At 44.5% G+C, this 72,089-nt stretch overlaps 1 long non-coding RNA gene and 1 pseudogene across 1 annotated transcript; both read right to left on the minus strand.

The window, feature by feature from the left end:
• Window positions 1–25,677: 25,677 nt before the first annotated feature.
• On the minus strand, window positions 25,678–29,758 carry LOC147114308 (protocadherin alpha-C2 pseudogene; annotated as a pseudogene).
• A 19,857-nt stretch (window positions 29,759–49,615) lies between these two features.
• LOC147114309 (uncharacterized) lies at window positions 49,616–52,118 on the minus strand. The gene is made up of 2 exons (XR_015079405.1): window positions 50,895–52,118; window positions 49,616–50,804 (listed from the first exon to the last, which is right to left on the minus strand). It is a non-coding gene; the product is annotated as an uncharacterized LOC147114309 (long non-coding RNA).
• Between the last annotated feature and the right edge of the window lie 19,971 nt (window positions 52,119–72,089).

Below are 72,089 nucleotides of genomic sequence, written 5' to 3' on the forward strand. Positions count from 1 at the left end.
ATCCTTTTGATTTATACAATCGCTGGAAAAAAACACAAAATTCTTGGGGTCATCCAACAACATGTCTCCATTCATCCAATCCATCTTTCCAGATTCACGTGCACTTGCGACATGACTAGGTGTCATTACAGGCTAAAGGCGCTACAAGGTGATATTATCTGCACAGGAAGTAATGTTGGGGAGGTACATAAACATAATTCTGCTCTCTAATCAATGGGCACGGCAATATTGCCAAGGCAATTGGGAGATGAAGATGTACTAAAGGCACTATTTGTTACAAAAACATTTTTACAAGGTATATGTGTGTAAAAAGTGCAGTTGAGTGAGAAGTAAATGATTCTCCTTCAGTCGCAATCATCGTGCGTGTGCCGGCTCATTGAAAGAACTAAGCAATTGGTCCCACTTCCTAATCTTTCGCCATTGCCCTGCAAATTATTTCTTTTCAAATAACTATCAATTCCCTTTTAAGGACATCGATGAACGGAATGAAGATACATGATGAGGAAGTAATAAAACCTGCAGTTTGATAGAGAGCCTTTGTTGTTAATAATTTCACCCTTTTTGGTTTTGTGCTGAAATGGTCCTTCAGCGTAATCGGCTGATGGACTGATGAAACAATTTTCACGCAGGTCTTAAATTGAGGGACAGCTATTAGACCATTTGGGATAAGAAACCTGAAAGCATTTAACGTGGAAAATCTTCTGGTGCCTCCCAGATTTGGTAACAACCAGTCTCTTCCATTTGCAGACACTGCTTTGTAGGTGAGGAATGTCACTATACAACTATAACTTCGTATGATTATTAAAATATGTATTCATTTGTACAATCCTTATATAATGAATATTATATATTATTTTAGTAATTGATTTGTAATGCTGTGGTACCTACATCTTAAAAATAAAGCCTGAACTCAGGGAGACTACAGTCTGTGAAGTGTCACATTGAAGGTCTCGAACCAAGCCAGAACTAAGCATACTGCTAAACAACTATCGCACGGCGTATGTATGGTTAGAATTAATATTGACATATCAAAGACGTCCACAGCACATAAAGGGGTTATTTGTCAACTCAGTGCGTTGGCCTCTTTAATGGCTCCATCGAAAATTAATCCAATTCTTCTAATCTTCCCAAATAGCCCTATAATTTCTTCTGTGCCCAATGATAATCCATTTTCCCCTTAAAATTTCCGCTGCCACAACTATTAGCTCTAGCAAACAGTTCCATGCTCTAACAACTCGCTGTGTATATTTATTTCTTGCTGCATTACTAGGCCTCATTAGTAGCTAAAGCGTCTTTGTGGACAAAATCATTGAAATAATGTTTCGGGTGAGTATAACGCCTTTGTATGCTACTAGCTGGAGTGCCCGGCGGTGCCGAGGGTTTTTTGAGGGCATATAAATGAGTTTGTCTGTCTGTCTGTCTGTGTGGGAAGGGGAGAGAGAGAGAGGGGGAAAGAGAGAGAGAGAGGGAAGAGGAGAGAGAGAGGGAAGTAGAGGGAGAGGGAAGGAGAGAGAGAAAGAGAGAGGGAAGGAGAGAGAGAGAGGGAGGGAGAGAGAGAGAGGGAAGGAGAGAGAGAGAGGGAAGGAGAGAGAGAGAGAGGGAAGGAGACAGAGAGAGAGAGGGAAGGAGAGAGAGACAGAGAGGGAAGGAGAGAGAGAGAAAGAGAGGGAAGGAGAGAGAGAGAGAGGGAAGGAGGGAGAGAGAGAGGGAAGGAGAGAGAGAGAGGGAAGGAGAGAGAGAGGGAAGGAGAGAGAGAAAGGGAAGGAGCGAGAGAGGGAAGGAGAAGGAGAGAGAGGGAAGGAGAGAGAGAGGGAAGGAGACAGAGAGAGAGAGGGAAGGAGAGAGAGACAGAGGGGGAAGGAGAGAGAGAGAGAGAGGGAAGGAGAGAGTGGGAGAGAGGGAAGGAGAGAGAGAGGGAAGGAGAGGGAGAGAGAGGGAAGGAGAGAGAAAGACAGAGAGAGAGGGAAAGAGAGTGAGAGGGAGAGGGAAGGAGAGAGAGAGAGAGAGAAGGAAGGAGAGAGAGAGAAAGGGAAGGAGAGAGAGAGGGATGGAGAGAGTGACAGAGGGAAGGAGAGAGAGAGACAGAGAGAGAGAGGGAAGGAGAGAGAGTGACAGAGAGAGAGAGGGAAGGACAGAGAGACAGAGAGAGAGAGGGAAGGAGAGAGAGACAGAGAGAGGGAGGGAAGGAGAGAGAGAGAGGGAAGGAGAGAGAGAGAGAGAGAGGGAAGGAGAGTGAGAGAGAGAGAAGGAAGGAGAGTGAGAGAGAGAGAAGGAGAGAGAGAGAGAGAGGGAGAGAGGGAAGGAGGGAGTGAGGGAAGGAGTTAGAGAAGAGAGGAAGTTACCCCGGGGAAGCGGCTGGACTCAGAGCCTGGCGGGTGAAGAAGGGCGGCCGCCATTTTGTGAGGTCGGCAGGAAGTTTTAATTGCAGCGGCCGAAGGAAGGAAGAAGGTGAGCTCTCCCTCCCTCTCTCACCCCTTCACACTTTCCCTCCCTCACCCTGTCTCTCTCCCTCCCCCTCTGTCTCTCTGCCGCTCTCTCGCCCCTCACCCTCTCCCCCCTCTCTCTCCCTGCCCCACGCTCTCCCTGCCCCTCTCTCTCTCCCTGCCCCTCTCTCTCTCCCTGCCCCTCTCTCTCTCCCTCCCTCACCCTTTCTCTCTCCCTCCCCCTCTCTCTCCCTGCCGCTCTCTCTCTCCCCTCTCTCTCTCCCCCCTCTCTCTCCCTGCCCCTCTCTCTCCCTGCCTCTCTCTCTCTCTCCCACCCTCCCCACTCTCACTCTCTCTCCCTCCCTCTCTCTCCCTCTCCCTCCGACACACCTCGGTACCAGAACAGAGTCAGTCCAACACCGGGAGGCCGGGTGCCCATCGCTCAGAAGCGGGCCCGGGGTTCCTCATGTTTAACCAGCCGAGCCTTTGGACACAGTTGGCCGGGCGGCAGTCGAAGGCCTTTCGCTTCGGACTCCCGTATCTGAGAGCCCGGTGGGTGAAGAAGGGCGGCCGCCATTTTGTGAGGTTGGCGGGAGAGAGAGAGGGGGGGAAGGAGAGAGAGAGAGAGTGGGGGGATGGAGAGAGAGAGCCGCCGCTCCTCTGGTTGATGTGTTGCGGGCCGACCCCTGCTGAGCGCCCGATCTGCTGAGCTGGAGCCCTCCCCACTGCTCCCCTTCTCGCTGCCTCTCGGGCTGCGTGGTTCTTTGTTTTCCCGCACAGCCGGCCAGAGAGAGGAAAAACAAAAGAGATCAAGAGAGACGCGACTGAGTGAACGATCTCATTTAATGCAGCCTCTCCCCCGTTAAAAGGTGAGAGCCGGAGGGAGATTTTGCGGGTGAAGAAGGGCGGCCGCCAGCGCTTCAGGCCCGGCTGGTCTTTAATGGCCACCACTCATCTCAGCTCAGCTCCTGCTCAGCAGTTTGAGCGATTAGGCCCCGCCCACAATCGCCATGAAACGCCCCCCAATTGGTCAACCATCACATCACTCAAAGCTAATGAGCGGTAGGATTGGTCAACCGCTAATGAGCGGATTTTTGAAAGTTTTCTGTATACTGTCCGAGCAATGTTTGTCTGACTATAAAGTAAATATGCCTATGACACTCCCCTGATCATCAGCTTTCTTTTGATATAACATATGTGTAGGTACGCTCTATAACTTTTGAGTGTATAGCGGACAGACAGACAGACAGACATAAATACAGACAGACAGATAGACATACGTACAGACAGACAGACGGACAGACACCACTATCCTTTTCTATATAATGGGCCAGAAATTCCAGAACGGGGCTTGCAGCGCGTGCAAGCCCCGTATTTGCACTTACCCCGCGCTCCTGCCGATCAGCTCCAGGGACGCCTGCACTTCCAGAAACTAAAGCAAGAATCCCGGGCAGCGTATGACGTCACGCCGCCCAGGAGCGCAGCCAGTGCGGACCCAGGAGCGTGCAGTGTAAGTGAGACACGCCCCTTGAGGTCTCAGTTTCACTGGACACGCCCCCAATGTTTCTGTCAAGCTGCTTTGCTTTTTTACATGCAAAGCAGCAGTTTAAATAGGTTTTTGGAAGTTTTTTGAAGATTTTGGTAACTTTTATAAACTTTTTAAAATGTTTACATTATTTTGAGTAATCTGAAGTAGTTTTAAAGAGAATTAAAGCAATTTAAAGACTTTTAAAAGCCCTAAAAGAATTTTTTTAATTCCATTTATTTATTTAGCAATGTCGTCGTCATACGTGTCTTCACACTGTTCCCTTTGGGGAACTGTATGAAGTGGTGGAAGGATTTATGGCCGTGATTAACGCTCATTCCGTGACCGTAACCATCTTTGAACCAGCCATTAGGGCGGTTAGTCCTATGGCGGGAGGGTTTTACGGGCTCCCACAAGCTATACAAGGAGGGGGTCCACCCACACCCACGGACGCAAATATCCCACTGGATGTCAACCCAGAATTTAGAGCCGGAGCTCCGACTCCACTTGCCGGGACTGTCTGGAGCAGGGTTCGAAACCCTACCCTGATCTGGCCCAGCGGCAGGGATCCTACCGCTATGACAAAGGCCCAATCCGATTAGCTGTGAGGGTGCCAGTCAGTTCCTTTTTGTAACCTCTAGATGGCACCTTCACTTGTTTTGTTCCTTTGTTAATTGTCCTAGTCTCTGGTGTTAATTGTTTCTAACCCTGTTAGTCTTAAACAGCCTGTTAGCTGTTTATGGGTGGCACCTGGTTTTCTTGGTATATAAGTTTTCTGGTTGTTTCATTCTTTGCTCAGTCCTCACTAGGGTGAACCAGGGAGTTAGTCTTGACAATGTTCCTTGTCTTGACTAGGTGCTCTGTGTGACTAGCCTTTGCTCTATGGCAGCTTGCCTTCACAAGCTGGCTGCCATAGTTCTCTCGAGCTATGTATCTAAGTCTGTGTTCTCGTTCTCTCGAGCTATGTATCTAAGTCTGTGTTCTAGTTCTCTTGAGCTATGTATCTAAGTCTGTGTTCTAGTTCTCTTGAGCTATGTATCTAAGTCTGTGTTCTTGTCTCTGGATTTAAGATGTATTTAAGTCTTGTACTGTTGAGTTGCTTGTCTTGGTAAGGTGCTGTTTGGACTAGCGTGTTGCTATGTGGGAGCCGTTGGGATCTTGTCTTGAGCTTTGCATTGATAAGCCGATTACCCTTGGGGTAGCTTGTCTGGAGTTTAGCCTCGGCAAGCCGGTTGCCCCTTGTGGTAGCTTGTCGCAAGCTCAGTATAGACAAGTGGGCTTCCTCATGGAAGCTGTCCTGAGTTCCTATCTTGACTAGCTGTCTTGTAACTTGTCTCTAGTTCTTATGTTTCTGTCTCGAGTTCTCTTGTCTCTAGTTCTTATGTATATTGCTGTGTTAATCTAGTTATGTGTGAATCTAGTAAAGTTCAAACAAAGTACTGTATATGTGTCTCTTGTCTGGTTTCTGTACTTGGGTCCAGAACCTACCTCGCCCGGAGAGCACGGCCTCGTATTTATACGGCCCCGTGGCTCCCCAACCCTGACATTAGCAACGTGAAATGGCAGCATAGGGCTCCAGTCACGGGGAGGGAAAAGGCGCAGGAAACGTATGGGTGTCACCTTTTGTGCGGAGTGGGCCTTTTGCGTAGCAGTAAGCATCCCCGCCGCTGGGCCAGAAGGAGTAGGGTTTTGAACCCCACTCCAGACAGTCCCGGCAAGTGGAGTCGGAGCTCCAACTTTAAATTCTGGGTGGACATCCAGCGGGATACTTGCGTCCGTGGGTGTTGGTGGCCGCCCCCCCCCCTCAGATGGGTTGTGGTAGCCCGTAAAACCCTCCCGCCATAGGACTAACCACCCTAATGGCTGGTTCAAAGATGGTTACGGTCACGGAATGAGCGTTAATCACGGCCATAAATCCTTCCACCACTTCATACAGTTCCCCAAAGGGAACAGTGTGAGGATACGTCCGATGATGACCGCTTGCGCAATGCACCTCCTTGGACCCTCAGTCGCAGGTGCGAGGGGGCAAGTGGTGCAAGTGTTAATTTTTTTATTTTATTGACATGTAAAATGTTGGCCCAACAATTCCCTTCCAAATGCGCTCGTACGGTCGGGGTACTTACGCATCTGGCCAGATGAAATGCCGGTTTTCAGCATGCACAGTGCATGTGGGGAAAACCGGCATTTCCTGTCCTCTGAACGAAGGGGTTCAGAGGCAGAACGCGTGCGACTGCACATGCAGCGCGTGCGCAGTATAATTCGCCGCTTTCATTACTGCTTTCAGTGAGGTCCAGTCATTACAACTTACACATGAAAAACGCATGGGTACAGTTGCTACAGAGGCTGCGGAGGAAGATATTTCTTATCGTGGAGCTTCTGAAAGTATGTATGTCTGTATATATTCCTTTGCGTGTTATGTATATATTCCTTTGCTTATGTGTATGAATGTATTATTTAATTATGACTTTCAGAGAAAGTAACTTATTGGAAAATCATAATTAAAAACATACATTCATAGTAAAGGAATATAAAACATACATACATATACGTAAAGGAATATATGTGGACATACATACATAACTCATTCTCACATTCCATTCACACAGCCACAATTGCTCCTTCTACCTACCGTTCTGAAAACCCTTTAAAAAAAAAAAATTTTTATTTTAAAACTTACTTAAAATTTCTTAAAATAACTTCCCTCCCTTTCCCAAACAAAAATATTGCATTTCAAAAGCTCCACGATAAAATATATCTTCCTCCGCAGCCAATGAACCACTTTACACTTGCTTTTTTTCAGTGTAAGTTCTGAGGACTTACCCTCACGGATTTCATGAATGAAATCCACGAAGTTCACTGCGCAAGCGCTGCCTGTGCAGTCGCACGCGCTCGAGGTCTGGAAATGCCGGCGTTCCCCGCATGCGCTGTTCCTGCTGAACGCCGGCATTTCCAACGGCCAGAAGCGTGAGTACCCCGAGCGCACTCACGCTTCTGGCCTGGAATTTCTGGCCCATAGATTACTACAACCGTACCTTGGTATAGGTATGTCTGATTGTGCCAACATGTGTTAATCTCCAATCAGAAGCCATCATACGTCATTAATTTAATTTCCTTCTGATTCTAAGGTTAGAGTATGTGCCAATCAATTCGATCTTTGCAAAAATGCAATTTAAGGAGTTAACCCAGAAGAGCTGATAATTTAAAACAGCGGTGTTTACAAAAGAAATTGTCTTCGCAATTAAGCCTGAAATGAAAGATGTTATTGCGTTACAGTATCAACGGAAAATGCTGTTATGTGATGATCTCTTACAATCACTGATGAAATGTTGTCGCAAAGTGATGATTAAAAACTAGAAAACGGTAAGTTATTCAAGGGATATTAAAGTAGGTATCAGTCAGAAAATGAAAACAGGACGAATTTTAGACAGTCATGACTGTCATTTCCATATCGGCTGCGTGAGCTGCTCACTCTTGAATTGTATTGCGTAATATATTAGTTCCTCGGGGAAGGAAATTACCCATCAGTCGTAGTATTGATTTGCTGTCTACATTGTCGCCAAAGTTGACGTCATTCAGAGGTAAAGTAGGATGACAGGCCTTCAGAAAAAAATCACTCTGCGATGAATCCGGGGAAATGCGAAGCGTGTAACCATAAGTTTCGGAAACAGGGAGCGTCTGAGCAGCTTCATAATAATTTAAAGATTGGTTTGGTGCAGGCCTTCGATGAATGACATCATTCGAATTCGTCCGCAAGCAACAACAATACATTGTAGAGCTGTGGTAACGCATGTCGTTTCGGTTTTGTTTACACTTCAGGACGAGTAGCAAGGTTACAGTTACAAGAAATATGAAGCTTGTTGATCCAAAAATTATCATTTAATACATATATTGAGATCCCAGAAATACTTAGCGTGCCTGGGACTTCCACATGTTCAGAAACGTTATCCGGGATTGAAAAGAGGATTGTGATCGTGCTTGACAAATTGGGTTGTCCATTATCCTTCACCAAGACCACCAATCTGTGTATTGTGGCGTCTTGTTCGATAACGCTTCGGGCTATTCTGATTTCTCCGGAGTAAAGTGCCGCAGTGAAAAGACTTAGATCAGTGGCCTCAATCAGTTCGTAGGAAAGCCGTGCGTTCTGACCGGAACCTGCATCATTAGCCATTACTTTGATGACCATGAATCCTGGATATGTTGACTGAGCATAATCCTCACTGCCCCTGAACTGTTCTGCCTTAATGGTGAAATAATAAGCAGAGCGATATCATTTGATCCAAGATAATAGCCCTCACCATGGCAGTGCTGTTCAGTGGCAGAGATCCTGCATGCTGAGCTTGGACTTTGATCTGGAAGTTCTTCAATTGCTCATAGTCTAAGCAGCGCAGTGCGTAAATGCTCACACTTTTCGCGTTTATCGTACAGCAAGCAGGCGCAGCCACCTCGTGTATCTTATTTTCCTGAATAGTATAGGAAATGTCTCCAATGTTGTCCAAATCGTCATCCAGAGCGGTAACGGGAGAAATATGCACCAGGAGTATTGTTCCCCATCAGTTACAGGTTATATGAGGATTGCGTAAAACGTGGAACGTTGTCATTGATATCACAGACGGAAACAATGATGGTTTTATTCTTAAAAAGACCGGGCGACCCAGCATCCCAGGCTGAAATTGATATGTTGTAAAGTGCAGTCGTTTCACGATCCAGTTTATCAGTGGTTACAAACTGGTAGTGATTATTCGAGGTCGTTTGAAGTTTGAATAGTATATTCATTGGAATCTTACATCGAACGTGCCCGTTCTCCCCAGAATCTCGATCCATGACACTGCATACGGCGATCAGAGGACCTGGTGCCGCATGCTCAGGGGCGATTTTAGTTATTGAGGTCAGCTTTATCTCGGGGACATTATATCATTCACGTCAATTATTTTGACGAGAACTTTGGCCTGTCCCTATTGTGGAGCGCTGTCCACAGCCTGCACCTCAAGCTCATAAGCGTCTGATTTTTCATAATCCAACAAACCTTGAACTCTAATCTCTCCGGTTTCCGCGTCCAAATTGAACAACTCCCGCAGTCTTTGCGAAATGTAACGATTAAAGGAATATTTGAGTTCTGCGTTTGCTCCTTCATCTAAATCAGCTGCGTTGACTTTGATCACCGAAGTACCTTTGGGTGTGTTTTCTAACACAGTCGTCTTGTATATTTTATGATCGAATACAGCTGTGTTGTCATTAGCGTCCGCTACTGTAACGATAATCTGAGCTGGGCCAGATCTGTGCGGGATCCCGCCGTCAACAGCCACCAAAGGATGACTGTGGTTTGCGGTTCAGGGGTTTTTCCAACAACAGTTCAGCGATTTTGTTACCATCGTTGCTTGTGTGCATTTTGAAGCCGAAATTTTCATTTGAAGTAATCTTTTAAGTGCTGAAAGTGTCTGTACCCACGCCCGGGTCATGCGCGCCCTCGAGAGTGCAGCGCGCGCCTGGTGCCGCTGACTCTGCGACCTGCAATGACAACCTACTTTTCAGGAAAATCGGTGAATTATCATTTACATCTAATAGCTCCACTTCATCCTTCAACATTTCGAAAGGGCTTTCCAATGCGAATTCCAAAGATATAGAACATGTAAACGTTTCAATGCAAAGCTGTTCCCTGCCGATTCTTTCATTAGCAAATAAAATCCCATTTTCCACCTTTACCTCGAAATATTGCTTTCCTTCATTAGAGAGCAGCTGAAACTTACGGACAGTTAATTCCTGAACGCTTTTTCTGAAATCTTCAGCGATGTTTCCAACAAAGGCACCAATCTCCAGTGCCACCGGCACAGAGTAGCAAATCTGTCTGAATACCAGGTCCAAGACATAAAGCAGGAATATAAAATACGCGCTGCCGCTGAGAGTATTCAACATTGCTCTGGATTTTACTTTGCATATATCATTATTTCGGACAATCATTTCAATCGCCGCTTTATTCCATCAAAAAAGAAATCTTTCGTTGCACCGAAATGCCAATATTAAACCCAAAAATGCACAAACGCGACCTGTGCCATCCTCCTTAACATGGCTGCACGACGTTTGCACAAACAGTGTGCCTTTCCTTTCGATTATGGTCTGCATTTCACGATGAAGGAGGGGGTAGATGTCTCACAGCGGCTCCACGCCTTATTGGTAGACAGCGACACAAAGAGCCTCAACCAATTCCTGCAGCAAGTTTTCCTTAAAGCAGGCTTATTCTTCATTTTTCATCTTCAGCTGCTTCATCAATGCCCTTCCCTCCAACATAAGGTCAGAAATGGGGATGTTCGCTGACGACTGCACAATGTTCAGCGCCACTAACAACTCCTCAGATAATGAAGCAGTCCATGCCCGCATGCAACAAGACCTGGACGACATTCAGGCTTGGGCTGATAAGTGGCAGGTAACATTCGCGCCACACAAGTACCAGGCAATGACTATATCCAACAAGCAAGAGTCTAACCACCGCCCCTTGACATTTAACAGCATTACCCTCGCCGAAACCCCACTATCAACATTCTGGGGTCTTTATTGACCAGAAACTTAAATTCACCAGCCACATAAATACTGTGGCAACCAGAGCAGGTCAGGGGCTAAATATTCTGTGGCGTGTGTCTCACCTCCTGACTCCCCAAAGCCTTTCCACCATCTACAATGCACAAGTAAGGAATGTGATGGAATACTCTCCACTTGCCTGGATGAGTGCAGCTCCAACAACACTCAAGAAGTTCGACACCATTCAGGGCAAAGCAGCCCGCTTGACTGGCACCCCATGCACCACCTTAAACATTCACTCCCTCCACCACCAGCGTACCATGGCTGCAGTGTATACATCTACAAGATGCACTGCAGCAACTCGCCAAGTGTTCTTCAGCAGCACATCCCAAACCCGCAATCTCTTCCAGCTAGAAGGACAAGGGCAGCAGGCATATGTGAATACCACCACTTCCATGTTCCCCTCCAAGTGTCACACCATCCTGACTTAGGAGTATATCTCCGATCCTTCTTCGTCATTGGGTCAAAATCTTGGAACTCCCTACCTAACAGCACTGTAGGAGTACCATCACCACACGGACTGCAGCTTTTGAAGAAAGCTGCTCACCACCACCTTCTCAAGGGCAATTAGGGATGGGCAATAAATGTCGGCCTTGCCAGCGATGCCCACAATAAAAAAATTCTTGCAAATGATGTATTATATTTAACAGTTTTCAATAAATAATCCACAGATTGTTTGCTAATCATATTTTTATATTCATTATAAAAATGCGTGTTATAAAATTCGATATGCAGAATATGATTATCTAAAATTAAAATTATTTAATTTCCAGAAAACCAACCTTAACGCACGCAAATATTAACCATATGGCACCATGACAGAACAGACCTTTGCAGGAGGGTCGTGGCTTATTATGTTATGTATGTTAAATAAATATGATTTGCACCAGTGGTATATGAATAGCAAAACATATATTTGTCTTTATTTCCAGTTATGGATGAACCACTTACATCAGCAGTGCAGTTATGCTTCAGCAACATTTTAAATATAAGTTCATAAAGATCGACGTAGTTGGCAGGTCAGCACATTTTTCTTTCGCATCCGAATCATTAGTTCAAAATTAGACCGGATTCCGGGAATTAAATCCCATTTTTTTGTATATTTTGTAGGCTAAATTGTACAAGCGTCTATAGGCGGAAAAGACCCATAGCGCAAAGTTATCACTACTTTCACGACTTTGCCAGTCTCCCTCAGAAAGGCCACAAGGATGGTCGGTGTCAGAAAGGAAAATGTCGCGTTATTTTCATATTTGATATTGCCAAGATATTGGGCTAAAGGTCAATTTTTCAGCTGCAACGGAAAGGAATCTGAGGCTATCTCTTTTATACCTCAGCTGGGAGTGCGTAATATAGGTGCCGGTTATTTGGATTGGAACCGTTGTTCATTGCGCAGTGGCAACATTTTACGCTCATCGCCTTGAGGACAGTAACTGCGAAAAATCAGGAGCTATGCCGATTGAGCTGCCCTCTGCTGGAAATACGGGAGCCTTATTGCCTTCCAAGAAGCGAGTAAAATATTGGTAATCGGATGCACGAAAATTAAAAATAAATTCCCTTTTCATTTGTTATATTGTATTATGAAAAAAAAACACCAAGATATTGCGGGAAAATTAATGTAACTTATTATTTTAGGAAAGAAAAACACACGATTATACATTCAGTAATATCTCAAGACACGATTATACGTAATAAACAAGCTTTTAAACTGCTATATCTCATCGCTATACATTACTTGGCATTTAGAAAACAAAGGTCACTGAGTGCAAATTATTTTCAGCGATGTGGGGATTTGCCTTCAACCCAATTACCCTTTTTTGTTGAATATGTTAAAAGTAAAGGTGTCCAACGATGGCAAATTAAAACATAATTTACAATAAAGCTGACATGCACTTGCAAATTATGTTAAATTATAACCTTTCTTAAACATTAAACTGTTTCCCGTTGAAGACATTGTGAAATTTTAACTATTTACTACTAAAATGACGCTATTTTCTGTCCAAATACAATTACTCTAAATGCTTGAACAAACTTAACAGCTTGTGTAAACCTCAAACCATGTTTGAATAAATTATTTTTAAAATTCTAAAATATTTTTTTTCACTATTTCTTAACTTTAACACGTTGCCTACCACCCTATATGCCCTAGTTATCCTCTGTTACTTCACGGAGTAGTTCTTCAATGCTGATATAATAATAGAACATGTTGGAAAGACGTAGAAAGTCATTTAGCATTTATAAAATAACACCTAGGGATTCAAACTTGTACCCTGCCTCCTTCATGCACAGCAGTTTATTTATTGGAGTGCAAAACCCATCTCGTCTTCCCTAGGGCGTAAGCTTCTGTCAAACTATGGCATTCACCAAGAGAAATAGCGCATTCATCCCAAACAATAACTTTATTGTCGACTCTTATTTGTCTAAAAACAACGAGAAACTCCGTTTGCACGTCGCTGGCAAGGCCAGCATTTACTGGCCATCCCTAATTGCCCTTGAGTAAATGATGGTAAGCCGCTTCCTTGAACCGCTACCGTCCGTTTGGAGAAGGCACTCCAACATTGCTGTTAGGCAATGATTTTTACTTACTGACGATAAAGGAACGGTGCTATAGTTCCAAGTAAAGATGGTGTGTGACTTGGAGGGGAACTTGCAGGTGATGGTTGTCCCATGCGCCCGATGTCCTTGACCTTCTAGGTGGTAGAGATCACGAGTTTGGGAGGTGCTGTCGAAGAAACTTTAACGAGTTGCTGCAGTATACAGGTTTGTACAGATGGTACACACTGCAGCTCCGCTGGTGGAGGGAGTGAATGTTTAAGCTACTGGATGGGGTGCCGATCAAGTGGGCAATCGTGTATAGGCTGCTGTCGACCTTCTTGAATATTGCTGGGGCCGCACTCATCCAGGCAAATGGAGAGTATTTCATCACAAACTTGAATTGTGCCCTGTACATGCTGGAAAGGATTTGGGGAATTGTGAGATGATACACTCACTGCTAAATACACAGTCTCTGACCTGCTCTTGTAGCCACGGTATTATGCGGCAAGTCCAGTAAAGTTTCTGATCGATAGTGACCCTTCAGGATGTTGACGGTGTGGGATCTGACGATGATAATGCCATTGCATATCAAGGGAACAATGTAAGACTCTCTCTTCTTGGAAATGGTCATTAGCTGGCACTTGTGTGGCATGAATGTTACTTGCCACGTATCAGCCCAAGAGTGAATGTTGTCTAGATCTTGCTGCATGTGGGAACGGACTGCATCATTATCTGAGAAGTTGTGAATGGAACTTAACACTATGCAATCATCAGCTAACATCCCCACTTCTGAAATTATGATGGAGGGGAGGTCAGTGATGAAGTAGCTGAAGATGTTTGGGCCAAGGGCACTGCCCTGAGGAACTGCTGCAGCGATGTCCTGGGCCAGAGATGATTGGCCTCCAACAAACATAACCAGCTTCCTGTGTTTTAGGTATGATTCCAGCCAGTATTGTGTCCACCCCTGATTCCCATTGACTTACACTTTATTAGGGCTCCTTGGTGCCAAACTCGATCAAATGCTGCCTTGATGTCAAGGGCATTCACTCCCAACTCACCCCTGAAATTCAGCTCTTTTGTCCATGTTTGGACCAAAGCAGAAATGAGGTCTAGCGCCGAGTGGTCCTGGTGGAACTCAAAGGGAGCATTGGTGAGCAGGTTGTTGGTAAACAAATGCCGCTTGAGAGCATTTTTGATGAAACCTTCCACCACTTTGCTGGTGATTGAGAGTAGGCTGATGCATCTGCAATTGGCCGGAGTGGATTTTTCCTACTCTTCGTGGACAGGACATACTTGGACAACTTCTAATTTGTTGGGTCTATGACAGTGTTGTAGCTGTACTAGAACAGCTTGACTAGAGCTGCAGCTAGTTTTGGAGCACATGTCTACAGCACTACAGTAGGTTTTTTGGGCCCACAGTCTTTGCTGTATCCAGTGCACTCATCCTTGTCTTCATATCACGTGGAGTGAATCGAATTGGATGAAGACTGGCATCAGTGAAATTAGGAACCTCAGGAGGAGTTCGAGATGGTTCAGCCACTAGACACTTTTGGCTGAAGATGATTATGAACGATTCAGCGTTGTCTTTTGCACTCACGTGCTGGGCTCCACCATTGTTGAGGACGGGGTAGTTCGTGGAGCCTGCGTCTCCCATTTGTTGTTTAATTTTCCATCACCATTCATGACTGAATGTGGCAGGAATGCAGAACTTTTATCTGATCTATAGGTTGCGGTATTACATAGCTCTATCTATGCTGCTCCACTCTTTAGCATGCATATCGTCCTATGTTGCAGCTTCACCTGATTGGCAAATCATTTTCAGGTACCCCTGATGCTGCTCCTGGCATGCTCATCTACAGTCCTCATTAAAGCAGGGTCGGTCACCTGGTTTGATGGTATTGGTAGAATGATGGGTATGCTGGGTCATGATGTTACAGATTGTGGGGGTATACAATTCTGCTGCTGCTGATGGCCCAACTCAGTTTTGAGTTGCTAGATCTATTCTGAAACTATTCCATTTCGCACGGTGGTAATTCCATACAACACGATTAAACATACAAGTACAGGCTACACTGTTAATATTGAGGAATTGTGTATAGAGTGAGCCGGAACTACTGTGAGCGATGTAGAGAAGCCAGTTCGGCACATAAAAGAAGTTGATACATTTTATATTAGCAGGTCAGATAGCATCTGTGCAGAGAGAAAGAAAGTTAACGTTTCAGGTCGATGATGTTTTATCAGAACTGGAAATAGTTATCGATGCAACAGCTATTAAGCAAGCACAGAGGCAGGGAAAGAGGGGGGGGAGGAAAGACAAAAGGCAAGGTCTGTAGTAGGGTAGAATGTAGGAGGGATTAGAACATAAGGAACAGGAGAAGCAGTAGGCCATTCGGCCCCTCGAGCCTGCTCTGCCATTCAATAAGATAGTCATAGAGTCATAGAGTAATACAGCACGGATAGAGGCACTTCGGCCCATCGTGTCCACGCCAGCCATCAAGCCCTGTCTAATCTAATCCCATATTCCAGCATTTGGCCCGTAGCCTTGTATGCTATGGCATTTCGAGTGCACATCCAAATGCTTCTTAAATGTTGTGAGGGTTTCTGCCTCCACAACCCTTTCAGGCAGTGAGTTCCAGACTCCAACCACCCTCTGGGTGAAAAAGTTCTTTCTCAAATCCCCTCTAAACCTCCCGCCCTTTACCTTGAATCTATGCCCCCTAGTTATTGACCCCTCTACTAAGGGAAAAAGCTCCTCAGCATCCATCCTATCTATGCCCCTCATAATTTTGTATACCTCAATCATGTCCCCCCTCAGCCTCCTCTGCTCCAAGGAAAACAAACCCAATCTGCCCAGTCTCTCTTCATAGCTGAAGCGCTCCAGCCCTGGTAACATCCTGGTGAACCTCCTCTGCACCCTCTCCAATGCGATCACATCCTTCCTGTAGTGTGGCGACCAGAACTGCACACAGTATTCCAGCTGTGGCCTAACCAGTGTTTTATACAGCTCCATCATAACCTCCTTGCTCTTATATTCAATGCCTCGGCTAATGAAGGCAAGTATCCCATATGCCTTTTTTACCACCTTATCCACCTGTTCCGCCGCCTTCAGGGATCTGTGTACTTGCACACCCAGATCCCTCTGACCCTCCGTCTTGCCTAGGGTCTTTCCATTCATTGTGTATTCCTTTGCCTTGTTAGTCCCCCCAAAGTGCATCACCTCGCACTTTTCCGGGTTAAATTCCATTTGCCACTGTTCCGCCCATCTGACCAACCCATCTATATCGTCCTGCAGACTGAGGCTACCCTCCTCACTATTTACCACCCTACCAATTTTTGTATCATCCGCGAACTTACTGATCATACCCTTTACATTCATATCCAAGTCATTAATGTAGACCACAAACAGCAAGGGACCCAGCACCGATCCCTGTGGTACCCCACTGGCCACAGGCTTCCAGTCACAAAAACAACCTTCGACCATCACCCTCTGCCTTCTGCCACTAAGCCAGTTTTGTATCCAATGTGCCAAGGCACCCTGGATTCCATGGGCTCTTACCTTCTTGACCAGTCTCCTGTGCGGGACTTTATCGAAGGCCTTACTGAAATCCATGTATACCACATCCACTGCGTTACCCTCATCCACACACCTAGTCACCCCCTCAAAAAATTCAATCAAATTAGTCAGACATGATCTTCCCTTGACAAAGCCATGTTGACTATCCCTGATTAATCCTTGCCTCTCCAAGTGGAGACAAATTTTGTCCCTCAGGATTTTTTCCAATAATTTTCCTACCACTGATGTTAGGCTCACTGGCCTGTAGTTCCCCGGTTTTTCCCTACTACCCTTCTTGAATAATGGTACTACATTAGCGGTTCTCCAGTCCTCTGGCACATCCCCTGTGGCCAGAGAGGTCCTGAATATATGCGTTAGAGCCCCCGCAATCTCCTCCTTTGCCTCGCACAGCAGCCTGGGATACATTTCATCCGGGCCTGGGGATTTATCCATTTTTAGGCCAGCTAAAACCGCCAATACCTCCTCCCTCTCGATGTTAATATGTTCGAGCATATCACAGTCCCCCCGCCCTATTTCTATGTCTACATCGTCCTTCTCCATAGTGAAAACAGATGCAAAAAATTCATTTAGAACCCCTCCTACATCTTCCGGCTCCACACACAGATTGCCACTTTTGTCCCTAATGGGCACTATTTTTTCCCTAGTTATCCTCTTACCCTTAATATACTTATAAAACATCTTCGGATTTTCCTTTATTTTGCTCGCCAGTGTTATTTCATGGCCCCTCCTTGATCTCCTAATTTCTTTTTTAAGTATCCCCCTGCACTTTTTGTACTCCTCTAGGGCTTCCTCCGTCTTTAGCCTTTTGTATCTACCAAAAGCCCTCCTTTTTTTCCTAATCCATTCTCGTATATCCCCTGACATCCAAGGTTCCCTGTGGTTTTTGGAACTACCCTTGACCTTTACGGGAACATGTTGCCATTGTATGATCTCAATCTCCCTTCTGAAAGCCTCCCATTGCTCCGATGCGGATTTTCCTACAAATAGCTGATCCCAGTCCATTTTGGCCAGATCCTGCCTTATCCTATTAAAATCGGCTTTCCCCCAATTTAGAACCTTTATTTCCGGCCCATCCCTGTCCTTTTCCATGACCACCTTAAATCTTACCATATTATGGTCACTATCACCAAAGTGCTCACCTACTAGCACTTTTTCCACTTGGCCGGCCACATTCCCTAGAATTAGGTCCAGTACCGCCCCCTCTCTTGTAGGACTTTCTACATGCTGGCTCAAAAAGCTCTCCTGGATGCACTTTAAGAATTCTACACCCTCTGAGCCTTTCACACTCTGACTATCCCAGTTAATATTGGGGAAGTTGAAATCCCCCATTATTATTACCCTATTATTTGCACATTTCTCTGAGATTTGCCTACATATCTGTTCCTCTATCTCCCCCTGACTTTTTGGAGGCCTATAGTACACTCCCAGCAAAGTGCTTGCCCCCTTTTTCTTTTTAAGCTCCACCCATATGGCCTCATTAGAGGACCCTGCTAATATATCATCCCTCCTTACTGCAGTAATTGACTCCTTAATTAATATTGCGACACCCCCTCCTCTTATACCTCCCCCTCTGTCTCGCCTGAGGATTCTGTAACCCGGAATATTGAGCTGCCAGTCTTGCCCTTCCCTCAACCATGTCTCCATGATAGCAACAATATCATTCTCCCATGTGTTTATCAACACCTTCAGTTCATCCACCTTATTTGCAAGACTCCTTGCATTAAAATAGATGCCATCCAGCCTTGCCCTTATATATTTGCCCTGTCTACCAAGCTGACTTGTTTCTTTCTCTATAATTGGCAGCACATCCCCCCCTATTTCAGCTCCCCTCTGTATCCCATCCCCCTGCCAAGTTAGTTTAAACCCCCCCCAACAGTGCTAGCAAACCGCCCCGCAAGGATATTTGTCCCGCTCTGGTTCAGGTGCAACCTGTCCGACTTGTACAAGTCCCACCTTTCCCAGAAGCAGGCCCAGTGATCCAGGAAAGTAAAACCCTCCCCCCTACACCAACTCTTTAGCCACGCATTCATCTGCTCTATCCTCCCATTCCTATACTTACTAGCACGTGGCACTGGGAGTAATCCAGAGATTACAACCTTTGAGGTCCTGCTCTTTAATCTGTTACCTAGCTCCCTAAATTCTTGATGCAGGACCTCATCCCTCTTTTTACCTATGTCGTTGGTACCAATGTGGACCACGACCACTGGCTGTTCACCCTCCCCCTCCAGAATGCCCTGCAGCTGCTCAGTGACATCCTTGACCCTGGCACCAGGGAGGCAACAAACCATCCTGGATTCACGTCTACGGCCACAGAAACGCCTATCTGTTCCCCTTCCTATAGAATCCCCTACCACTATTGCTCTCCCACTCTTTTTCCCCCCTTCCTGGGCAGCAGGAGCACCCCCAGTGCCAGGAAGTTGGCTGCTGCTGCCTTCCCCTGGTGAGTCATCCCCCTCAACAGTATCCAAAGCGGTATACTTGTTTGAAAGGGGGATGTCCGCAGGGGTTCCCTGCACTACCTGCCTGCCTTTGTTGCTCCGCCTGATGGTCACCCCCTGTGCTGCCCTACCCTGAGGCGTGAACAACTCACTAAACGTGCTATCCACGAGCCTCTCAGCATCGCGCATGTTCCAAAATTCATCCATCCGCAGCTCGAGCGCCGCAATGCGGTCTGCAAGTAGCTGCAGCTGGATGCATTTCCTGCACACATGGTCGCCAGGGACACTGGCAGCATCCCTGATTTCCCACATGGAGGAAGAGGAGCAGAACACGGGTCTGAGCTCTCCTGCCATGACTTACTCCTTTAATTAATTTAAAATTTATTCAATACCCCAGTTACAGGTATACTCTAGGGCGCTTTATTTACCAACTGTCCCCACTACACCAGAGACCCTAGAAATTTAACACCACAGAAATCAAGCTTGTATTGAAAAGAGAGAAATACTCACCAACCAATCACTTACCTGATCCCTAGTGACGTCACACACTGATTACTTTTTACCTCTCTCCTCTGCTGTTGATTTGGTATGCCTCTGCCTTGGCGCCAGTTTTTAAGCCGGGCTCACCTCCTCCGCTGCTGCTCTCCCCCGAACTGGTCGGGCCTCTGCCTTGGCGCCGGTTTTTAAGCCGGGCTCACCTCCTCTGCTGCTGCTCTCCCCCGAACTGGTCGGGCCTCTGCCTTGGCGCCGGTTTTTAAGCCGGGCTCCTCCTCCGCTGCTGCTCTCCCCCGAATTGGTCGGGCCTCTGCCTTGGCGCCGGTTTTTAAGCCGGGCTCCTCGTCCGCTGCTGCTCTCCCCCGAACTGGTCAGGCCTCTGCCTTGGCGCCGGTTTTTAAGCCAGGCTCCTCCTCCGCTGCTGCTCTCCCCCGAACTGGTCGGGCCTCTGCCTTGGCGCCGGTTTTTAAGCCGGGCTCACATCCTCCGCTGCTGCTCTCCCCCGAACTGGTCGGGCCTCTGCCTTGGCGCCGGTTTATAAGCCGGGCTCCTCCTCCGCTGCTGCTCTCCCCCGAACTGGTCGGGCCTCTGCCTTGGCGCCGGTTTTTAAGCCGGGCTCCTCCTCCGCTGCTGCTCTCCCCCGAACTGGTCGGGCCTCTGCCTTGGCGCCGGTTTTTAAGCCGCGCTCCTCCTCCGCTGCTGCTCTCCCCCGAACTGGTCGGGCCTCATGGCTGATCTTTTGCCTCAACTCCACCTTCATGCCCGTTCCTTGTATTCCTTGATTCCCTAAATATCCACGCATATATTGATCTCTGGCTTGAATATACTCAACGACTGTGCCTCCACAGCCCTCTGTGGTAGAGAATTCCAAAGATTCACCAACCTCTGTGTGGTGAATTGTCTCCTAATCTCAGTCCTAATGGCCGAACCCTTATTCTGAGACTGTGACCCTTGGTTCACAACACCCCAGCCAGGTGAATAATCCTCCCTGCATCTACCCTGTCAAGCCCTGTAAAAATTTAGTATGTTTCATTCAGATCATCTCTCATTCCTCTAAACTCTAGAGAGTATAGGCCTAGTCTACTCAATTTCTCCTCATAGGAAAATCCCCCATCCCAGGAATCAGTCTGGTGAAGCTTCGTTGCACTCCCTCTACGGCAAGTATATCCCTCATTAGGTAAGGATAACAAAACTATACACAATACTCCAGGTGTGGTCTCACCAGTGCCCTATATAATTGCAGTAAGACGGCTTTACTCTTATAATCAAATCCTCTTGTAAGAAAGGCCAACATACCATTTGTTTTCTTAATTTCTTGCTACACCTGCATGTTAACTTTCAGTGATTCGTGCACAAGGACCCCAGACCCCTTTGAACGACAACAGTTCTCAATCTCTCACCATTTAAAAAATACTCTGCTTTTCTATTTTTCCTGCCAAAGTGGATAATTTCACATTTCTCCACATTATATTACATTTGCCATGTTCTTGCCCACTCACTTAGACTACCTATATACCCGTGAAGCCTTTTTGCCACCTCCTAACAACTTACATTCCCACCAAGCGTTGTATCATCAGCAAGCTATTTAATTATTAAATAATTATTAAATAACTAAAGTGATGACGGTACAGGCAAAAGGGTATGGTAATGGGATAAGTAAAGAAAGAAAAGATGGGTCTAGAGGAGCGTTAACTGGCAACAGCAGAATCATTACCAACAGCTGCTATAGGAAAAAATGTGTGTGGTGGTTACGCTCTAAAATTGTTGAACTCAATGTTGAGTCCGGAAGGATTCAAAGTACTTAAACGAAAGATATGGAGCTGTTCCTAGAGCTTCCATTGAGCTTCATTTGAACAGTGTAGGAGGTCAAGGATAGAGAGGTCAGAGTGGGAGTAGGGCACATAAATAGAATTACAGGTGACCGGAAGCTCAGTGTCATGCTTGTGGACTAAACGAAGCTGTTCAGCCAAGTGATCACCCAATCTGCTTTTGGCCTCTCCAATGTAGAGGAGATAGCATTGTGAGCAGCGAATACAGTTTATTAAATGGAAAAATGTACAAGTAAATCGCTGTTTCACCTGGAAGGTGTGTTTGGGGCCGTGGAATTTGGGATGGGAGGAGTAAAAGGGCAGGTGTTACATCTCCTGTGATTGCACAGAATGGTGCAGAGGGAAGGGGAGGGGGTTTTGTGGGTGATTGAAGATTGGATAAGTGTGCCACTGTCCCTTCGGAATGCTGGGGAGGGGCCTGAAACGTAACATTTGTTTCTCTCTTCTGAGATGCTGCCTGACCTGATGAGTGTTTCCAGCATTTTCAGTGATTAGTGAACTCTGCTTATTCCCTTTTTGCAGCCCTTTATATTTCCTTTGTATTCCTTTGTTGCTTTCTATATTTCTACAACATGCCACCGCTTGCTTAATGGCAATTAAGGATGGACAATAAATGTTGGCGTTGCCAGCGAAGCCAACATCCAAAGATCGAATAAATAAAACTCTGCTGGATTACCATATTTTTCTGTTTGTGTCAGCCATTTCCTTTAACTTTATGTGTCACCTAACCTCATATGTTGAACACGAATGCTTGACTACACAAGAGTAACTTCTGTTGGTCAACGCACTTTATTTGTTCACAATAACAATTGTCCAAGAGCAAATGTATGGCTATCATTCATATTGGGACATCAAAGGACCATAGAGGTTCACTGCACATAAAAAGGTCCTTGAGTCAATTGCGTATGTCTGGTAGATTTACTTTCAATCCAAAATTAATCCAATTGCCCTCCTTGTCCCATGTGGGATTGATTTGATTTAATTTAATTGCAATGAATTACAGGGTAAGTCATGGCAGGACAGCCCGGTGCCATGGTATGCTCCTCCTGCGCTATGTGGGAACTCAGGGACACTTCCTGTGTCCCTGACAACTATGTGTGCAGGAAGTGTGTCCAGCTGCAGCTACTGGCAGACCGCATTGTGGCGCTGGAGCTGTGATTGGATTCATACTGGACCATTCACGAGGCTGAGGACATCGTGAATAGCACGTTTGATCAGTTGGTCACACCGCAGGCAAAGGTTGGACAGGCAGAAAGGGAATGGGTGACCAACAGACAGAGTACTAGGCACAGGCAGGTAGTGCAGGGGTCCCCTGTGGACATCCCCCTCTCAAAAAGTTACATCACTTTGAGTACTGTTGGGGGCGATGGCTTACCAGAGGAAGGCAGCAGCAGCCAACTTCCTGGCACCAGGGGTGGCTCTGCTGCACAGGACGGGAGGAAAAAGAAGGGTAGATCTATAGTAATAGGGGATTCTATTGTAAGGGGAAAAGATAGGTGGTTCTGCAGCCGCAAACGACACTGCAGGATATCTGTTGCCTCCCTGGTGCAAGGGCCAAGGATGTCTCAGAGCGGCTGAAGAACATCTTGGAAGGGGAGGGTGAACAGTCAGCTGTCGTGGTGCATATAGGTACCAACGATATAGGTAAAAAGCGGGATGAACTCCTAAAAGCAGAATATACGGAGTTCGGAGGTAAATTAAAAAATAGGTCCTCAAAGGTAGTAATCTCAGGATTGCTACCAGTGCCACGTGCTAGTCACAGTAGAAATAGAAGGATAGTTCAGATGAATACGTGGCTAGAGGAATGGCGCAAGGGGTAGGGATTCAAATTTGTGGGACATTGGAACCGGTTCTGCGGGAGGTGGGACCAGTTCAAACCGGACAGTTTGCACCTGGGCAGGGCCGGGACCAATGTCCTAGCGGGAGTGTTTGCTAGTGCTCTGGGGGAGGGTTTAAACTAAAATGGCTGGCAGTTGGGAACCTGAGCAAGTGGACAGAGGAAAGGGAAACAAGGATAAAAGCAAAAGATAGAAAGGAGAAAAACAAAAGTGGCAGTCAGAGAAACCAACAGTTTAAATCAAACATGGCCACAGTAAATAATAATTCTAATAGGTGTAAGAGCGTTCAAAAAAAAGTTTGAAGGCTTTGTGTCTTAATGCGAGGAGCATTCGTAATAAGGTGGATGAATTAGCTGTGCAAATAGAGGTAAACGAATATGATTTGATTGGGGTTACGGAAACATGGCTCCAGGGTGGTCAACGCTCGGAACTCAACATCCAGGGGTATTCAATATTCAGGAAAGATAGGTAAAAAGGAAAGGGAGGTGGGGTAGCATTGCTGGTTAAAGAAGGGATTAACACAATTGTAAGGAAGGATATTAGCTCTGATGATGTGGAACCTGTATGGGTAGAACTGAGAAATACCAAGGGGCAGTAGACGTTAGTGGGAGTGGTATATAGACCTCCAAACAGTAATGCAGAGGTTGGGGATGGAATTAAAAGGGAAATTAGAGAAGCATGCAATAAGGGCACAGCAGTCATCATGGGTGACTTTAATCTACATTTAGATTGGGCTAACCTAATTAGTAACAATACTGTGGAGGAGGAATTCCTGGCGTGTTTAAGGGATGGTTTCCTGGACCAATATGTCGAGGAACCAACCAGAGATCAGGCCATCTTAGACTGAGTATTATGTAATGAGAAAGGATTAATTAGCAATCTTGTTTTACGAGGCCCCTTGGGTCGGAGCGATCATAATATGATCGAATTCTTCATTAAGATGGAGACTGAACTCAGAGACTAGGGTCCTAAATTTAAATAAAGGAAACTATGATGGTCTGAGGCACGAGTTGGGTAGGATTGAGTGGGGTTGGATAGGTTGACGGTGGATAGGCAATGGCAAACATTCAAAGACCACATGGATGAACTACAGAATTTGTTCATCCCAGTTTGGCATAAACATAAAACAAAAAAGGTGACTCAACCGTGGGTAACAAGGGAAATTAGGGATAGCACAAGATCCAAGGAGAGGACATATAAATTGGCCAGAAAAAGCAGTAAGCCTGAGGATTGGGAGCAGTTTAGCATTCAACAAAGGAGGACAAAGGGATTAATTAAGAAAGGGAAAATAGAATATGAGAGTAAGCTTGCAAGGAACATAAAAACTGACTGTAAAAGCTTTCATAGATATGTGAAGAGCAAAAGATTGGTGAAGTGAAGCGTAGGTCCCTTGCAGTCAGAATCAGGGGAATTTATAATGGGGAACAAAGAATTGGCAGACCAATTAAATACATATTTTTGTTCTGTCTTCACAAAGGAGGACCCAAATAACCTCCCAGAGATGTCGGGGAACATAGGGTCTGATGAAAGGGAGGAACTGAAATAAATCAATATTTGTAGGGAAATGGTGTTCGGAAAATTGATGGGATTGAAGGCCGATAAATCGCCAAGGCCTGATAACCTACATCCTAGGGTGCTTAAGGAAGTGGCCCTAGAAATAGTTGATGCTTTGCTGATCATCTTCCAGCATTCGATGGAATCTGGAACAGTACCCATGGATTGGAGGCTAGCTAATGTAACCCCACTATTCAAAAAAGGTGGTAGAGTGAAAACGGGGATTTACAGACTGGTAAGCCTGACATTGGTAGTGGGGAAAATGCTAGAGTCCATTATAAAAGATGTAATAGCAGAGCACCTGGAAAACAGTGACAGATTCGGACAAAGTCAACATGGATTTACAAAAGGTAAATCGTGCTTGACTAATCTACTGGAATTTTTTGAGGATGTAACTGGTAAAATAGATAAGGGAGAACCAGTGGAAGTGGTGTATTTGGACTTTCAGAGGGCTTTCGATAAAGTCCTGCATAAGAGATTAGCGTGTGAAGTTAAGGCACATGGGATTGGGGGCAAGGTATTGACTTGAATAGAGAACTGGTTGGCAGACAGAAAGCAAAGAGTTGGAATAAACGGGTCTTTTTGCGAGTGGCAGTCAGTGACTAGTGGGGTTCCACAGGGATCGGTCCTTGGGCCCCAGCTATTCACAATATATATTAATGATCTAGACAAGGGAACTAGATGTAATAACTCCAAATTTGCAGACGACACAAAGCTGGGTGGTCGTGTGTGCTGTGAGGATGATGCTGAATAACTTCAGGATGATTTGGACAGGTTGGGGGATTGGGCAAAATCATGGCAGGTGTAATAAAACGCGGATAAATGCGAGGTTATCCACTTTGGTGGCAAAAACAGGAAGGCAGATTATTATCTGATTGGCAATAGATTGGGAGAAGGGGAAGTGCAACGAGACCTGGGTGTCCTTGTGCATCAGTCGCTGAAGGTAAGCATGCAGGTGCAGCAGTCGGTTAAGAAGGCAATTGGCATGTTGGCCTTTGTAGCGAGAGGGTTTGAGTACAGGAACATGGATGTCTTGCTGCAGTTATACAGGGCCTTGGTGAGACCACATCTTGAGTATTGTGTGCCGTTTTGGTCGCCTTATGTGAGGAAGGATGCTCTTGCCATGGAAGGAGTTCAGCGAAGATTCACCAGGCTGATACCTGGGATGGCAGGAATGACGTATGAGGAGAGATTGGGTCGATTGGGCTTGTACTCGCTGGAGTTTAGAAGAATGAGTGAGGATCTCGTTGAAGCTTATAACATTATGACAGGACTGGACAGACTAGATGCAGGAGGGATGTTCCCGATGGTCGGGGAGTCCAGAACCAGGGGTCACAGTCTAAGGATAAGGGGCAGGCCATTTAGGACAGAAATGAGGAGGAATTTCTTCACCCAGAGAGTGGTGAACCTGTGGAATTCTGTACCACAGAAGGCAGTAGAGGCCAATACATGAAATATATTCAAGAAGGAGTTGGATATATTTCTTAAGGCTAAAGGGATCAAGGGGTATGGGGAGAAATCAGGGACTGGGTACTGAATTTGGATGATCAGCCATGATCGCATTGAATGGTGGAGCAGGATCGAGGGGCCGAATGACCTACACCCGCTCCTATCTTCCATGTTTCTATGTAAATAGCCCTGCATTTCCTCTGCTGCAAATGTTAATCCGCTTGTCCGTTTAAAGAATGATTGGTCTCTGTCTCAGCTACTTCCACTAGCAAATAATTCCATGCTCTAACAACTCGAATTATAATATTCCGTCTTGCTTCTCCTCAATGTATCATTATTGTTGGAAACATAAACAACTGCTTCGAGAGGGTGTAACGACACCGTATCATGTCATTAAAATCGAGCACAAGTGTCAATGTATGATTACCCCAACTTGCAGTAATCTCGAGTGCAAAGCTATTATCACAATTGATTAATTTTCTCCTGATTCTAAGATTAATGCAACGCGATTATCTACTCAATGTTGTAGCGAAACGGAATGTAAGGAGTTTACATACAATGGGCGAGATTTAAATGAACGTTGATACAATAGAAATAAGTTGTATTCACAATCAAATGTGAAACGAAATTTTTATTGAGTTATATTATCTGCGGGAACTGCTGCTATGGGATGATGCTTTACAATTATTGGTTAAATTTTGCTTTCTGTTAGAACTGATAAAAACTGGAAACCGGTAAGTTATTCAAGGAATTGTAAACGTATTACTCAGGGATTCACAAAAGTGGCAAATTTAGACAGACATTGCTATTATTGTCCTCACTGTACACGTCAATTCCCGCGGTAAATGATTAACATACAGAAAACGCACTCTTGAATTGTACTGCGTAATATATCAGGGTCTTTGGGAAGTGCATTAGCCATCAGCCACAGTATACGATTGCTGCCTCGATTCCTTTCGCACACTGCAGTCACCAACACTGTCGTCACTTAAAGGTAAGGAAGGATGGCAGGACTTTAGAAACAAAAAATCACTCTTGGATGATTCCGGGGATAAACGAACCGTGTAACGATAAGTTTCGGAAACAGGGAGAGTTTGAGCAGCTCCATAATAATTTAAAGATCCGTTTGGTGCAGGTCTCTGATTAAAGATATCATTCGAATTCCGTCGCATACAACAACAGTAAATTGTAGGGCTGTGGTAACGAATATTATTTCGGTCTTGTTTACACTTCAGGAAGACCAGCAAGATTATTGTAACAAGAAAGATGAGGCTCGTTGATCCAAAAATTATTATCAAATACATATTTAGATCCGATAAATATTCAGCGTGCCTGGGATGGTCTATACGTTCAGAAAGTTTTTCAGTACTGTTCGCCGGGATTGAAAAGAGGATTGTGACCGTGCTTGACAAACTCGGTTGTCCATTGTCTTTCACCAAGACCACCACTCTTTGTTTAGTAGCGTCTTGTTCCTTAAACCATCGGGTTGTTCTGATTTCTCCGGAGTAAAGACCCACAGTGAAGAGACTCCGATCAGTGGCTTCAATCAGTTTATAGGAAAGCCGTGCATTCTGACCGGAATCTGCATCATTAGCTATTACCTTGTTCACCAAGTATCCTGGAGATATTGAGTGGAGAACTATCTCCAGTGCCGCTGAACTGTTCCACGTTAATGGTGAAATAACACGTGGAGCATTGTCGTTTTGATCCAAAATAATAATGCTGACCATAGCAGAGCTGCTCAGCCGGGGAGATCCAGCATCCTGAGCTTGAACTTTGATCTGGAAATTCTTCAGTTGTTCATAGTCAAAGGAGCGCAGCGCGTAAATGCTCCCACTTTTCGAGTTAATAGTAAAGTAAGCAGGAGCAGGCACATCTTGTATCTGATTCTCCAGAATAGAATAGGAGACGTCCCCATTCTTGTTTAAATCCGGATCCAGAGCGGTAACAGAAAAGATAGATGCACCAGGAGTATTGTTCTCCATCAGATACACGTTATATGAAGACTGCGTAAACCCCGGAACGTTGTCATTTATATCAGAAACATAAACCACGATGGTTTTGTTCGAAGAAAGGGAGGGTGACCCTGCATCCCTGGCAGAAATGGAGATGTTGTAAAGTGCGGTCGTTTCACGATCCAGTATATCAGTGGTTAACAACTTGTAGTGATTATTGGAGGTCGTTTCAAGCTTGAATGGCACATTCATTGCAATCTGACATCGAACGTGCCCGTTCTCCTCAGAATCTCGATCTGTGACACTGAATACAGCGATCAGAGAACCCGGTGTCGCATTCTCGGGTATCCTTTTGGTTACTGAGGTCAGCTTTATCTCGGGGGCATTATCATTCACATCAACTATTCTGACGTGTACTTTGGCATGTCCCACGTTTGGAGCACTGTCCACAGCCTGAACCGCAAGTTCATACATTTCTGATTTTTCAAAATCCAGTAAACCCTGAACTCTGATCTCTCCGGATTCCGCGTCCAACTTGAACAACTCGCGCACTCTTTCTGAAGCGTAATTGCTGAAGGAATATTTGAACTCCGCGTTGGCACCTTCGTCTAAATCAGCTGCGTGTAGTTTGATCATCAGAGTACCCTTGGGTATGTTTTCTAACACACTCGTCCTATATATTTCATGATCGAATACAGGCGCGTTATCATTGACGTCCGCCACAGTAATGATAATCTGAGCTGTGCCAGACCTTTGCGGTATCCCACCATCAACAGCCGTCAATACCAGCTCAAAGGATGATTTATGTTCGCGGTCTAAGGGTTTCTCCAAGAACAGATCAGCGATTTTGCGACCATCGTTTGTTGTCTGCATTTTGAGGCCGAAGTGCTCATTTGAACTAATCTGGTAAGTGCTGACAGTGTTTGTTCCAACGTCCTGGTCATGCGCGAACTCGAGAGGGAAGCGCGCTCCTGGTGCAACTGACTCAGCGATCTGCAATGACAATCTACTTTTCTGGAAAATCGGTGAATTATCATTTATGTCCAATATCTCCACTTCAAGAGAATATACCTCAAAAGGATTTTCCGCGGTTAATTCTAAAGACATGGAACAAGTAGAGCTTTCCATACAAAGCTTCTCCCTGTCGATTCTTTCATTAACAAATAACATCCCAGTTTCCATATTTACCTCGAAATATTGCTTTCCATCATCGGAGAGCAGCTGAAAAGTCCGAGCTGTTAATTCCCGAAAGTTTATCCTTAAATCTTCAGCGATGTTTCCAACAAGGGCACCAATCTCCAGTTCCTCGGGAACAGAGTAGCGAATTCGTCCGAAAACCGGTTCCGAGACACAAAGCAGCAACAAAATACACGCCCCTCCGCTGAATGTATTCGCCATTCCTCTGAATTATATTCGACGTATTTCCGAGCGTCTGACAATCGTTTCAATCGCCAGTTTATCGCACCATAAAATACGACTTTTCTTGCTTCGAAATGCCGATATTAAATCCAAAAATGCACAAAAGTGACCCAAGCAATGTTTCTAAACATGGCTGCAGCGCGTAAACGAAGGCACTGTGTCCCTTTCCCTGCGATTCTGCGCTGCATTTGATGATGAGGGAGGAGGTAGATCTCTTACAGTGTCTCAGCTCCTTATTGGTAGACAGCGACACAAAGAGTCTGAACCAACAACTGCACCAAACTATTCTTAAAGCAGGCTCGTTTTGCATTATTTTATATTTAAAAGTGCTCAACAAAAAATCGCGTACATGCATTCTAATCATATTTTTATATTTTTATTTATCAACAATACATTTTGTTTGCAAACCGATATGTAATAATTGCTTATAATGAATAACCATTATTTAAGTTGCAGAAAATCAACTTAAACGCGCGTTAACATTTCCTCACGGGGCTCCACCAAAGACTTCTGTTTATGGCAGTTTATTATTAATTTATTTTAAAAATAACATTGAAAATTTGATTGAACAGTGTAATTTAGTAGTGTCTTTTGTGATTTCATTGATCTTCATGGTTGAGTCCTTGCAAATTAAATGCCAGCTTCAGATTCCCGGATGACATTGCTGAATTCCAAACGTATGGAAAGATCAGATATCTGCTGGTGGGCCGTGCGTCATTATCATACGTGTGGAGAAAATGTGATCCGTAATACTGGTGCATGATATGCACAACGTATAATCACCGTCTTTTTGCCACATATGGGTGATTAATTTACAATAACAGGGCCGTTATGTCCTCAACAGCTTTTGAAATATATTTTCATCCATGGCTTGGTGGATTGGTACTTAGGCTCAATTTTCTTTCGCACCTGGCTCATTAGTCGAAAATCAGCCCGGATTCAAGGAAGGAAGTTCATTCTCTACTGCATTTTGCGAGCTAAGCCTCACAAGCATCCAGAGTCGGTAAAGAGCCACAGTGCAAAACTACCACTATTTTCGCGATTTGTTAGCCTCCCTCAGAATGTCCACAAGCAAGGTTCGCTGACAGAAACTAAAATATCGCATTATTTTCATATTTGATGTTGTTATGGAGTCCGGGCGTACGCCCATTTTTAGGCTTGAACGGAAAGAAATCTGCAGCTATCTCTTTTATACCTCAGTTGGGCGTGCGTAATGCTGGCATCAGTTATTTGAAATGGAAGCGTTCTTCATTGCGCAGTGGCAACATTTTACCCTCATCGCCTGGAGGACAGTAACTGAACAAAACCCGCGAGCTAGGAAGACAGAGCTGCCCTCTGCTGGAGATGCGAGTGCTTTACTGGCTTCCAAGTTTCGAGAAAAATATTGATAACACGGTGCAAGAAAAGGCAATATAATCCCTTTTCAATTCTTCTATTGTTATTCCGAAATTGAACAGCATGTTGCTGAGCGGAAAATATGCAACTTTAACTACCGCTTATTATTTTAGATTAGATCTGCATATAGCTATACATTCAATAAGGTTTCAATACAGATGTATACATTATAAATCAACTGTTAAGCAAGCAATGCCCGCCGCTGTGCATTTCTTTGCATGTAGTAAACAAAGGTCACTTATTTATTTGCTTTCTACATCAATGACCTATTATTAATGAACATGTTAAAAATAGAGTTGTTCTGCACGTGTAAATGAAGTATAATTGAAGTATTTCTTTAATCAACACTTCTCTTTCACAATATAAACTCTTTGTCATCTCTCTTTCGTAGATACCCTAATCTCTCTGCCTTCCTTCCTTCCATCCATCCTTCCTTCCGTCCTTCTTTGCTTCCTTCCTTCCGCCTTCCATCCTACTTTTATATATGTCTCTCCGTTTACATGTATGGTTAATTGGTGCTTGATATCCTTCGCAAATATTTCCTCTGATTGTTTTTGGTCTCCTGGACTCTATCATTCATCGTTGTTCTTTATTTTTCCTCCATGGAGGAATGGAGGCAGGTTCAAGCTCTGCATCTCCGATCGCCACAAAAAACGATCGCTTCTCTCTCACTCTGGGAGCAGGGGACAGGCGTGTCTATCATCTCTCCTCGAAGCTGCCTGACCTGCGGAATGCTTCCAGCACTTTCTCTTGTTATTTGTGTCTATCATCTTCTTCCGCCTGTGCCATTATGTGGAGGACATGGCCTGCAGCTTCGAGCTCGACGAGAGAGGCAATGATGTACCGAAGACTTGGAATATATAATAGGCTCTTTTATTTGCGTGAATAATGGAACAACATAAATTTCCCAGTGTACAACAATAAGGTGGACATGGGCATAAGTAGTACGTTATCGTTTTTGAGACTACGAAAAGTTAGGCTGTTAGGCTATCAGCGAGGAGGATATAGATAGGTAGGAGGAATGGTCAGACAGGTGGATGAACAGAAAGAACTAAGGGATCAAAAATACATTTCAATGAAAGTGCGAGTGCCAGTAGATAAACTAATAATGGAAGTCCACAGCATTTTGGGATTGATAAAGAGGGTTGTGGCATGTAAAATGAATGAGGTAATGATAAATTTGTGCAAGGGAATGGTTCGATCGCAACTAAAGTATTTTGTGCAGTGTGTGAACTTACTAAAAGTAGGATCAAGCCAATAATAGGAAACTACAGGTATGGCAGCAACTTAAGAAATAAGAAACATAAAAAATAGGAGTGGGAGTAGGCCATTTGGCCCTTCGAGCCTGCTCTGCCATTCAATAAGATCATGGCTGATCTTCAACCTCATCGCCACCTTCCTGCACTATCCCCAAATCCCTTGATTCCCTTAATATTCAAAAATCTATCGCACTCTTTCTTGAATATCCTCAACGACTGAGCCTCCACAGCCCTCTGGGGTAGAGAACTCCAAAGATTCACCACTCTCTGAGTGAAGACATTTCTCCTCATCTCAGTCCAAAATGGTCGACCCCTTATTCTGAGACTGTGACACTTAGTGTTAGACTCTCCAGCCAGGGAAAACATTCTCCCTGCATTTATCCTGTCAAGTCCTGTAAGAATTTTTAATGTTCCATTGAGATCACCTCTCATCCTTCTAAACTCTAGAGAATATAGGCCTAGTCTGCACAATTTCTCATCATAGGTCAATCCCCCCATCCCAGGTACTAGTCTGGTGAATCTTCCTTGCAATCACTGTATGGCTAGTATATTCTTCTTAGGTATGGTTAAAAAGCTGTACACAAAACCCCAGGTGTGGTCTCACCAGGGACCTATATAATTGTAGTAAGACCCTTTACCTTTATGCTCAAATGCTCTTGTAATAAAGGCCAAAATACCATTTACTTTCCTAACTGCTTGCTGTACCTGCATGTTAACTTTCAATGATTCTTGTACAAGGTCACCCAGGTCCCTCTGAGCACCAACATTTCCCAATCTCTCACCATTTAAAAAATACGCTGCTTTTCTATTTTTCCCACGAAAGTGGATAACTTCACATTTCTTCATATACTTTTCCACTTGCCATGTAATTACCCATTCACTTTGCCTGCCTACATCACCTTGAAGCCTCCTTGCATCATCCTCACAACTTACATTCCCACCCAGCTTTGTATTATCAGCAAATTTGGATATATTACATTTGGTCCCCTCATCCAAATCATTGATGTAGATTGTGAATTGCTGAGGCCCAAGCACTGATCCTTGCGGTACGCCACTAGTCACAGCCTGCCAACCGGAAAATGACCCATTTATTCCTACTCTCTGTTTTCTGTCCGTTAACCAATTCTTAATCCATGCTACTATATTAGCCACAAATCCATGAGTGCTAATTTTGTTTAATGACCCCTTGTGTGGCACCTTATCGAATGCCTTCTGAAAATCCAAATACACCACATCCAATGGCTGCCACTTATCTATTCTGTTAGTTACAACCTCAAAAAACCCTAACAGATTCGTCGCACACGATTTCCCTTTCAGAAATTCGTGTTGACTCTGCCCAATCCTATTATTATTTTCTAAGTCCCCTTTTACCACGTCCTTAATAATAGATTCTAGCATTTTCACTACTACTGATGTCAGGCTAACTGGTTTGTAGTTCCCTGTTTTCTTTCTCTCTCCTTTCGTAAATAGTGGGGTTACATTTGCCACATTCCAATCCGTGGGAACGTTTCTACATTCTATGAAATTTTGGAAAATGACAACGAATGCATCCACTATCTCTATAGCCACCTATTTCAAAACCCTAGGATGCAGGCCATCAGGTCCAGGAGACTTAAGGCCTTCAGTCATTAATTTCTCCAGCACTATTTCTTTACTAATACTAGTTTCTTTCAGTTCCTCATTCTAGCTTGAGCCTTGGTTCTCCACTACTTCCGTTAAGTTTTTTGCGTAGTCTTCCGTGATGACAGACACAAAGTATTTGTTTAATTTCTTATTCCCCTTTATAATTTCTCCTGTCTCAGCCTGTAAGGAACCCAAATTTACTTCCGCTAATCTTTTCATTTTTACATACCAATAGAAGCTTTACATTCTGTTTTTATGTGTCTCATTAGTTTACTCTCATATCCTATTTTCCCTTTCTTTATCAATTTCTTGGTCCATCTTTGCTGAATTCTAAAATCCTCCCAATCCTCAGACTTACTACTCCTTTTGGCAACATTATAAGCCTCTTCCTTTGATCGAATAATATTTTTAATTGGGAATAGTGGGACTATTCCCACTGGAATTGTGAATGTTAGGAGCAGTATTTAAATCTTTTTTATAACTTATGATGGATTTGGAGAAAGCAACTGGACTCCGTTAATTTAAATTGTGTCACGAACACATTGAGCAAAGAGGTATGAAAAATATATAATCGGAGAACTGTTAGAGTGCAGAGCATTTCCAGTATTTTTAGTTGTTTGACATTTTCACTATTTCAATTTTTTCTTCCTCTTTATGTTATTTACATCAATGGCAGGGATTCCCAGGTGTCCTCTGCCCGCCTGGGACTCTCCTGCCATGTCGAAGCTTCGAATAGAGTGCTTGTTTTGGGAGTCTCGTATCCGGCATGCGGACAATGTGCCCCGTCCATCGAGCATGGTCAAGGCTTCAACTCTTGGGATGTTGGCCTGAGCAAGAACACTGACGTTGGTGCGCCTATCCTGCCAATGGATTTGCAGGATCTTGCGGATGCAGCATTGGTGGTACCTCTGCAGTGCATTGAGGTGCCTGCTGTATATGGTCCCTGTCTCTGAAGCATACAGGAGGGCGGATATCACTACTGGTCTGTAGATCATGAGTTTGGTGCTGGGTTTGAGGTCCTGGTCTTCAAACACTCTTCATCAGGCGACCGAAGGCTGCACTGGCACACTGAAGGCAGTGTTGGACTTCGTCATCGACGCCTGCCCTTGCTGACAGTAGGCTCTCCAGGTTTGAAAAGTGGTCCACGCTGTCCAATGCCTTATCATGGATTTGATAAACGGGGAGCAGTATTGTGCAGCGGGGGCAGTTTGGTAGAAGACCTTTGTCTTACAGATGTTTAGTGTAAGGCCCATGCTCGCAAATGCTTTGGTGAAGGTGTTGACGATGGTTTGGAGTTTGACTTCAGTGTGTGCACAGACACAAGCATCATCTGCATACTGTAATTCGACAACAGAGGATGGGACAACCTTGGATCTGGACTGGAGGCGACGGAGGTTGAACAGTTTCCTGTTTGTTCTGTAGATTACCTGAAACAATGGAGAGCTTACAACTGGCATTAGGTACCACATTTCATATGTAGCTGTCGCCTCTTCCAAAGCAGACAGGCTTGCTGCTCCTTCATTTAGAGGTACACTTGCAAATGCATCAGGCGGTCCATGCGTGTCCATGGGAGCCGAAGTCAAACCTCACTTTTCAACTTGCATAGAAGAGCATGCCAGGAGCAGCACCAGGCGTACCTAAAACTGAAGTTGGTGAAGGTACAGCACAGGACTACGTACATGCTAAACAGCGAAAAGATCATACTTTTGACAGAGCTAAGTTATCTGACAAACAACGGATCGGATCAAAGCTCTGCAGTCCTGCTACATCCAGTCGTAAATGATGGCAGACAATTAAACAACTAACGGGTGGAGGAGGCTCCATGAACAATCCCCATCACCAATGTTGGAGGGGCCAATCACGTGAGAGCAAAACCCAAGGAAGAAGCATTAGCAACGAGCTTCAATCAGAAGTCCAAAGTGGATGATTCGATTCGCACAGTGCTATTAAAAGGTACTTACCAATTAACAGCTCATAGGTGTTCAAAAAGGTTCCTCGAGGACATCTCGGATCCAGACCTCATTACAGCCTTGGTCCAAAAATGGACAATAGAGCAAAATTGCAGAGGTGATTTAAGATTGACTGCCCTTGACATCAAGGCAGTGTTTGGCCGAGTTTGGCATCCAGGAGCCATGGCAAAATTGAAGTAAATGGGAATCGGGGAACACTCTCCACTGGCTGGCATCATCCCTAACACAATGAAGGATGGTTGTGGTAGTTGGAGGCAAATCATCTCAGCCCCAGGACACAGATGTAGGGGTTCCTCGGGGCAGTGTCCTAGGCCCAACCATCTTCAGCTGCTTCATTCACGACCGTCCCTCCATCATAAGGTCTGAGGAGGGGATGTTCGCTGATGATTGCACAGTGTTCAATTCCATTCGCAACTCCTCAGATAAAGAAACAATCCATGCTCGCATGCAGCAAGGCCTGGACAACATTCAGGCTTGGCCTAATAAGTGGCAATTAACATTTGCACCAGACAAGTGCGCGGCAAAGACTATGTCCAACAGGAGAATCTAACTACCGACCCTTGATATTCAACCCATTACCAGCGCCGAAAGCCCCAACCATCTTCATCTTGGTATCACTGTTAACCAGAAATTTAACTGGAGCAGTGACATAACTATAGTGACTACAAGAGCACGTCAGCAGGTAAATATTCTGTAGCGTGTGACTCAGCTCTTGACTCACCAAAGCCTTTTCACTATCTAAAAGGCACAAGTAAGGAGTGTAATGGAATACTCTCCACTTGCTTGGATGAATGCAGTAGGAACAACACTCCAGAAGCTCGACAGCATCCAGGACAAAGCAGTCCACTTGATGGCACCCCATCCACCAACTTAAACATTCAATCCCTCGACCGTTGGTGCACCGTGGCTGCAGTGTGTCCCAACACGATGACCTGCAGCAACTCACCAAGGCTTCTTCGACAGCACCTCCCCAAACCACGACCATTACCACCCAGAAGGACAAGGGCAGCACGTGCATGGGAAAACCACCACCTCCAAGTTCTGCTCCATCACACACCCTCCTAATCCTCCATCGTCTCTGATTCAAAATCCTGGAACTCCCTCCCAAACAGCACTGTGGGAGTAGCTTCACAACACGGACTGCAGCGGTTCACCACAACCTTCTCAAGGGCAATTAGGGAGGGGTAAAAATGCTGAGCTTGCCAGCGACGCCCATTTCCCATGAACAAATTAAAATATACTGCTGGGCGACTGTTTCTCAGGAGAGAAATCAGGTGATAAATCGTCCCAGTTGTCTACCGTATAATTTTATATTTATTCTCGGGATGTGGGAGTCATTGTTAAGGCCAACATTTATTACCCGTACATCGTTGCCCTTAATTAAGCGGTGGTGGGACCGCTGTAGTCCATGTGCTGAATGTACTCCCCCAATGACGTTCCATGGGGCGTTTTCGGATTTTTCTGCAGTAATGATGAATAAATGCGGATGTATTTCCAAGGCAGGATAGCGTGTGACTTGAAAGGAACTTGGAAGTGATCGTGCTCCCCCACACCAGCTGCCCTTTTCCATCCAGATGGTGGAGGGTGGATGGTGCTCTCGAGGAAACTTTGGCAAGTCGCTGTAATGTTTCTTATACATAGGACATGCAGCTGCCATAGCAGATCGGTGGTCTAAGGCGTAAACGTGTCGACGATCAGATGTCAATCAAGCAGACTGGTTTGGCCTCGATCGTGTCGGTCTTCTTGACTGTTGTTGCAGCTGCAGCTGTCCAGGTAAGTGGAGAGTATTCCATTCCATTCATAATTTGTACTTTTAAGATGGTAGAGAGACTTTGTTGAGTAGTGATAATGGGAGACCTTAACTACCCCGACATTGAATGTGCAAGTGACTGTGATAAGGGCAGAGGTCGAGGAATGTCTGAAGTGGAATTTTGTTAATCAGTATGTTTCATACCCAAAGCGGAACAATGCATTGCCATATGTGATCTTGGGGAATGAAGTGAGTCAAGTGGAGAAAATCACCATGGGGAGCATCTTGGGATTAGTGATAATATTATCATAAGGTTTGGCTTAGTTATGGAGAAGCAAAAGAAACAATGTAGAATATAAATACTTAACTGGCGAAGGGCTAATTTCATTAAATTGAGGAGGGATCTGGCTGGGATAAATTGGAGTTAAAGACTGGCATGCAGAAATATAATGGAGCAAAGAGTAGCATTTAAAGAGATGGTTTAGGTACAGTATGGGAACATGCCCACAAGGGGGAAAGGGAGGGCAACCAAAGGCAGAGCTTCCTGGATGTTAAAGGATTTAGAGAGTAGGATGAAGCAGAACAAAGGGGCTTATGACAGATATCAGCTTGATAATACAAGAGAGAATCAGGCTGAAAATAAAAAGTATAGAGGAGCAGTGAAAAAGAAAATCAGAGTGTCTAGGAGACATTACGGTAATAGATTGGTGGCCAACATAAAATGGAATTCAAACATCTTCTATAGGGATAGAAACAGTAAAAGGTTGTCAGAGGTGTGGCGGGGGGAATTAGGGAATACATTGCAGATGCATGGCCGAGGCACTAAATGAATATTTTGCATCAGTGCTTATCATGGAAGAGGACTTTGCCAAAGCTACGGTAAACAATGAGGTTGTCAGTATAATGGATGAGATAAAAATAGATAGAGAGAAGGTACTAGAAAGGCTGGAAGTACTTAAGGTGGATACGTCACCTGGTCTGGAAGGGATGTATCCTCGGTTGCTGAGGGAAGTAAGGGCAGAAATTGCAGAGGTGCTGACCAAAATCTTCCAACCCTCCTTAGATACAGGTGTGGTGCTCGAGGACTGAAGGATTCAAAATGTTACACTGTTGATCATAAAAGGGGAGAATGATAAACCCGACAATTGCAGGACATCAGTTTAATATCAGTGGTGGGGGCAGCTTTTTAGAAACTATAATCCGGGAGAAATTTAACATTTACTTGGACGAGCAAGAACTAATAAAAAAGCTCAGCACGGATTTGTTAAGTAAAAATCGTGTTTGACTAACTTGATTGATTACTGGATGAGGTAACAGAGAGGGTGTATGGGGCAGCTATGTTGATGTTGTGTCTATGGACATTCAAAAGGCGTTTGATAAAGTATCACATATTAAGCAAAATTGCAGCCCATGGGTTAAACCGGACTGGAGTAACATGGATTCATATTTGGCAAAACAATAGAAAACAGAGATTTGTGGCGAATGGTTGTTTTTCAGACTGTAGGGAGGTGTACAATGGTGGCCCCCAGGGTTCAGCATGCTGTTTATGATGCACATTGGGGAACAGGGAACAAAATCGAAATTTGCGGAGGACACGAAACATGGAAGTGTAGTAAACAGTGAGGCAGATAACAACAGACTTGAATTCGCCAAAGACTGGTTGGTGGACTGGGCGGCCACATGGCAGATGAAATTTAACGCAGAAAAGTGTGAGGTGATATATTTTGATTCGAAGAATGAGGAGAGACAATACAAGCTAAATGATACAATTTTGAAGCGGGTGTAAGAAAAGAGTGAACTGTGGGTGCTTGTGGATAAATCTTTGAAGGCGACTAGATAGGTGAACCAAGCAGTTTGTGATCATTGGCTTTATAAATAGAAGCACAGAGTACAAAAGCCAGGAATTTATGCGAAACCTATATAAAATACGAGTTCGGCCCCAGCTGCAGTATTGTGTCCAATGCTGGCACCACAATTTAGGAAGGACGTGAAGGCTTTCGAGATTGTACAGGAGAGATTTACTGGAATGATCCAGGGATTACATTTATGTGCACAGACTAGAGAAGCTGGGACTGTTCTCCTTTGATCAGAGAAGGCTAGGAGGAGATTTAATAAGGTATTTAAAATCAAGAAGGGTTTAGATAAAGTAAATAAAGAGAAACTGTTTCCAATGAATGAAGTGTCGATAACCAGATAGCCCAGACTTAATGTGATTGGTTAAATAACCACAGGCGGCATGAGGAAAACCCTTATTTAGCAAAGAGTGGTTAGGATTTGGAATGCATTGCCTGATAGGGTACTGGATAAACATTCAATAGTAGAGTTCAAAAGATGAATTGGATTAATTATTCAAGGGTAAAGAGTTGCAGAGATATTGGGAAAGAAGGGTGGAGTGGGACTGACTGGATTGCTCTTTGAAGAAGATGTTGCCAAAGTCAAAGTGAAAGAGAAGGCAGTGGAGATACTAGATGAGATAAAAATTGATGAAGAGGAAATACTGAAAAGGCTGGCTGTGCTTAACGTTGATAAGTCACCAGGACCGGATGGGATGCATCCTACGATGCTGAGGCAGGTTAAGGAGGAAATCTCAGGAGTACTCGCCATAATCTTCCAAACCTCCTTGGATACAGGGTGGGCAAGAGGACTGGACAATTGCAAATGTTACATCCTTGGCCAAAGAGGAATGTAAAGACAGACCCAGCAGCCACAGGCCATTCTGTTTAACCTCGGTAGTGGGGAAACTTTTACAAACGATAATCAGGGACAAGTTTAACATTCACTTGGACAAGTGTGGATTAATTATGGAATGCCAGCACGAGTTTGTCAAAGGCAAATCGTGTTTATTTTTATTCTTTAATGGGATGTGGGCGTCGCTGGCAAGGCCAGCATTTATTATCCATCCTTACTTGCCCTTGAAAAGGTGGCGGTGAGCCACCTTCATTAACCATTGCAGTCCGTGTGGTGAAGGTACTCCCACAGTGCTGTTAAGTAGGGATTCCCAGGATTGTGACCAAGCGACAATGACCGATCGGTGATATACTAAGTCAGGATGGTGTGTGACTTAGAAGTGAACTTGGAGGTGGTGGTGTTCCCATGCATCTGCTGCCCTTGTCCTTGTGGTTGCGGGTTTGAGAGGTGCTGCTGAAGAAGCCTTCACGAGTTGCTGCAGTGCATCTTGTAGATGCTACACACTGCAGCAACGGTACGCCGGTGGTGGAGGGGATGAAGGTTTAATTTGGTGGGTGGATTGCCAATCAAGCCGGCTGCTTTGTCTTGGATGGTGTGGAGCTTCTTGAGTGTTGTTCGAGCTGCACTCATCCAGGCAAGTGGAGAGTATTCCATCACACTCCTTACTTGTGCCTTGTAGATGGGGGAAAGGTTTTGGGGAATCAGGAGGTGAGACACTCGCCGCAGAATTCCTAGCCTGTGACCTGTTATTATTGCAACAGTATTTATGTGGCTGGCCCAGTTATGTTTCTGGTCATTAGTGACCCCAGGATGTTGATGGTGGGGTATTCGGCAATGGTAATGCCATTGAATGTCAAGGGACAGTGGTTAGACTCTTGCTTGTTGGAGAAAGTCATTGCCTGGCACTTCTGTGGCGAGAATGCTACCTGCCACTTATCAGCCCAAGCCTGAATGTCGTCCAGGTCGTGTTGCATGCGGGCATGGACTGCTTCTTTATCTGAGGGGTTGTGACTGGCACTGAACAGTGTGCAGTCATCAGCGAACATCCCCATTTCTGACCTTATGTTGAAGTGAAGGTCATTGATGAAGCAGCTGAAGATGGTTGGGCCTAGGACACTGCCCTGAGGAACTCCTGCAGCGTTGTCCTGTGGCTGTGATGATTGACCTGCAATCACCACAACCATCTTCCTTTGTGCTCGGTGTGACTCCAGCCAGTGGACAGTTTTACCCCAATTCCCATTGACTTCAGTTTTACTAGGGCTCCTTCATGCCACACCCGGCTAAATGCTGCCTTGATATCAAGGGCAGTCTGTGAGGGTGCCGGTCAGTTCCTTCAGTAACCCCTAGATGGAACCTTCACTGGTTGGTTTTCCTTTGTTAATTGTTACTTGTTTCTCCTGTTTATTACTTAACTGCCTTTCGTCTGGTTTATTGCTTTCACCTGTTTTTGCTTGTAGAAAGGTTCTGTGGTTTCTTCCCTCTGTGCTCAGTCCTGACAAGGGAGTTAGTCTTGACAAGGTTCTTTGTCTTGACTAGGTGCTCAGTCTCGACTAGCCTTTTGCTCTGTGGCAGCTTGCCTTGACAAGCTGGTTGCCATGGTTGTTGCTTGTATTTAAGTCTGTGGTTCTTCTTTTTGATGTTGGTCTTGACAAGGTGCTGACAATTTGCTCAGTCTTGATAAGGTGCTCAGTTTGGACAAGCATGTTGCCCTGTGGTAGCTTGTCTTGAGCTCTGTATTGATAAGCCGATTACCCCTGTGGTAGCTTGTCTTGAGTCTTATCTCAGCAAGCCGGTTGCCTATGTGGTAGCTTGTCTCGAGCTCAGTCTGGACAAGTGGGTTGCCTCATGGAAGCTTGTCCTGAGTTCCTATCTTGACTAGCCGTTTGGTAGCTTGTCTTGAGCTCTTATGTTTGTTACTGTTTTCCTTGTGTGAATCTATTAATGTGTGAATCTAGTAAAGTACTGTTATTTAAGACTGTATACCTGCTTCTCGCCTCGTCTGTCTGCACTTGGGTCCAGAACCAGCCTCGCCCGGACAGCACGGCCCCGTATCTACACGGCCATGTGACTCCCAACCCTAACACAGTCACTCTCACTTCTACTCTGGAATTCAGCTCCTTTGCCCATGTTTGGACCAAGGCTGTAATGAGGTCGGGAGCTGAGTGATCTTGGCGAAACCCAAACTGGGCTTCAGTGAGCAGGCCATTGGTGAATAATTGCCGCTTTATAGCACTGTCGATGACACCTTCCCTCACTTTGCTGATGATTGAGACTAGACTGATGGGGCGGTAATTGGCTGGATTTGATTTGTCCTGATTTTTGTAGACAGGACATCTCTGGGCAGTTTTCCACATTGTCGGACAGATACCAGTGTTGTAGCTGTACTGGAACAGCTAGGCTAGAGAAGCGGCTAGTTCTGGAGCACAGGTCTTCAGCACAATAGCCGAGATGTTGTCAGGATCCATAGCCTTTTCTTCATCCAGTGCGATTGGCCATTTCTTGATAGCACGTGGAGTGAATCGAATTAGCTGAAGACTGGCTTCTGTGATGGCGGGGACCTCAGGAGGAGGCCAATATGCATCATCCGCTCGGCACTTCTGGCTGAAGATGGTTGCAAACGCTTCAGCTTTGCCTTTTGCACTCACCTGCTGGGCTCCACCATCATTGAGGATGGGAATATTCATCGAGCCTCCTCCTCCTGTTAGTTGTTTAATGGTCCACTGCCACTCACAACTGGATGTGGCAGGACTGCAGAGCTTTGACATGATCTGTTGTTTATGGGATCGCTTAGCCCTGTCTATAGCATGCTGCCTCCACTTTTTTGCGTGCATGTAGTCCTGTGTTGCAGATTCCCCAGGTTGGCAACTCATTTTAGGTATGCCTAGTGCTGCTCTTGGCATGCTCTTCTGCACTCCTTATTGAACCAGGGTTGTTTCCCTGGCTTGATGGTGATGGTAGAGTGAGGGATATGCCGGGCCATGAGCTTACAGGTTGTGGTGGAGTACAATTCTGCTGCCGATGATGGCCCAAAGCACCTCATTGATGCCCAGTTTTGAGCTGCTAGATCTGTTCTGAATCTACCCCATTTAGCACGGTGATAGTGCCACACAACTCTATGGAGGGTGTCCTAAGTACGAAGACAGGACTTCATCTCCACAATGACTGTGCGGTGGTCACTTCTACCAATACTGTCATAGACAATGGACAATGCTTCTCCGACAAGTAGATTGGTGAGGACAAAATCAAGTAGGTTTTGCCCTGGTGTTGGTTCTCTCACCTCCTGTTGCAGGCCCAGACTGCCAGCTATGTCCTTCAGGACTCGGCCAGCTCGGTCAGTATTGGTGCTACCGAGCCACTCTTGGTGATGGACATTGAAGTTCACAACCCAGAGTAAATTCTGTTGCATTGCTACTCGCAGTGCTTCTTCCAAGCGCTGTTCAACATGGCGGGGTACTGATTCATCAGCTGAGGGGGGGGGCGGTAGGTGGTAATCAGCTTGACCTGAAGCCATGAGACTTCATGGGGTCCAGAGCCAATGTTGAGGACTCCCAGGGCTATTCTTTCCCGACTGTATACCACTGTGCCACCACACCTGGTGTGTCTGGTGGGACAGGATATACTCGGGATGGTGATGGAGGAGTTTGGGACATTGGCTGTAAGGTATGATTTGGTGAGTATGACTATGTCAGGCTGTTGCTTGACTAGTCTGTGGGACAGCTCTCCCAATTCCGGTGCAAGTCCCCAGACATTGGCGAGGAAGACTCTGCAGGGTTGACTTGGCTGGGTCTGCCGTTGCCATGCCCTTAGCCAGTGCTGAGGTGGATGCCAGGTGCTCCATCCGGTTTCATTTTTATTATTTTGTTTCCTAGCGATTTGTTACAAAGGAGTGGCTTGCTAGGCCATTTCAGAGGGCAGTTAAGTGTCAACCTCATTGCTGTGGGTCTGGAGTCACATAAGGCCAGACCAGGTTTGGGCAGCAGATTATCTTCCCTAAAGGACATTAGTGAACCAGATGGGTTTTTACGACAATCCTACAGTTTCATTGTTCCAGATACTAACTTTTTATTCCAGATTTATTTAATTAACTGAATCTAAATTCCCCAGCTGATTTGAACACACGCCTCTTGATTAGTAGCCAGTGATATTACCACTATGCTACCGTTCCCTTAAATTAACTAACAGGATCAAGTCTTTTCATGAGGTAACAAAGGGTTGATGAGGGCAATGTGGTTGAATTAGTGTATATGGACTTCCAAAATGCGTTTGAGAAAGTGCCACATGATAGTCTTGCCAGCAAAGTTGAAGCCCATGGAATAAAAGGAACAGTGGCAGCATAGATACAAAATTGGCTAAGTGACAGGAAACAAACATTAGTGGTGAACGGTTGTTTTTCAGGCTGGAGGAAGGTATACAGTTATGCTCCCCAGGGGTTTGTACTTGGACCAGGGCTTTTCTTGATACATATTAATGACTTGGATTTGGGAGTACAGGGCACAATTTCAAAATTTGCAGATGACACAAAACTTGCAGTTATAGTGAACAGTGAGCAGGATACTATTAGACTTCAAGAAGACATAGACAGGCTGCTGAAGTGGGCAGGTAAGGAAGTGGCAGATGAAATTTAACACTGAAAAGTGTGAAGTGTTACATTTTGGTAGGATGAATGAAGAGATGCAATATAAACTAATTGGTACAATCCTAAGTGGGGTGCATGAACAGCGAGACCTGAGGGTATATGTGCACAAATCGTTGAAGGTTACAAGGAAGGTTGAGAAAGTGGTTAAAAATGCAAACGGGATACTGGTCTTCATAAAAAGAATCGTAGAGTAGAAAAGCAAGGAAGTTTTGCTGAGCCTTTATAAAACAATTGTTCGGCCTCAACTAGAGGATTGCGTCCAATTCTGTGCACCACAATTTAGGAAGGATGTGAAGGCCTTAGAGAGGATGCAGAAAATATTCCAGGACTGAGGGACTTCAGTTACTTGGATAGACTAGAGAACATGGGATTTTTCTACTTTGAGCAGAGAAGGTTGAGATGAGATTTGATAGGTATTCAAAACCTTGTGGGGTCTAGACAGAGTAGATAGGGAGAAGCTATTCCCATTGGCGGATCTGGAATGGATTACCTGAAAGGGTGGTGGAGGCAGATTCAATCGTGGCTTTCAAAGTAGAATTGGCAATGTACCTGAGAGAAAAACATTTTGCAGGGCTACGGGGAAGGGGGGCGGGGCAGTGGGACTAGCTGAAGTGCTCTTGCAGAGAGCTGGCACGGACTCGATTGGCCGAATGGCCTTCTTCTGTGTTGTAACCATTTTATGATTCTCTGAACGTGCCGGTTCAGACTCGATGGGGCGAATGACCTCCTACTGTGCTGTACTATTCCATGATTCTATGATTCTAGCAGGCGAGGCAGTGCTGCAGAATATGCAGTCCCTTCTCTGCTCTCGTAGCAACAGCATTTATTAGGTTGGTCTAGTTGAATTTCTACTAAATAGTGATCCCCAGGATGTCGATGATAATGGATTGGATGTTAGTAATGGCATTCAATTTCAAGGAGAGGATCTACCTCTGTCGCGTAGGAGACGGTTATTTACTGGCAAGTGTGTGGTGCGAATCTTGCTTGACAATTATCAGCCGAAATTTGCACGTTGTCCATGGTGCTGCATGCGGGTATGGACTTCTTCATTATCGGAGGAATTGTGAATGGAGCTGAAAACTGTGCAACCACATACAAACTTCAGACATTATGTTGAACTAAAAGCCAATGATGAAGCTGGTGGACATCGTTGCTCTCAGGACGTTGATCTGAGAAAATCTTGCAGCAATATTTTAAGGCTTAGATGATTGCCCACCAACAAATAGAGCCATCTTCCTTTGTGTCAGATATAACTGCAGCCACTAAAATGATTTTCCCCGCTCCCAATTGACATCAGTTACACTGATGCCCCTTGGTGCCATACTCAGTCGAATGCAACATTGATGTGCAGGGCATTTACTCCAATCTGATCCCTGAAATTCAGCTCTAGTGTCCATATCTGCAGCGAGGCAATATTGAGGTCTGGAACTTCTTTCTCCTGGTGCAGTCCAAACAGAGTGTCGGGTAGTCGGCACTTGATGGCGCTGCTGACGATCCCTTCATCATTTTGCTACTAGCTCAGAGTAGGCTGATAGAATGGTATTTGGCCAGGTTGGATTAGTTGTGCCTTTTGTGGACAGTACTTACATGCACAATTTTCCACATTGTCGGATAAATGCCAGAGTTGCAGTTGTAATGGAACAGTTTAGGTGTAGAGTGAAGGTGGAGGGATTAATCAGTGGCTAATGTTGGAACACAGGTCTTCAATATTACTGCAGAATTTTCAGGGTCCATAACGTTTGCTGTGACTTAATGTCAGGTAGAGTGAATCTAATTGACTGAAGACTGGCATCTGTGGTAGTGGTGCCCTCAGGAGGAGGGTGAGAAGGATTCGCCACTCGTCACCTCTGGCTGAGGATGGCTGCAAATGCTTCAGCCCTGTCTTTTGCACTCATGGCTGGTCTCTGTCAGTATTGAGTATAGATATTTTCATGCAGCCTCTTTTTTCCATTAACTGCTTAATTAACCACCATCATTTACACCTGGACGTGGCAGGGCTTCAGAGCTTTAACTTGTTCAGTTCGTTTGGGATCGCTTAGCTCTGCCTATAGCATGACGCTGTCACTGGTTTGCACTCGTAGCCCTGTGTTGCAGCTTCAACAGGTTAACACCTCATTTTCAATTATGCTTGGTGCTGCTCCCGACATGCTCTTCTACACTACTTATAAAACCAGGATTGGTCACAGGATTGAAGGCGAGAGAGGGGACAGACCTTGAAGTTACAGATTGTGATGATATAAAATTCTGCTTTTTCTGGCGGCCCACGGTGCATCATTGATACTCAGTTTTAAACTGTTAGGTCTGCTCTTAACCTGTCTCAGGTCGCACATTGTTCGTGCCAAATGTGATGCTGGAGAGTATCCTCAGTCTGAAAATGCAACGGTCACCACAACGACAGTGCCAAAATCATTCCCACCAATTCTTCATGGACCGACCCGTCTGCAGCAGACGGCAAGCTTAATTACTAAATTGTTTTTTAGTTCACTCAGTACCTTCCTTCAGCCCAGTCTGACAGTTATTTTCTTCGGGACTCCACCAGCTGAATCAGTGGTGGTACTGTTGGTGATGAACATTGAAGCCATCTACTAAGAATACATTCTGTACCCGAACTATCATTGGTGCTTCTTGGAAGTGCTGTTCAATGTAAACACGGATTCATCAGCTGAAGGAGAGTGTCAGATGGAATTCAGCAGCAGGATTATTTGCCCATGTACGAGCTGAAGCCATGAAATCTCATGCAGTTCAGAGTCAATACTGACGACTCCCAGGGCCAATGTCACCGACTGTATGTCACTGTGACCCCAACCCAGGAGCATAAATCCTGCCAAAGAGACAGAAACTACCCAAGGATGGTGATGGTGAAGTCTGGAACATTGGATGATAGGTATAATTCTGATTATGATTAGCTGTGATTGCTGCTTGACTGGTCGGTGGGACAGCTCTCCCAACTTTGGCAGCATTCTCCAGATTTTGAAAAGTGCAATAGGCTGGCTGAGCCTTACTTGTGTCCTGTTTCAACGCATAGTTCGGCGCCAAGTGCTGCGTCCATTTGGAAACTTAGTGGCTTCATGGGCCACATCAGATGACAGTTATGAGTCAACCACGATAGTAAGGGACTTTTTTAAAATTCGATTTTATGGGATGTGGGCGTCGCTGGCAAGGCCAGCATTTATTACCCATCCCTAGTTCTCTTGAGAAGGCGGTGATGAGCTGCCTTCTTGAACTGCCGCTGCTTGTGTGGTGAAGGTCCTCCCACATTGCTGTTAGGGAGGAAGTTCCAGGATTGTGATGCAGCAATAATGAAGGAATGGCGATATATTTCCAAATCAGGATGGTGTGTGACTTTGAGAGGAATTTGAAGGTGGTGGTGTTCCCATGTGCCTGCTGCCCTTGTCCTTCTAGGTGTTAGTGGTCGCGGGTTTGAGAGGTGCTGCTGAAGAAGCCTTGACGAGTTGCTGCAGTGCATTTTGTAGATGGTACACACTGCAGCCACAGTACGCCGGTGGTAGAGGGACTAAAGGTTTAATTTGGTGGGTGGAGTACCAATCAAGCGGGCTGCTTTGTCTTGGATGGTGTCGAGCTTCTTGAGTGTTGTTGGAGCTGCACTCATCCAGGCAAGTAAAGAGTATTCCATCAAACTCCTTACTTGTGCCTTGTAGATGGTGGAAATGTCAGGGTTGGGGAGCCACGGGGCCGTATATATACGAGGCCGTGCTCTCCGGGCAAGGTAGGATCTGGACCCAAGTGCAGAAACCAAACAAGAGACAAATATACAGTACTTTGTTTGAACTTTACTAGATTTACACATAACCAGATTAACACAAGGGACACAGCAATATACATAAGAACTAGAGGCAAGAGAACTAGAGACAAGTTACAAGACGGCTAGTCAAGATAGGAACTCAGGACAGCTTCCATGAGGAAGCCCACTTGTCTACACTGAGCTTGCGACAAGCTACCACAAGGAGCAACCGGCTTGCCGAGACACAACTCCAGACAAGCTACCCCAAGGGTAATCGGCTTACCAATGCAAGGCTCAAGACAAGATCCCAACGGCTCCCACATGGCAACACGCTAGTCCAAACAGCACCTTACCAAGACAAGCAGCTCAACAGAACAAGACTTAAATACATCTTAAATCCAGAGACAAGAACACAGACTTAGATACATAGCTCGAGAGAACTAGAACACAGATTTAGATACATAACTCGAGAGAACTAGAACACAGACTTAAATACATAACTCGAGAGAACTATGACACAGATTTAAGTACATAGCTCGAGAGGACTATGGCACAGACTTAGATACATAGCTCAAGAGAACTATGGCAGCCAGCTTGTGAAGGCAAGCTGCCATAGAGGAAAGGCTAGTCACACAGAGAACCTAGTCAAGACAAGGAACATTGTCAAGACTAACTCCCTGGTTCACCCTAGTGAGGACTGAGCACTGAGTGAAACAACAACAGAACTTATATACCAAGAAAACCAGGTGCCACCCATAAACAGCTAACAGGTTGATTAAAAACTAACAGGGTTAGGAACAATTAACACCAGAGAACGAGAAACAATTAACAAAGGAACAGTGACAAGTGAAGGTGCCATCTAGAGGTTACAAAAAGGAACTGACTGGCACCCTCACAGGACCCCCTCCCCAAGGAACGGCTCCTGACGTTCCAAACACAGGGCTCGAGAGACGCACAAGACATGAAAGACACTAAACACGAAAGACACTGGGCGCTAAGACACTGGGCGCTAAGACACTGGGCGCTAAGACACTGGGCGCTAAGACACTGGGCGCTAAGACACTGGGCGCTCATTTAAATGAACATAGGGCAAAATACTTAAATTCTCTAAACTTCTGAATTAGTGGTATAGATACCCAAGTGGGGGGAAAGACTGAAAAGGCTTAAGCTAGATCAATCCAAAGTCAAACGTGTAAAACAGAGGCAGCCACACACCCTCCAGGGCATTTAGAACCAAGTCAAAAAACTGAAAGTCTGTTTTAGTACACATGGCGAATCTTCTTAGCTTCTCAAGCAATGATATCTTCCATTCCAACTTTTCACAAACTACAGATGTTCAGAAATCTAAAGACGAAATCATCCTCTTCATCCACTAGCGGCAGGGACATGTCGTGGCAATCATATGACCAAAATCTTTGTAAACAACAGAGTCATCATTCTCCAAAGTTAACATGCTCAATGGATTATATTCCGAAGGGATCCAAGAAGGGCGAAGACTCGAGAATTTAACTTGTCCAAGAGAGCTTGAGAATTCAATAGTCCAGGAGAACTCGAGAATGTCTTATCCAGTAGAGCTCAAAAGTTTCATTTGTCCAGAAGAATAACAAAACACAACAGGGTCTTCTTCCTAGGGAACTCGAGAATTAAACACAGAAACACAGGAGGGAGTCATTTGCCCCAGAGAGCTTGAAAACTTAATTTGCCCAGGAAGCTTAAGAATTTACTTGGGATTTAACACAGAAGGCCCAGGAAGAGCTTGAAAGTTTAACACAGTAATGGTCCAGTAGCCTTGAAAATTCACTTGAATTTAACATAGGAGACCTGAAAGTTCTCGAAAATTCTAACACAGTAGAGACTCAGGAAGCTTGAAAATTTACTTGGGGGTCTAACAGTAGAGGCCCAAGAGACTTGAAAATTTACTTGGGGTTTAACACAGTAGAGGCCCAGGAAGCTTGAGAGCTTTACCTGGGGGTCTAACAGTAGAGACCCAAGAAACTTGAGAGGTCGACTTGAAAATATAACAAAGGCCCAGAAAACTTGAAAGTTTGCTCGAAATTCTAACACAATGAAGGTCCAAGAGACTTGAGAGTTCACCTGGGGGGTCTAACACAATAGAGGCCCAGGAGACTTGAGAGTTCACCTGGGGGTCTAAATACAGTAACAACCCAGGAGACTCAAATTTTACTTGAAAGTTTAACACTATGAAGGCCCAGGAAACTCGAAAGTTCACAAAAATTTAAACACAGGAGACTTAAAATTTTAACACTGGGGTCTTACTCCTAGAAAACTAAAAAAATTGCCCAAGAGAACTAGAAAATTTAACTCGAGAATTTATATCACCTAAGAGAACTTGAAATTTTAACTCGAGAGTTTCAAACCTCAGCCGGTTGGTTTCTGCTGGGTCCATGTATGGCTCAGTCCTACTGTCAGGGTTGGGGAGCCACGGGGCCGTATATATACGAGGCCGTGCTCTCCGGGCAAGGTAGGATCTGGACCCAAGTGCAGAAACCAAACAAGAGACAAATATACAGTACTTTGTTTGAACTTTACTAGATTTACACATAACCAGATTAACACAAGGGACACAGCAATATACATAAGAACTAGAGACAAGAGAACTAGAGACAAGTTACAAGACGGCTAGTCAAGATAGGAACTCAGGACAGCTTCCATGAGGAAGCCCACTTGTCTACACTGAGCTTGCGACAAGCTACCACAAGGAGCAACCGGCTTGCCGAGACACAATTCCAGACAAGCTACCCCAAGGGTAATCGGCTTACCAATGCAAGGCTCAAGACAAGATCCCAACGGCTCCCACATGGCAACACGCTAGTCCAAACAGCACCTTACCAAGACAAGCAGCTCAACAGAACAAGACTTAAATACATCTTAAATCCAGAGACAAGAACACAGACTTAGATACATAGCTCGAGAGAACTAGAACACAGATTTAGATACATAACTCGAGAGAACTAGAACACAGACTTAAATACATAACTCGAGAGAACTATGACACAGATTTAAGTACATAGCTCGAGAGGACTATGGCACAGACTTAGATACATAGCTCAAGAGAACTATGGCAGCCAGCTTGTGAAGGCAAGCTGCCATAGAGGAAAGGCTAGTCACACAGAGAACCTAGTCAAGACAAGGAACATTGTCAAGACTAACTCCCTGGTTCACCCTAGTGAGGACTGAGCACTGAGTGAAACAACAACAGAACTTATATACCAAGAAAACCAGGTGCCACCCATAAACAGCTAACAGGTTGATTAAAAACTAACAGGGTTAGGAACAATTAACACCAGAGAACGAGAAACAATTAACAAAGGAACAGTGACAAGTGAAGGTGCCATCTAGAGGTTACAAAAAGGAACTGACTGGCACCCTCACAGGAAAGGCTTTGGGGAATCAGGAGGTGAGACACTCGATGCAAAATACTTAGCCTCTTACCTGCTCTTGTTACCACAGTACTTGTGGCTGGTTCAGTTACGTTTCTGGTCAATGTTGACCACCAGGGTATTGATGGTGGGGGATTCGGCGATGGTAATGCCGTTCAATGTCTAGGGGCAGTGGTTAGATGCTCGCTTGTAGGAGATAGTCATTGCCTGGCACTTGTGTGATGTGAATGTTACTTGCCCATAAAAAGCCCAAGCCTGAAAGCCCAAGCCAGGTATTGCTGAATGTGGGCATGGACTGCTTCATTATCTGATGAGTTATGAATGGCACTGAACACTGTGCAGTCATCAGCAATCAACCCCACTTCTGACCTTATGATGAAGGGAAGGTCATTGATGAAGCAGCTGAAGATGGTTGGGCCAAGTAGATTATCAAGTTAATTATTTTAGCTTGGATAAGTTGTTGACGTTTGATCAAGAGTCTGTTATTTCATAACAAATAAGACAGTTCTGAAATTCCCTCATCACTTTATTTTAAAGTTATCCAATAATGAGAGGGAATTTCTAATCATGAACTTGCCTATACAAATGAATGCTGGCCGTTTCGTATTAACTTGTTGGTGTTTAGGTAATCCTGTGACATACATGTTATCAAGCCTTTTCTGATATGTCCCATGATTGACACTATGTAATGCTCCTGTATCGTCATGCATGGCAATATGATTATGCTGATTCATGCGTTACATTGCTCCCCATTTTTCAATGATGCGACTGTGTTTGCTTGTTTTCAGCCTTATACAATATTTTGATTCATCAATCCTAAACCAAATATCAAATAATCCCAATAATTATCTTTTTCTATGCTATATAAAAAACGACAAATGAAATATTGAATTTGACTGGTCGTCTCAGTTGGTATCGTGTCTGGGGAGTGAAACACTTCGAGTACAAGTTAATTATTCTAACGTAACTGCACTGGTATCACATAGAATTACATAGAAGACACAGTATAGAAACAGGCCATTCGGCCCAACTGGTGAATATAATGCACACGAGCCTCCTCCCACCACTTTTCATCGAACACTATCAGCATAACTGGCTATTCCTTTCTCCCTCATGTGTTTGTCTAGCTGCCCTTTATCTGTGTCTATATTATTTGCATCAAGCATTCCACATGGTAGCGAGTTCCACATTTTAACCAATCACTGGGTAAAGAAGATTATCCTGAATTCACCATTGGCTTTATATTTATATTTATATTTATGGTGTCTAGTTTTGGTCTCTCTCTCAATGGAAACAAAAAAGAGCCCCAACCTGTTCAATCTTTCCTGATAGGTTTAACCTATCAGTAGTAGTAACATCCTTAAATTGTAATGCCCCCGCGGGCATTTTGAATCAAGCGCAAGGTGTGGGACTGGACTCATGTATCGTTCCAGACTGTGTTTAAATGCAGGTTCCCCTCCCTGAAGGGTATTAGTGAGTCAGTTGTGCTTTAATAACAATTTGATAGCTTTGTAGAAACAAATGTCGCCCATCTCACATTGCCAACACTCCATGCTAAAGAGAAGATTGGAGCTATATTATGTTCTGAAATTACCAAAGTTAATATTAAGGAAAGAGAACTGCAAATTGCCCCTAAATCCCCAATATACAATGAAACGTTTATGATTTATAGGTGGTACCTGATATATTTCTGCCTTGGCCTCCATATATCTATTGCTATATCTATTCATATGGGTAGCTGGTGGATTAAAAGATAGAGAGTAGAGATAAAGTGTATATGCTCAAAGTGGCAGGATATGGCCAGTGGCATCCCCCAGGGATCTCTACTGGTGCCTCAACGTTTCAATATGTATATAAAGTACTTCGATGAAGGAACAGAGAGCTGTATATCCAGGTTTTCAGACGACAAGTTAAGTGACACAGTAAATAGTGTAGATGGGAGCAGCAAGTTGCAAAAAGATATTGGTAGATTAAGTGAGTGGTCAAAACTGTGGCAGATGGAGTTCAGCGTTGTGAAATGTGATTTCATCCACTTTGGACCTAAGAAAGATAGATTGGTGTATTTTCTAAAGAGTGAAACAGGAACTGTGGAAGAGCAGATAGATTTAGGGATCCAAGCACAGAAATCACTGAAACCTAGTGGACAGGTACAAAAATAATTTAAATGTCTAATGTAATGCTGGCCTTTATCTCATCAGGATTGGTATACAAAAGGCTGAAATTTAAGTTACAGACATAAAGTTCTGGTTAGATGCCATTTAGAGCACTGCATTCAGTTCTGGGCACTGCACCTCAGGAAAGATATGAAGCAGAACACAGATTCAGCAGAACGATACTGGGGTTAAAGGGTTAAATTATGAGGACACGTTGCATAGAGTAGGCTTGTATTCCCATGAGCATAGAAGATTAAGTGGTGATCTAACTGTGGCGTTTAAGATGGTGAAATAAATTCAAATGCCAATTCCAAGTAGCGGCCTCAGCAGGCCAATTAAGGGCCACCCGGCAACAGGTGACGTCACAGGCTGAAATGTCATCTGTCAAGAGGTTTTGACAGAAGAATTATCAGTGTCTGAAGGCACTTTGAAGCTGTCAAACACTGGCAGTCTTACTTTTAACATGAGTCCTTCTCCACAGACTCAGTTAGAAATCTCTCCTGCACAGAAAGCTGAAGGCTGTCACTTTTGACAGTTCACAGCCATTCTGCTTTCTGTGCCGTTGAGATGAGGGACTCCTGAGACCTAAAGGAAGGAAGGCTGTAAAGGTAAGAAAGGGCAATTTAAACTTCAATAAACACTTTAGCCACACCAAACACACTTACCTTTGCACTCATGCACACATCACTCACGTGAGCACTGATCTCTCGACCCTTCCAGGTCCTTCAACCTGACGGCCCGCCTCCTCTAACTTGGCGTGGTTTGGAGCCATCGGGAATCCCACGCTTCAACCTTAAAAATAGGGATTAGGCTAAAAACTGCCTGTTAACTATCTTTTAACAGGCAGTTAACTGGCACTAATCCCCTTCCCGCCTCGGGGACGTGGGTGCCAGTGCGGGGCAGGTACCTGCCTCCTTTGAAACTGGCATTTAGGCGGGTTGGGGGCGGGATGGTGTCGAGACCCCCGATTTCGGGATTTTAACCCGCCCCCATGCCTCCAATCCCGCCTCCACAGCCCAATGAAAATCCTGCCCATAATATGTTTGCACATGTTTGAAATCCAAAACTAGGCATCATAAATTTTCAATAGTTAACAATGAATGCAATAAGGGATTCAGGAGAGAATTATTTACCCAGAGAGTGGTTAGAATGTGTAACTCGCTACGACATATTTAAGAAAGTTGAGAGAGAGAAACCGTAAAATTTTAGACATGCTAGTCTAACATCTGCTATGGGGACATTATTGGAATCTATAATTAAAGACAGAGTGAGTGGGCACTTAGAGAAGTTTGAGCTCATTAGGGAGAGCTAACATGGTTTTGTAAAGTGGAGGTCATGTCTAATGATACTAATTTACTGTTTGAGGAAGTAACTAAAGTAGTAGACAGGGAAATGTCTATGGATGGCGTTCTTATGAACTTCCAGAAAGCATTCGATAAGGCTCCGCATAAAAGAATGATAGCTAAAATTAAAGCAAAAAAATCGATGCAAGGTATTTACCTGCTTAGGAGATTAGTTAGGCGGTAGAAGAGAGTGTAGGGATAATGGGTATATACTCGAATTCGAAATAATGACTGATGGTGTCCCAAATATTACCTCAACCAGGCATCCATGATTTTCGATGACACAAAGATTGATGGTATTGTAAGTGGTGGAGATGGAGCATTAAATTACAAAGAGACATTAATAAATTAAATGAGTGGGCAAAACTGTAGCAGATGGATTTTGACACAGATAAGTGTGAGGGAATCCATTTTGGACCAAAAATGGATAGAACCCAGTATTATGTAAATGGTGAAAGGCCAGGAACATTGGAGGTGTGAAGGGTTTTAGGGATCAATGTACACAGATCAATAGAATGTAATAGTCAGGTACAAATAAAAGTAATAACGTCTAATGGAATGGTAGCCTTATAACAAGAGGGATAGAATATATAACGAAGCAGGTTTTGCTATAGCTATAAAAGTCCTGGTTACACCAAATCTGTAGTACCATGTAAATTTCTGGGTACTGCACTTTAGAAGGAGTGCAGTGCAGATTCTCCAAAATGTTACCAGGAGATGTTACATAAACTAGGCTTGCATTCCCTAGGATTTTGAAAGGATTTGATGGCGTAGATAGGAGACATTTTTCCACTCGTGGGAGAGTCTAGGACAAGTGGACATAGGACTTTAAGCTAATAATACAGTGAGAGGGTGAAAATAAGTCTGCAGATAAAAGAAATAGGAAATGACAGTAAAGGTCAGACCAAGGTAAGGATAGTTGCTGACGTAAGAAAACTACTAGGCATTTGGTCTAAGCGTTAAACAAAGTTTTAATCAACTGCTTAACAACACGGAAGTCTAGTTGTGTCCTTCACTAGTTCCTGTTAAGAATGTCTTGCGCAAGCTGGGCCTGTACCAAAGTATTTATACTCTCACTGGACAGCGCCACCCGTAGGCTGCTCATTGTTATTTCATAAGTCTTTCTTTCATGAATGGCTGATTCATGTCAGTTACTGTGATAGAAGATCACTTACTTAATACAGAGTAGGAATGCGACAAAATACAGGAAGACTTTAATGAACTTGCAGAATGGGCATGTAGTTGGCTGATCGTAAACTCTTGAATTGCAGCTGGCCTTAAAGCAGTATTAGTTTAATTATCCTTTTGGAATTGACAATCACCTGGACAAACAGACAAATGGCTTGTGATCGTCCAACTCCTTAGTGTGTACTTATGACAGCTTGGCTGCTCTTGTCCTATCCATATTTCCAGCTGTACAAACTTATGGTGGTTAGGTGTCATTGCATGCTGATGATGCCACAAGCAGATATTCTCTGCACAGGAAGGAATGGTGCAGAGATACTTACATATAATTATCCTGTCTAATTAATAGACACAATAGATGCACCTAGAAAATTGATCTCCATTCGACACACATCATATGAGACTGTGTAAAGCACGGAACATTGTCATTTATATCAGAGACAGAACAGAGGACAGCTTTGACGTAGAAAGACCAAGGCACCAAGAATTCAAGGCGAAAATGTATATGTTGCATAGCGCAGTAGTTTCCTGGTCCAGTATATCCGTGGTTAGCAACTTGTGCTTATTCCTCAAAATTGCTTGCAGTTTGAATGGTGCATTGATTGTAGACTGCCATCGAACGTGCCCGTGATGCATGTCAGTCAACTGTTTCTTTAAGTTCATTATTAATATTAGTTGAAGATACATTTTTCAAAAATAATTTAACAATTCACTGTGAAGTGCCTTTCTCATTTGATCGACATTCGCACTTTACATCCCTGGAAATTAGATTACTGCTTAATGTTACCTGATGGTATTGCTGAATTCCTAGGGTGCAGAAAGAAATGATTACTGCTGGAGGGACGTGCCTCATTATGAGCTATGTGTGGTGAGAATGTAATTCGCTACATTTGCACTTGAAATACAAAATATATCTTTCTATCTGTTTTCATGCTCATGCATGACTCCTCCTCCCGAGATCCCCATCAACACAGAAGCCAGTCTTCAGCCAATTCCATTGATTCCACGTGATATCAATAATGGGCTGAGCTCACTGGATACAGCAAAGGCTGTGGGCCCCGAAAACATCCCGGCTGTCGTGCTGAAGGATTGTGCTTCAGAACTGGCCAAGTGTCCAGCCAAGCTATTCCAGAACAGCTACAACACTGGCATCTATCCGACAATGTGGAAAACTGTCCAGGTATGTCCTGTCTACAAAAAGGAGGACAAATCAAATCTGGCCAATTGCCACACCATCAGTCAACTCTCAATCACCAGCAAATAATGCAAGTGCTATCAAGCGGGACTTACCCACGAATAACCTGCTCACCAAAGCCCAGTTTGAGTTCCGCCAAGACCACTCGACTTCAGACCTCATTAAAGCCTCGGTCCAAACGTGGACAAAGGAGCTGAATTCCAGAGGTCAGGTGAGAGTAACTGCCCTTGACATCAAGGCAGCATTTGCCCGAGTGTGGTAATATTGAGTCCTAGTAAAAATGAAGTCAATGGGAATTGGGGCGAAAACTGACCACTGGCTGGAGTCATACCTAGCACAAAGGAAGTGGTTGTGGTGGTTCGATGTCAATCATCGCAGCCCCAGGATATCGCTGCAGGACTTCCTCAGGGCAGTGTCCTAGGCCCAACCATCTTTAGCTGCTTCATCAATGATCTTCCCTCCAACAGAAGGTCAGAAAAGGGGATGTTCATTGAAGACTGTACAGTGTTCAGTGCCATTCAAAACTGTTCAGATAATGAAGCAATCCATGACCGCATGCAACAAGACCTGAACGATATTCAGGCTTGGACTGATAAATGGCAGGTAACATTCACGCCACATAAGTGCCAGACAATGACTATCTCCAACAAGCAAGAGTCTAACCATTCTGTGGCGAGTGTCTCACCTCCTACGAGGCACAAGTAAGGAATGTGATTGAATACTCGCCACAGCCCTGGATGAGTCCAGCTCCAACAACACTCAAGAAGCTCGCCATCGTCCAGGAAAAAGCCCACTTAATTGGCACACAATCAACCACCTTAAACATTCACTCCCTCCACCACTGGCGTACTGTGGCTGTAGTGTGTACCATCTAAAAGATGCACTGCAGCAACTTGCCAGGGCTTTCGGTAGCATCGCCCAATCCCGCAAACTCTACCACCCAGAAGGACAAAGGCAGCAGGCGCATGGGAATACCACCACCTCCATATTCTCCTCCAAGTCACACACCATTTTTAATTGGAAGTACATCGATGTTCCTTCATCTACGATGGGTCAAAACCCTGGGACTCCCTCCCTAACAGCTGTGTGGAAGTAACTTCAGCACATGGACTGCATCGGTTCAAGAAGGCGTCTCACCACCACCTTCTCAAGGGCATTTTGGGATTGGTACGAATTGCTGGCTTTCCACCATCTACAAGGCACAAGTAAGGAATGTGATTGAATACTCGCCACATCCCTGGTTGAGTGCAGCTCCAACAACACTCAAGAAGCTCGCCATCATCCAGGACAAAGAAGCCCGCTTAATTGGCACCCAATCAACCACCTTAAACATTCACTCCCTCCACCACTGGCGTACTGTGGCTGCAGTGTGTACCATCTAAAGGATGCACTGCAGCAACTTGCCATGGCTTTCGGCAGCATCTCCCAATCCCGTGAACTCTACCACCCAGAAGGACAAGGGCAGCAACCGCATGGGAACGCCACCACCTCCATATTCTCCTCCAAATCACACACCATCCTTTCTTGGAAGTACATCGATGTTCCTTCATCTACGATGGGTCAAAACCCTGGGACTCCGTCCCTAACAGCTGTGTGGAAATAACTTCAGCACATGGACTGCATTGGTTCAAGAAGGCGTCTCAGCACCACCTTAGCAAGGGCATTTTGGGATTGGCAAGAATTGCTGGCTTTGCAAGCGACGCCCAGGTCCCATGACTAAATTAAGTTAAAAAATGACTCATCAGCGCATAATGGTCCAACCCCAATTTAAATGCATGATGATAAAGGGTTTGGTGCATTGGCAGATAAAAACACTTTTCCTTCGCTTCTGCATTATTCGTTGAAAATCACCCTGCATTCAAGTGATAAAAATACATTCTCTGTTGTATTTTAGGATCCAAATCATACAAGCTTCTATAGACGGAAGTGAACTACAGCGCTAAAGTACCAATGCATGCACGACTATTGCAGGCTTCCTCATAAGAACCATAAGGATGGTTGGTGTCAGATACGGAAATATTGCATTATTCTAATATTTCATTTTGCTATGAGATCAAGGCTAATGCCCGTTTATTGGCTTAAATGGAAATAAATCTGCGGCTACCTATTTTGTACTTCGTCTGCGAGTGCGTAATTCTGGCAACAGTTATTTGGATTGGAAGCATTAATCTTTACGCAGTGGCACCATTTTATTATCATCGACTTGAGGACAATAACTGAGAAAAAAAATCACGAGCTCTGCAGATGGAGCTGCCCTCTGCTGGAAATGCGGGAGCTTCATTGTGTTCTATGTTTCCTGAAAAATATTGGTAATCCGATGCAAAGAAATGCAAAATAAAATCCTTTTTCAATTGTTCAATTGTTATCATGATACTAAACACCATGGTGCCGTATGCAATACAATGAAACTTTATGTTATGCTGATTATTTTTGAACAGGAAGCACACCGTTAAACATTCAATAATATTCAAGTCACTATTTTACATCATCAATCAGCTGATAAACTAACAAAGCCCACCGTTGTACATTACATTGCATTTAGGAAACAGAGGTCACAGACTAATTATTATCTTCAGTAGTGAGGACCTAATTTTTCGCTTTCTTCATCAACTACCTCTTTTTTCATGAACATTTTAAAAATAAAGTTGTCCTGCACTGGCAAATTATGTTTAATTAATCGTTCTATTATAAGAAATAAATTATCTTTGTATGTCCAGAAATTTGTCTTTACGGTTCCCCTCGATATGTTTCGAATTCATCTTTTAATATTTCTCATAGTTTGTCATTCTTTCTTTCTTTCTGCAAAGCATTAACATTCAAATAGTTTGAAAATGGGTTGAAACATTGGTTAGGAAATCCATCCAGGAGACGTTTTATGTTTGGTTTGAGACACAACTGCATTTACACGCAATCCGGTGTGCGTATCAACGAGTAGCCGTGCGAGATTCTTTTCTCCCCATTTTCAAGTTCTTTCTTCACTCCACAGTCAAATCACACACGAGATGTACATTACAAATTTACATCCAGTCCCAAGTGGAAAATGTTTGGCACTCATGATGCACTTGTACTGTAAATGCACATTTACTCTAACCCTCAAGCTCACGGTATTAGTCACAGCCTGCAGCATAGAATGATAGTTGCTTGGAACATTTCCCATATCTCAGAAAATGAAACTCCGATCCACTGCTATCATTATTTGATGCATTCTCATATATTTCAGGCGTTGACGTTCTTAATTATGCTAATATTATTTTGTTATTTCACTGTGTCAGGAAATCAGATTTCGAATGAAAATGTAGTCTCAAGAGCACATTAGATTTACTGTAGGATGAAACGTGAATCAGAAGAGAGTTTAGCTTTATTTTATATACATGCATGTTGAAGAAATAGGCTATTAGATTCTTTATTTAGATTCTATGTTTATTACAACACTATGTTGACTAAAATCTCGTGAATTGTAACTGACCTTATAGCACTAGCAGTGTAATTATCCCCTGGGAAACATACAACGCTTTTGGCATCATCCAGGACCGGAGAGTGTGTGTGAGATAGTTCATCTGTGCACATTCTCTCTACCTTTTTAGCTTCACGAGGAAGCAGTGGAGGTTGGCATCTGTATGATATCTAGATGTCATTTCAAGCTGAGGAAGCACTCCGCTAATATTTTCTGCACAGAAAGGATTGTTGGGGAGAAACAAACTAATTCTGCTGTCAAGAAAATGGGAATTTCTATGGCCCAGAAATTCGGGTCGGAGGCTTCCCGCGGGTGCAAGCCTCCCACCTGCACTTACCTAGCGCGCCGGCCGTTGTGCTGTGGGCCCACGTGGGATTCCGATCCTGGGCCTCCCCCAACAGCCAGCGTGCAGTGCTTGCGTATCCCAGGGGCGCAGTAAGTTCGATGACCTGTCAAATCTATGAATACAATTCAGTCTCAAAACATAACTAAAACTGCAAATAATTTTTTTTACAAATCACATTTTTAAAATAACTATAAATTAGATCAAATAACTATTATAAACAATAATTTAAATTTTTGAAAAAATGAATTACAGTTTCTAACGGCTAAAAATAAACTTAGCTTTCTTTAATGTATTTAAAAATAATAAACCTGTGGAAACAATATTTTAATTTTACTTAATTCACCACTTACCTTGTTAAAAACAGGTCTTGCGACTGCTTTTTAAAAGCATAGCTCCTGGAGACTTACCCACCCGGAGAAACCTGCAAAAAAAATGGAAGTTCCAGGCGTACACGCTGCCACTCTGGCGCACGCATTCGACCTGTGAACCCCTTCCTTTAAGGGAACGGAAGTTCCGGTTTCCTGCGCGTGCGCAGTGCATGCACAAAACCGGCACTTTCGTTGGGCCTACGCGTGAGTACCCAGCGCGTACTCACCCACGGGGACCCGAAGTTCTGGCCAATATAAGAAAGCAACTGTTAGTAGAAAAACAATCTTACCAAACTACATCTGTGGATGGAGTGAAGTTAGTTGATGAGGAAGTGACTTTTCCGCAATTTGATAAAGGACATTTGTGAAAGCAATATAGCAAGGTGATAACCACATAATACTATTTGCAGTAGAGTCAAGGGATTTTGTTATTTTTTTAATTTTACACTATTGGTTTTGTTCTGTAACTGTCCTTCAGCATAACGATATGATTGACATTGTAACACGAGTCAGGTAAGCTCTCAATTTCAGGCCTTAAATAGAGGGACAGTTAGACGCCTGCTTGAGAATTTGCACGCCCGGCATAAGGAAGTTAACAGTTACAGTCGAGGTGAAACATCTTCTGGTGCCTCCCAGATAACTTTCAAATAGTTCACTTTGCAGGCACAGCGTGTTAGGTGTCAAACGCTACTATAAACTAACATTGTAAGACTATTACAATAAGTATTAACACATGCACTCTCTTACATCATGATTATTTTGTAGTTCTTTAGTATATGCGTAGGATTATTGCAAAACCTACATATTAAAAGTACGCCTGACATCAGGGGGATTAAGGTGTGAGGAGTGCTTTATTGAACGTATCGAATTAAATCAAAAATAAAGATAAAGCGTAGTAACAGCCGCAGTGCTTATGTGCGGTTATGATTCTTACTGAGATATCATAGAGCCATAATGGTTCACAGCGTATAAGGAGGCCATGCGGCAGTTACGTTCGTACTGCTACATTACCAGATCTATGCAAAATTAATCTAACTTGCCTACTCTTCCTTGGCAGCCATATGTTTTCATCTGCATCAAATTTTAATGCGCTCTTACATAAAACGATTGAATGGAATCTGCCTCAGCTACTTCCTCTACCAGATAATTTTATACTAAGAAACGTAAGAAATAGGAGCAGGAGTAAGCCATTCGGCCCTTCGAGCCATTGAATAAGATTATGGCTGATCTTCTACCGCAAATCCACCAGCCCGCACTATCCCCATATCCCTTAATTCACGAATAACTTGCAGTGACATGATACATCCTGCTCCGTCGCTTCATTAGTATTTGAATCGTCTTCTTGGTCAGAATCATTTAACATTCTTTCAGGTAAATGATACGACTCTATAATGTCATTGAAATATTGCACTCGTGTGAATATACCTGATTGGTCCAAAATGCATTCCTATCTAGTCACAAGCCATTATTACATTGAAAGTAATTTTTTTATGATGCCACGGTATTTTACATGTGATTCTCTTTTGCACGTTACGAAAAATTGAAATCATGGATTCATAAAGCAGAGGTGGCAATTCAGTCCATCGTGCCTGTGCCGGCTCTTTATAATATCTATCCAGTTAGCTCCATTCCGTTGCTCTTTCGCCATAGCCCAGATATTTTTTTCTTTTCGGATATATATCCAATTCCGTTTTGAAAGTTACCATTGAATCTGTGTCCAACGCCATTTCAGTCAGTGCATTAGCGATAATAACAACTAACTGGATTAAAAAATCTCATCTCCCCTCTGTTTCTTAACGCATCGCCTTACATCAGCGTGCTTTGGTTACCGACCCTCTTTTCAGCGGAAATAGTACCTCCGTATTTACCCTAGCAAAACCCTTCATGCTTTTCAACAACTCTATTTAATCCCGACTTATCCTTCACTGCTCTAAGGTGAGTAATCTCAGCTTATCTAGTATTTACACATAACTGAAGACCCTTATCCCTGGCTCCATCCGAGTAAATCTCGCCAGCACCTTATTGAAGGCATGTCTTCCTAAAGTGTGAGGCCCATAATTGGACAAAATATTCCAGCCGAGGCCTAATAAATGATTTATAAAGGCTAAGCATAACGTCCTTGATTTTATACTCAGTATATGAGGACTGTGTATACCGTGGGACGTTGTCATTTATATCAGAGACAGAAAAGACAAATGTCTTGTTCGTGGAAAGAGCAGGTATCCCAGAATCCCATGCTGAAATGGATATATTTTACTGGGGAGTAGATTCACGGTCCAGGACATGAGTGGTTACAAACTTGTAGTTATTCCTCAGAGTCGTTTGAAGTTTGAATGGTACATTGTTTGGAATCTGACATCGAACGTGCCCGTTTTCCCCAGAATCTCGATCTGCGACACTGAATACAGCGATCAGAGTACCTGGCGCTGCATCCTCTGGCACCATTTTGGTTACTGACGTCAGCTTTATATCGGGGGCGTTATCATTCACGTCAATTATTGTGAGCAGAGCGTTGGAATGTCCCGCGTTAGAAGTGCAGTCCACAGCCTGTATCTCAAGCTCGTACACGTCTGCTTTTTCATAATTCAGTAAACCTTGAACTCTGATCTCTCCCGTTTTCAAATCCAAATTGAACAACTGGCGCACACGTTGTGTTACATAATTAATAAAGGAATAATTGAACTCAGCGTTTTTACCTCCGTCTAAATCAGTTGCGCTGACTTTCATCACCAAGGTACCCTTGCCTTCGTTTCCTAACACACTGGTCCTGTATATTTCATGATCGAAAACAGGCGCGTTATCGCTGACGTGCGCAACACTAATGATAATCTGAGCTGTGCCAGTCCTGTGTGGGATTCCGCCATCAATGGTTGTCAATGCCAATTCAAAGGATGATTGTTGTTCGTGGTCTAAGGGTTTCTCCAACAACAGTACAGCGTATTTTCTACCATCGTTTCTTGTACGCATTTTGAGGCTGAAATTTTCATTTGAATTGATTTCGTAGGTGCTGACACTGTTTGTGCCCACGTCCGGGTCACGCACGCTCTCGAGAGAAACGCGCGCTCCTGGTGCAACTAATTCAGACAGTTGCAATGACAATCTAGTTCTCGGGAAAATTGGTGAATTATCAATTACATCTACTATCTCCACATTAATAGGAAACATTTGGTAGAGCTTTCCATGCAGAGCTGCTCCCTGTCGATTCTGTGATTAACAAATAAAATCCCATTTTCCACATTTACCTCGAAATATTGCTTTCCGTCATCAGGGAGCAGCTGAGACATTCGAGCTGTTAATTACCGAACGCTTATCCTTAAATCTTCAGCGATGTTTCCAACAAAGGCAGCAATCTCCAGTACCTCGGGAATAAAGTAGCGAATCTCCCCGAAAACCAGGTCGGAGACACAAAGCAAGAACATAAAATACGCCCCGCCGCCGAGTGCACTCGCCATTGCTCTTGCCTGAAATGCCGAATTTAAACACAGAAATGAACAACGTGGCATGAGCGATCCTTCTAAATACGGCTGTTCCGCGTAAACGCAGGCATTCTATCCGTTTCCTTTCGATTCTTGTGTGGATTTGATGAAGCGAGTGGGTGTAGATATCTCATAGCCTCTCTGCTCCTTATTGGTAGACAGCTACACAAAGAGCCCCAACCAATAACTGCACCCTCCTTTTCGTAAAGCGGTCTTGTTTCTTAAATTATTTATGATGAAGTATTATATTTAAATTGTTCAATAAAAATCCCGGACATATATTTGCTAATCATATTTTTATATTGTTATTTATTTAAGGAAATATATGTATTATATTTAGACTAGCTGGGGAGCCCCGCATTGCGAGGGCATTGGGGCGCGAGGGCAATTTTGGGGTGCGAGGGCAATTTTGGGGCGCGAGGGCAATTTTGGGGCGCAAGGGCAATTTTGGGGCGCTTGGTCTCCCTGCCCCTATGTGTCACCCCTCTCCGTCATGTCCTCTCCCTGTCCTATCCCTCCCTCCCCTCCTCTCCCTCCCTCCCCTGTCTCCCTTCCCTCCCTCGTCTCCCTCCCTCCCCTGTCTCCCTCCCTCCCTCCACTCCCCTGTCTCCCTCCCTCCCCTCCCCTGTCTCCCTCCCTCCCCTGTCTCCGTCTCCCTCCCTCCCCCCACCCCCATACCTACCCTCCCCCTCCCCCCGATCCCCTCTGTCCCTCTCTCCGGCCCCTCCCCCTGCCTAGCGCCTGAGGTCCGGTTCTGAGGCCGGGACGGACCGGAGCTGAGGTCCCCCGCGTATGGCGCGGCTGATGGACGGCCGCTGCGGGCGGGCGGCGCATACGCGGTCAGTGCGGGCGGCGCATACGCGGTCAGTGCGGGCGGCGCGAGCCCCCCGCGATTTCCCGAGGCCCCCCCCGCGATTTCCCGAGGCTCCTCCCCCCGCGATTTCCCGAGGCTCTCCCCCCCCGCGATTTCCCGAGGCTCTACCCCCTCCCGCGATTTCCCGAGGCTCTCCCCCCCCCCCGCGATTTCCCGAGGCTCTCCCCCCCCCGCGATTTCCCGAGGCTCTCCCCCCCCCCGCGATTTCCCGAGGCTCTCCCCCCCCCCGCGATTTCCCGAGGCTCTCCCCCCATCCCGCGATTTCCCGAGGCTCTCCCCCCCCCTATTAAATTGTTATTTAATTCCCTAACACATCATTAAAATATTTACCTTAGTTCCCTAACACACAGAAAGTGTGGGGGAAAAAATTGTGAAAAATCAAGATGGCGGCCACTCACCTCGGTTCAGAAGGATAAGGCTCGCCCACACACGCACCGATTGGTCGATCGGTGAGGTCACCAAAGCGTAGGATTGGTCAATCGTCGAGTCACTCGACACTCAACTGTAGGAAGGAACCCGCCGTCCGATTGGTGGACCTCGACGTCACACGGTCGCTAATGAGATGCTAATGAGCGGAATGCTGAACGTTTTTGGGATACCGCGGGCGGGAGTTTTGTCCGGCCAAAACGTAAATATGCCTATGACCGGTCCGGAATCGCAAGCTTTCTTTTGAGGTGATGCGCGCGTCGGTACGCTCTGTAACATTCAAACGTATAGAGAACGGACAGACAGACATCGGGACAGACAGAAGAGCCGCTTTATATATATAGATATGTGCTGGTTAATGAAATTAAATAACAATTATGGATCTGCTAGAAAATCAAAATAAATCTATTTTTGAACATTTATTCTTAATGTTTGTTAGATATATTAGAAATATAATTTGAAATGATCTTAACATGCAATCTGGAAGTGTCCTCTCTCGTTTGATAGACATTCACAGATTCTACAATAGCAAAATACTGTGGATGCTGGAAATCTGAAATAACAACAGAAAACAATGGAAACGCTTAGCAGGCCAGGCAGCATCCGTGGAGAGAGAAACAGAGTTAACGTTTCAGGTCTGGGACCCTTCATCAGAACTGAAAAAGCTGGGGATGTAACAGAGATTAAGCAGGTGCAGAGACAGGGGGAGGGGAGGATGGAATTGAAGGAATATACTGTACTTTTGCAGGAGGTAGGAAAGATAAAATGTTGCAAATGGGAATGGCAAAATCATACAGCATGAAAAATGGGGGCAGGGGTTATAGTTTGAAATTGTTGAACTCAATGTTGAGTCCAGATGGCTGTACAGTGCCTAATCGAAAGATGAGGTGCTGTTCCTCGAGCTTACATAGAGCTACATTGGAACAGTGTAAGAGGCCGAGGGCGGAGAGTTCAGAGTGGGAGTGAAGCGGTGAATTAAAGTGACAGGTGACCGGAAGCTCAGGGTCATACTTATGGACTGAATAGAGGTGTTCCACAAAGCGGTCGCTCAATCTGCATTTGGTCTCCCCAATGTAGAGGAGACCGCATCGTGAGCAGCGAATATAGTAGACTAAATTGCAAGAAGTACAAGTGAATCGCTGTTTCACCTGGAAGGGGTGTTTGGGGCCCTGGACAGTGGGAAGGGAGGGGGTAAAAGGGCATGTGATGCATCTCCTGCGGTTGCACGGGAAGGTGCCAGGTGAAGGGGAAGGGCTGTTAGGGGTGATTGAGTAGTGGACCATGGCATCGCAGAGGGAGCGGTCCCTTCAGAATGCTGAAAGGGGAGGTGAGAGGATCAAGTTGGAGGTGGCAGAAATGGTGGAGGATGATCCGTTGAATGTGGAGGCTGGTGGGGTGAACGGTGAGGACAAGGGGAACACTATCATGGTTCTGGGAGGGAGGGGAAGGAGTGAGTGCCGAAGTGCAGGAAATGGAACAGACACGGTCAAGGGCAGTGTCAAACAGAGTAGAGGGGAAACCTCGGTTGAGGAAAAAGGAAGACATGTCGGAAGCACTGGTATGGAAGGTGGCATCGTCAGAACAGATGCGACGGAGATGGAGATACTGGGAGAATGGAATAGAGTCCTTACAGGAAACGGGGTGGGAGGAAGTGTAGTCCAGGAAGCTGTGGGAGTCAGTGGGCTTTTAGTGGATGTTTGTCGAAAGCTGATCATCAGAAATGGAGACGGAGAAGTCAAGGAAGGGAAGAGAAGAGTCGGAGATGGACCATGTGACCGTGAGAGAAGGGTGGAAATTGGAAGCAAAGTGAATGAACTTATCTAGTTCAGGGCGAGAGCCAGAAACGGCACTGATACAGTCATCGAGGTACCGGAAAAAGAGGTGAGGGAGGGGACCTGATTAGTGCTGGAACAAAGAATGTTCCACATATCCCATGAAAAGGCAAGCATAGCTAGGGCCCATGCGGGTACCCATAGCAACACCTTTAATTTGGAGGAAGTGTGTGGAGTCAGAGGAGAAGTTGTTCAATGTGAGAACAAGTTCAGCCAGGCAGAGGAGGGTGGTGGAGGATGGGGACTGGTTTGCCCAACTAGATGACCAGTGAACTCAATACAAAATTAAAATACTGCAGATGCTTGAAATTTAAAATAAAAACAGAAAATGCTGGCAACACTCAGCAGGTCGGGCAGCATCTATGGAGAGAGAGAGAAAGTTAACATTTCAGGTTGATGACGTTTTTTCAGAACTGGAAAAAGTTAGAGATGCAACAGGTTTTACGCAAGCAGGGTGACAGGGAAAGGGTGGAAGGCAGGAGGGATTCAATGACGAAAGCGATGATCATGCAAGGCAAAAGTGGATGATAATGGGACAAGTAAACAAACATAAGATGGGTCTGGTGGACCTTGAAGTGGCAACAGCAGGAACATTAACAACAGCTGCTGTCCCAAAAAATGGGAACGACTGTTGAACTCGATGTTGAGTCCAGAATGTTGTAAAGTGCCTAATCGAAAGATGAGATGCTGTTCCTCGAGCTTACCTTGAGCTTCGTTGGAACTGTGTAGGAGCCCAAGGACAGAGAGGTCACTGGAGCTCAGAAACTTCCTTGCGGACTGAACAACGTGATCACCCAATTTGCGTTTGGTCTTCCCAATGTACAGATGCCCTCATCATGAGCAGTGGATACATTATAATAAATTTCAAATGGTACAATAAGTCGCTGTTTCACCTGAAAGGAGTTTTGGAGCCATGGAGGATGGGAAGGGAGGATGTAAAAGGGCAGGTGTTGCACCTCCTGTTGTTGCACGGATAGGTGCCGTGGGAAGAGTAGGAGTGTTGGTGGTAATAGAAGGGTGGCACAGGGGGCCAGGGAGGGAAACTTCCCTTCGGAATGCTGCGGAGGGACCTGAAACATTAACTTTGTATCTCTCCCCACAGATGCTGCCTGACCTGCTGGGAGTATTTCCAGCACATTCTGTGATAAGCGACCTCTTCTGATTCCCTATTTGCAGCACTTAATATTTATTTTGTATCCCACTGTTACTTTCTGTATTTCTGCAACACAACACCACTTTCTTAACGGCAATCAAGGATGGGCAATAAATATTGGTCTTGCCAGCGATGCCCACACACAGGAACGAATAAAAAAGCTCTGCTGGATGACCACCTTTTTGGTATTTGTGTCAGCTTTATGTGTCACTAACCTCATATGTCGACCAAGGATGCTTGACTGCACAAGGGCAACTTCTGCTGTATAGGGCCCTGTATTTGTTCACAATAACAATTGTCCCAAAGCAAATGTACTTCTATCATTCATATTGTGATATCAAAGGACCATACACGTTCATTGCACATAACACAATCCTTGAGTCATTTGCGTACATATGGTAGATTTACTATCAATCCAAAATTAATCCAATTGCCCTATTTATCCTAATTAGCCCTGTTTTTCATCTACGTTAAATGTTAATCCCCTTGCCCTTTAAAGACTGATTGGACTCTGTCTCAGCTACTTCCACTAGCAATTAATTCCATGCTCTAACAACTCGAATTGTAATTCCTTCTTGTTCCACCCTGATGTATCATTGCGTTTGAAGCATACACGAATGCTTCGACAGGTCATAAGGACTCTGTGTCATGTGATTAAAATCGTGCACAAGCTTCAAAGTATGCTTACAGAAACATGCATTAAGTTCTAGTCAGAAGCTATTATTACAGTTGATTAATTTTCTTCTGACTCTAAGATAATGCACGTGCGATTGTCATCAAAATGTTGTAAGCAAAACGCAGTGGGAGAAATTTTAAAAGCTTGGTGCTACAATATAAATAAAGTTGTATTCGCAATCAAATGTGAAACGAAAGATTTTATTGGGTTATAGTGTCTGCGGAAAATGCTGCTATGGGATGATGCTTTAAAATTATTGGTGACATTTTGCTTTCTGTCAGAACCGATATAAACTGGAAAACGGTAAGTTATTCAAGGAATTGTAAACGTACTAATCAGGAAATCAGAAAAGGGGCAACTTTAGACGGACATCGCTATCAGGGTGACAATGCCTGGGAATTAAACATACCAGGTTTTTTAACGATCAGGAAGGACAGGCAGGAAGGAAGGGGAGGTGGGGTGGCTTTGTGAATAAAGGAAGGAATCACTGTAATACAGAGAAATGATATTGGGTCAAAAGATCAGGATAATGAAACAGTTTGGGTGGAGATAAGGAATAATAAGGGGAAAAAAACACGAGTGGGCGTAGTCTATAGGCCTCCAAACAGTTGCAACTCGGTTGGGTGGAGTATCAATCAGGAAATAGTTGAGGCTTGTAATAAGGGAACATCTATAATTATGGGGGATTTTAACTATCATATTAATTGGGCAAATCAAATTGGGCAGGGCTGCCCTGAGGATGAGTCCATTGAGTGTTTTCGGGATGGGTTTCTTGAGCAGTATGTAACTGAACCGACCAGGGGGCAAGCAACCTTTGAACTGGTCCTAGTAAAGGATCCCCTTGGAATGAGTGACCATAACATGGTTGAATTCCATATTAAATTAGAGGGTGAGGAGGTTGGATCTCAAACAAGCGTGCTAAGCTTGAATAAAGGAGACTATGAAGGTATGAGAGCGGAATTGCGTAAAGTGGATTGTGAAAATAGATTAAAGGGTAAGACGATACATGATCAGTGGTGTACATTTAAGGAGTTATTTTACAACTTCCAAAAAATATATATTCCACTGAGAAGAAAAGGGTGTAAAAGAAAAGACAGCCATCCGTGGCTAAGTAAAGAAATTAAGGATAGTATTCGACTAAAAACAAGGGCATATAAGGTAGCCAAATCTAGTGAGAGGATAGAGGATTGGGAAAACTTTAAAAGACAGCAAAAAATAACAAAAAGATTGATTAAGAAAGGGAAGATAGATTATGAAAGTAAATTAGCAAAAAATATAAAAACAGATAGTAAGAGTTTTTATAGTTATATAAAAAGAAAAAGGGTGGCTAAAGTAAATGTTGGTCCCTTAGAGGATGAGACGGGGAAATTAATGGTGGGAAATATGGAGATGGCAAAAACACTGAATGAATATTTTGTATCAGTCTTTACAGTAGAGGACACTAAGAATATCCCAACCTGGACAAGCAGGGGGCTATAGGGGGGGAGGAAATAAACACGATCAAAATCACTAAGGAAGTGGTACTCGGTAAAATAATGGGACT

The sequence above is a fragment of the Somniosus microcephalus genome, chromosome 8 (assembly GCF_052327205.1).
Source record: "Somniosus microcephalus isolate GS21.2 chromosome 8, FLI_Smic_1.0, whole genome shotgun sequence".
In the NCBI taxonomy this organism is placed as follows: domain Eukaryota; kingdom Metazoa; phylum Chordata; class Chondrichthyes; order Squaliformes; family Somniosidae; genus Somniosus; species Somniosus microcephalus.